The 71,476-nt window shown below is 37.3% G+C and overlaps 7 protein-coding genes and 1 pseudogene across 8 annotated transcripts; 6 read left to right on the forward strand and 2 right to left on the reverse strand.

Annotated features, from left to right (window-relative positions):
- Positions 1–8,971: 8,971 nt before the first annotated feature.
- LOC113272154 lies at positions 8,972–9,481 on the forward strand. The gene has a single exon (XM_026522046.1). The coding sequence runs from the start codon at positions 8,972–8,974 to the stop codon at positions 9,479–9,481; it is 510 nt and encodes a 169-aa protein (XP_026377831.1).
- A 2,535-nt stretch (positions 9,482–12,016) lies between these two features.
- LOC113274909 (salutaridine reductase-like) lies at positions 12,017–14,516 on the forward strand. The gene is made up of 5 exons (XM_026524328.1): positions 12,017–12,186; positions 12,281–12,524; positions 12,687–12,758; positions 13,425–13,610; positions 13,877–14,516. The coding sequence occupies exons 1-5, from the start codon at positions 12,152–12,154 to the stop codon at positions 14,252–14,254; spliced, it is 915 nt and encodes a 304-aa protein (XP_026380113.1). The 5' UTR covers positions 12,017–12,151; the 3' UTR covers positions 14,255–14,516.
- A 1,588-nt stretch (positions 14,517–16,104) lies between these two features.
- LOC113272155 lies at positions 16,105–17,517 on the forward strand. Its single transcript, XM_026522047.1, has one exon. It carries the CDS (start codon positions 16,105–16,107, stop codon positions 17,515–17,517), a length of 1,413 nt encoding a protein of 470 aa, XP_026377832.1.
- A 2,343-nt stretch (positions 17,518–19,860) lies between these two features.
- LOC113274910 ((+)-neomenthol dehydrogenase-like) lies at positions 19,861–21,643 on the forward strand. The gene is made up of 5 exons (XM_026524329.1): positions 19,861–20,022; positions 20,113–20,356; positions 20,478–20,555; positions 20,890–21,066; positions 21,159–21,643. The coding sequence occupies exons 1-5, from the start codon at positions 19,988–19,990 to the stop codon at positions 21,534–21,536; spliced, it is 912 nt and encodes a 303-aa protein (XP_026380114.1). The 5' UTR covers positions 19,861–19,987; the 3' UTR covers positions 21,537–21,643.
- Positions 21,644–21,780: 137 nt separating this feature from the next.
- LOC113274911 lies at positions 21,781–23,550 on the reverse strand (annotated as a pseudogene).
- A 270-nt stretch (positions 23,551–23,820) lies between these two features.
- On the forward strand, positions 23,821–27,748 carry LOC113272156 (salutaridine reductase-like). The gene is made up of 9 exons (XM_026522048.1): positions 23,821–23,967; positions 24,069–24,298; positions 24,436–24,513; positions 24,638–24,820; positions 24,910–25,283; positions 26,404–26,647; positions 26,767–26,847; positions 26,924–27,106; positions 27,209–27,748. The coding sequence occupies exons 2-9, from the start codon at positions 24,164–24,166 to the stop codon at positions 27,584–27,586; spliced, it is 1,656 nt and encodes a 551-aa protein (XP_026377833.1). The 5' UTR covers positions 23,821–23,967; positions 24,069–24,163; the 3' UTR covers positions 27,587–27,748.
- A 657-nt stretch (positions 27,749–28,405) lies between these two features.
- On the forward strand, positions 28,406–31,427 carry LOC113274913 (phosphomannomutase). The gene is made up of 12 exons (XM_026524332.1): positions 28,406–28,552; positions 28,732–28,816; positions 28,913–28,957; positions 29,051–29,117; positions 29,666–29,742; positions 29,847–29,882; positions 30,013–30,068; positions 30,158–30,257; positions 30,363–30,458; positions 30,560–30,649; positions 30,841–30,892; positions 31,068–31,427. The coding sequence occupies exons 2-12, from the start codon at positions 28,748–28,750 to the stop codon at positions 31,127–31,129; spliced, it is 750 nt and encodes a 249-aa protein (XP_026380117.1). The 5' UTR covers positions 28,406–28,552; positions 28,732–28,747; the 3' UTR covers positions 31,130–31,427.
- A 187-nt stretch (positions 31,428–31,614) lies between these two features.
- On the reverse strand, positions 31,615–35,082 carry LOC113274912 (splicing factor-like protein 1). Of its 2 annotated transcripts, none has more exons than XM_026524330.1 (2): positions 34,920–35,082; positions 31,615–34,153 (listed from the first exon to the last, which is right to left on the reverse strand). In XM_026524330.1, exon 2 carries the CDS (start codon positions 34,137–34,139, stop codon positions 32,070–32,072), a length of 2,070 nt encoding a protein of 689 aa, XP_026380115.1. In that variant the 5' UTR covers positions 34,140–34,153; positions 34,920–35,082; the 3' UTR covers positions 31,615–32,069. The 2 variants fall into 2 exon arrangements, with proteins under 2 accessions (XP_026380115.1, XP_026380116.1); XM_026524331.1 differs by lacking the exon at positions 34,920–35,082 and adding an exon at positions 34,251–34,413.
- Positions 35,083–71,476: the final 36,394 nt, after the last annotated feature.

Here is a 71,476-nt window from a genome sequence, read left to right on the forward strand (position 1 = left end):
TTGTCCCGGAAAGAGGGGCATCGAATTCTAAAAATATCCATTATGGTGACGCGGGGAATCATAGCGGCATGAGATCACTAGCTGACAAAGCAAAAACGCAAGGATATTACTGGCCGACAATGATACAGGACGCCGCGAGGATGTCCCGACGGTGTGAAGAATGTCAGCGCTTCGCCAAAAAGATCCACGCGCCGGCAACAATGTTAAATTCCGTTGATAGCCCGTGGACATTTTCGAAATGGGGCGTAGACATCGTCGGACCTTTCATCGAAGGATCAGGGAAAAGACGATTTTTGATAGTAGCCACGTACTACTTCAGTAAATAGGTGGAGGCTAAGGCCTTGGCCAGGATCAGAGTCGTGGATGTATTTACTTTCATATTCCAGAACATCATTTGCAGATTCGGTATACCCGCCGAAATTGTATCTGATAATGGTAAACAATTACAGGGGAAAAATATAGACATGCTCTTCGATACTTTCAAGATAAGAAAGAACAAGTCCACCCCCATATACCCTCAAAGCAACGGGCAAGCGGAAGCTACCAATAAGACCCTCGCCCTTATACTCAAAAAAAAATTAGACGAGCATAAAAGGAGATGGTGTGAACAGATGCACAATGTGTTATGGGCATACAGGACAACGCGAAGATCCGCCACTGGGGAATCCCCGTTTCTTCTCACTTATGGAGCTGAAGCAGTCATCCCTACAGAGATACTCATGCCAACCACAAAGACCGAAGCGTGGGAGAAAAATCTCACAACATACATGATGTTAGAGAGATTGGACGACCTAGAAGAAAGAAGGGAAGCAGCATTACAGAAGATGGAAAATTACCAGCGAAGACTTGCAAGGGAGTACAACAAAAAGGTAAAGCTTCGGAATTTTGTATAAGGGCAGTATGTGTTAAGAACAATCCCACAGTATCAACGAGAGAAGAGATGGGGAAAGTTAGCACCTACGTGGGGAGGACCTTTTATAATACATGATATTGCGGGAGGTGGTTCCTACTACCTTCGTAATCTGAAAGGCGAAGTCCTCCGACATCCTTGGAATGCTAAGTGGCTCAAACCATACTTCCCATAGGTGCAACGCAGCCTTGCAACTGCATGAAGGGTACCAGAAGAAGAAGGGAGTGTGAACACTCTACATGTTTCTATCTATGGACGAGGAATTGCAGGCCTCAACCTATCAATCAAACAAGCTTTCTATGTATCCACTAAACCTATCGACAATATTGGGGAAAGTAGTTAATCTACAATCTCTCAGGGCTCCCCCGTCAGTGTCCATAAGTGTAAGACCAGGGGGAAGGCACCCAGCAGAAAGAGATACCCAACCAATCTTAAGGCAACGGGTCGACGGAATGGGTGTATGTAAGTTTTTTAACCCCATATCCTAGAACGTTGCCTCGGCCCCCACCATCTGGGAATACTCTGGCCAAGGGTTCGCCAGCGGGGAGACAGGTCTCAATCCGATCACGAAGGTACCTCCCTTCGGGATCGCACCCAAACACTTAAAATCCTTTTTTATTTTTAGAGTCTTTCATCACAATGCATAAAATTAAAACAAACCAACATTGCAGGTATATCAAGAAAAGGATCCATTTCATAAAGGACGATTACAAAAAGTGAAGGGCCAATTCAAGGAAGAGTACACGTCAAAAAATATTCCTTTTATATGATACTAGCAAAAAAATATTCTTTTTACATAATTACAAAAAGTGGGTGATAATGACGCTGCGGTCTCGACAAAATGCAGCGGTCTCTACCTAGATGATGCCGCCCCATCAGCAGGATCGTTCCGAAGACTTGAAGGGACGCTCCCACCAGATGAGGGTCCCGAGGATCCAGGCAAGGCAGAAGGAACTGGACGACGCAGATAATTCTTCACAAGACCATGCTCGTTCTTTAGGCCAAGTTCTATCTTCTCTAGCATCTTGTTCGTCTCCTCAGCCAATTGACACCGAGCCTTGTGCTTAATAACTATTGTCTGTTGTTGGGCTTGGGATAACAATGAAGACAGAAGACTCACTTCTTTAGAAGCAGCACCGACGGCCTCTTCGCGGGATGTCGCCAAACTCTTAAAATGCTTAGTCTGTTCTTCCTGCTGCGCTAAGGAAGATTGAGCCTTTTCAAGTTTTTCATTAGCAACGCGAAGTTGTCCCTCGAGTTCTGAAAAAGACAACACCAGGGAGTTAGCAAAGAAAAGACACAATCACACTCGATGGAATATGGTTATACCTTCGACACAAGCCGAAGCCTCTTCATACTCATTAACAACTGCATCTCGCGCTTCATCAAGATGATCATATTCCGCGGATAATTTCTTATAATCTAGCTGAAGGTTTGTGAGAGTAAATTGACTGGCATCTAATTCTACCTGCTTCATCGAATCCATGTGACGAAGGTGGTCAACTTCTTTGTTTATCTCTGATACTCCCTTGCTCAATCTGTACATACACACTTCAAGATTCCTCTCAGACTCATCCTGACGAGCTACTTCAACGCGGGACGCGGCAAGGTCCTTGCTTAGAGCATTGGCTTCAGCACGGGAATTGTCCCTTTATCTGATAAGACACCGCGCACTATCCTCAACTCCTGGAAAAGGGAGGGATCGAGCCTTTTGTAATTCCTCTTCCAGAAGTTGTATCCTAGACTCCAACAAAGAAGTACGCTCACGAGATTCCAGCATACTATCACGTGTCCACAACAGCGTACCATTAAATAAAGCACGGTCATGGTTATACAGATTTTGCATGTCGACCATCTGAACATGCCTTGCGCGCCATACCTCAGCCCGAGCATCCCATTTCTTGTCTTCACTTTTAATTTTCTGAACAAGTTCTTTAATACGAGATTTCTGCCGTGCCCTTTCGTTTCGAAGCCATATCAGCTCGGGGACACCACCCACTGGATATAGGGTGGGGAGACTCAGACAGAACAACTAAGAAATAGAGGAATGACGACACACTGCGAGGGAAAAAAAGAACCAAACCTGTGAAAGCTGAAACTTGGACGCGAGTTTGCTATAACTCAGCGCGAACAGCAACAAGCTCTGAACGAAGACTGGCCTCCGCTTCACCCAGCTTTTCTTTCTCCTTGAAGCTTTTCTTCAGCTCTTCTATTTCCACCTCAGCCGCAGATAATTCCTTTTCTCTGTGACGAAGCTTAGCCTCGAGCTTCAGAGATTTCGCTTTGAAGAACTGATACAGCACGTGGTTACAATGCTCACTCCTCATCATCTACACATGAAGACGAAAAACATTATTTCACCGAAGAATTGGATCGTCACGTAGAAGTACGTACGAAAATTTACCTCTAAGACACGCTGCTGAGGAAAGCCATATTGATACCCGTCGGCTATGGCCATCATATCTGCAACGGAAGTAGGAGGCTCCGACACAAGGGTAGCTTCGGGAATACTCAAATTTCTTCCCCAGGCCTCAGACACCCACGCCTTGGAAGACATTTCCATCATACGACGGGTATACGCATCAGAATCCTTTTCACCAACAACAACAAGGGCGGGATGAGGGACAAATAGCAGATTCTTTTCCTTAAGCCAATCCATTATGGCGTCCTCATCCTCAGATGTCGGCGAATGAGGGAGATCCGCAGCAGGCGAATCAATCACCGACTTCCCCTTTTTTGACACGTCCCCATCAGCACAAATGTCGACACCCACATGCGCACCATGCTCCTCCGCGCCACCATCTTGAACAGCAGCGTCTCCGTTACTAGCACCCCCGAGGACATCCCAATCATCATTGGGGGACAGTAGAGAGAAGTCCTCAGGAAAATCGAGGGCATCATCCATAAACTCCCCTGTAGAATACAGCCGATCAAAAGAAAACTCTTGAGAAAGGGTGGGGAGAGTATCCGTGGCATCCCCAGCAGGGACAGAAATATCACCAATAACACCGTCATCAGCTACCACGGCGTTTTTTCTCCCTTCATCACCATCTTGACCCACACAGACCTCTTCTTCGACATTAATAGGGGAAGTACCAGTACGTTCCTCCCCATCTGTAATCTCCTCGTCCTCAGCAAACTCTTCGTTCACCGGACTTGTAACTTCTTCATGGGCCTCAGCCTCACCCATCACAATGGTAGAAGACTGCTTCGGCTTAATGTTTTTCTTCTTCGACACCTGAAAACCCACACCACAAAAAGAATTATTTTTCCCGAACAGTTGAATTTCTAAAGAAGAAGAAGCGCAGCTAGAATCCGCGTACCTGAGCAGTCGAGGTACTCCTCGGTGGAAGTATAGAACCAGAACCTTCCTCCTCGTCTCCCTCCACAACGTCAAGGGCATAAGGAAAATTCATACCTGCGAAGTTTAAACGCCAGGGACAGAAATCTCCATAACGAGAAGGAGGAGATTCACGCGGCTTGATACTTTCAGTAGGACGCCAACCGCGGGGACCAGGGATCCAACCGTACGCTCATGGACCAACCACTTCGATAACGGTAGCGTGCCACTCGTAGTCATGGTCGCGCTTGATCCTCTCGCGGGCCGGGAAAAGTTTCCGCTGACTAGACCCCTCCGTGCCGGGAACATACTTCAGCTTGGCATCGCTGACCTCATTTAACAAACGAATTTCGCCCCGAGGAGCAGCGAGATTCCGGAGGCTGACACTCCACGGCTTACGGTTCCTACTGTTGACATAATCACCGAAGGAGTTATTGAAATTCTCAGGAGTATACCATTCCTTCTCCGCGGGATTGGGAACATAACAAGTCATTGTCGTCTCCCCCTTACTCCGCAGATAGCATTCCTTCAGGGCGCGGAGATAATTCCCCGATAGTTGCGATACAGAACGGCTGTGAGTATTGGTGGAAGAGCCTTCACGACTAGCAAGAACATCATAGTAGAAGGAATCACCTGACTTGTACAACGGCAGCATAAGACCATCTTAGAACGCACCAACCGTGGTCAACAAATGAAATTCATCGAACTCATACTTTGAGATAAGCTCATAAGTAATATCATCCTCAGGGGCATAGAAACGAACCTCGAAGGCTTGAAGCTCATGCTTTTCCTTGAAAATCTCGAGATCAATATGCTTGAACGTTACTTTTTTCTTGCTGACCGAAACGCTGCGTATCAATGGGGCAGCCTCATCCTCCTCGGCGGGACTGGATAAACCAATGAACGCATCGGAAGCCTTTCTCTTCAAAGAAGGATTTTTTGAAGATTCAGCCCTCGGAACACCACCTTTTGTACCCTTCCCTTTAAAATAAGTTGTAGGAGGGGGCGGCAGAGGATGCTCGGGCACTAGAGAACGTAGAGGAGGAACATCAAAAGCGACAGAACGAGTAGGTGTCTGCGTACTCCTAACATCATCACGAGGACGAGACACCGCGCGATCAAAGACTTTTCGATCCCCAGAAAGATTTGTCAAAGGAATTTCTTCCCTAGAAGATGATGCCTTCGCCCCGGAAGAAACTCGACTTCTACGAACATCATCTTGAGACTCTCTACGCGGAGGAGATCTCGATAGACCAGAACCAGGAGTCTGATAAGGAAGCCGCGGACGGTCAGACATGGCTGCGAAAAGATTAATCATAAACAAGTCAAAAACAAACTCGAGGACATTACCAACGATCAAAAAACCACATAAATAGAAATCCACACACGACAATGCAGAAACCCTAAAATTAGCATACGTGATCGAAATTCCATAAAATCCCTACCCTAACAATGGCTTCCTTGATTTAAGACGAAGAACAGGGGCAAAATAGCATGCAAGCATTGAAAGAAGTTCTTCATCACAAACAAGGAACAACAGTAACAGAAAATTTACAAATCAACAAAGCGTAAAACCATGGAAACAAAGAAAAGAAAAACTTACCAGTAAAAACAGCAGCAGAAAGAACAAATCAGAAATAAAGAGGAGGCAAGCGTGATTAATGCTCAGTGGAAAGAATTAAAGGGCTGAAGAATGAAGACTGACAGAGAATTTAAGGGCGGAAGAATGAAGACTGCCAGAGAATTTAAGGGCTGAAGAATGAAGACTGACAGAGAATTTAAGGGCTGAAGAACGAAGAATTAAAATCGAGAGAATGTTTAGGAAGAATGAAATTAATTTTCTTTCTCTCCTTAATATACCCGAAAGAAAGAGAAGGAAATTAATGGAGGAATGGGAAACATGCCCGTTACATGAGCAGTTAATGCACAAATAAAAGACGTGGCCAAGTATCTAGGAAAAGTTATTAGGAGAGATAGAAGAATATGCAACAACTGTTTTCTTCAATGCACCCATTAAACATTCAAGCCCGAAGAAAAGGGGCAAATTGTGTATACATATATCTCACCATCAGACACGTGTATATAGAAAAATACGTGGAAAGCATGCAGGCCAGGACATCAAAATACGATGCACTACGGAACACCAAATAAACCCCAAGGAGTTACTTTATCTCATCCCAAAAGAAGCTAAGATCAACGGTGGAGAGAAAGTTAGCTGACACGAACGTGACAGGGGCAGAAGACACTTGTCTGACACGAGCAGGCATCTCAACCACCTTCATTAAACACTCTGAGCAGTATACGTGTCGATCAACCCGTGGAACGAGCGAGGATGTCTCTGCGTGATCAAGTGGCAAACGCAGACCTCTGCGTGATGGACACAAGACACTAGAAGATAAGGTTCCAACGGCCTTCAGAGAGGGGTCCCACACTCTAACCCTATAAATACCCCCTCTCCACCAAGAGGAAAGGGGATCGGAAAAATCAGGAAGGGAAGGAGAGAGAGATTGCAAGTGTAAGTTAATCCTTTAGAAGAGAAAAACATGTAAACCCAAAAGTCATTCGACTACTCTTGTAACCGTGAAGAATATAGTGAAACAACAAATCCCGTGGACGTAGGCCTTAGTGCTGAACCACGTAAACCTCGGTCTTGTTTACATTTCAGCACTTTATATTTGTCTAACCCCATGGATCTTTACTTATACGTTTTGCTTTCTTTGTTTTTACCTATATCCCGTGCGCAAACGCCTCGCATGGAGTTGTTAGATGAGGCTATGATAAACCCGAAGGTTTTGAGCCAAGGAATCAACACTAGGATATCATCATCACAAATCACTCTAGATTACGATGATTGGTTGTGAGCATTCGGATGCCTTCGTGATTTGTGTGTTCACAGTACTTTTGGGGTAACGTCGGTGAAAGTTTTGGGTTTCAAAGTCACTAAAGCCGGGATCGAGATGGACGAAGATAAAGCAAATGCCATCATGACAATGGAAGCACCGAAAGACAAGGACGAACTCCAGGCGTTGATAGAAAAGGTGTCATATGTCCGTCGCTTCATACCAGTTTTGGGGACCAGCATGGCGAGTCTTATTCCCCTACTCAAGAAAGGAGTTAAATGGCAGTGGGGTGACGAACAACAGACAACACTCGATAAAATCAAAGAATGCCTCACTCACCCACACGTAATGCGACCACCCATCCCGGGTGAACCTCTATATCTCTATGTCACCAACACGAACAAAGAAATAGGCGCAGTACTAGTCCAAGACATGGGAAATGACAATTTTTCCCCGATATATTACATCAGTAGGGCTTTGAGAGAGGCGGAATTACGGTACTCCCCAGCAGAAAAGGCATGCTTACCGCTAGTACTGGCAGCACAGAAATTACGACATTACCTATTGGCGCACCAAACATTTGTGGACGAATGGCCCGGTGGTCATTATAGCTTTTTGAATTCTCCCTCCAACCAGCGAAACCAAAAGGAATCCGGGGCCAAGCCATTGCGGACTTACTAGCGGATTTTCCGGGGTGTGACACCACCATACTCCACGACGACATACCGGGCGAACTAGCAATGGAGGGGCCGGGGTAGTCTTAATAACCCCGAATGATGAATTAATATCTAAAGCATTCAAACTGGACTTCCCTTGCACGAACAACTCCGCTGAGTATGAGGCTTTTCTTTTAGGACTAAAAATTGCCAAGGAACTCGGAGCCAGGAACATTGAAGTTAAAGGCGATTCTCATCTACTAATACAACAAATGTTAGAAGAATTCAACGTCAAAGAACCAAGCTTAGCCGCATATAGGGACAAAGCTCAGAGACTGATTGGCGAATTTGACAGTGTCTCTTTGGCGCATACGGGCTGAACGACTAACAAACATGTTGAAGCTCTAGCCACGTTAGCCTCTAGTCTACAAATGTTAAATGTGGCTGAAGAAACCATCACAGTGATCAAGAACGTATTACCATCGACTTGGTTCGAGGACGTCATTTTTGAAACCAAAGACGACTGGAGACGACCGATCCTGCAAGACCTCAAAAGCTTACCCGAGGATCGTCAATTACCATGGAAGACACTTTGCAAATACAAAATCATCTAGGGGATCTTATGTCGATGTGTGGGAAACGAGGAGGCGAATAAACTATTACACAGACTCCACGGACGCACTTGTGGTCTCGGACTGGATATACCTTTGCAAAGACGAATCCAACGAGCTGGATTTCATTGGCCGGACATGGTGCAACAAGCACAGACTCTTCAAGATAATTGTGCAATCTGCCAAGCTGCCCCGCAGCATGAGGAAGCATTCATGGTCGAGGAGGAAGATTGGAGAACCCCCTATGTCGACTACTTGACAAAGGGAACTTTACCTGATAACAAAAAAACAGCCAGAAAATTGGAAAAGAGAGCCCGTAAATTCTTTGTCATTGACGGGGAACTTTTCCGCCGTAGCTTCAATTAAAAGACACTGAAATGTGTAGATAAAGAACACGCTATTGGCCGACAATGGAAAACGATATTACTTCGTACGTACAAAAATGCGAGCAATGCCAAATCCATGGAAATCTAATCCACGCGCCACACACTATGCTACAAGACACCAGCACCCCATGGCCCTTTCATAGCTGGGGGCTGGACATAATTGGACCAATTAACCCAAAATCATCTAAACAACACGAGTACATCATCACCGCAACATAGTGTTTCACTATGTGGATAGAATCTATACCTCTTAAAGGGACCACCGGGGAGGTGATCTCGGCTTTTATCAAAGATCATATCATTTTTTGTTTTGGAATCCCTATGTATATCATTTCCGACAATGGTTCACCTTTTGTGAATGGTGATGTGAAAAAACTTCTGGAGGCTTTCAGGATCCGAAAAAAGGTATCAACCCCCTACTACCCGCAGGGAAAAGAGCAAGCAGAATCTTCGAATAAAACACTACTTCGCATCTTGAGAAGGAGCCTCTATGACAACAAGAGAACATGGCATGAAGAACTACCACTTGCATTAATGGCTTATAGGATTGCCAAGCGTACTTCAACCGGATCCTCCCCATATAGCTTGGTGTATGGTGAAGATGTTATTATACCAGCGGAAGTCATTATAGCTTCAGCAAGAATACTGTCATCTAGCGGTGTCGACCTCGACAGCCAGCGTATTCGATCGCTCGACATGATAGATGAGCGCCGAGATAACGCGGAAAGAAAACATTAGTAGTACCGAGATCGTCGCGCAAGATCCTACAACCAACATGTCAAAGAAAGACACTTTGAAAAGGGGGAACTTGTACTCGCTGTAGCCCCGCATGTCCAAAGAGAAGGCAGTGCCGGCAAATTCACACCAAACTGGAAAGGACCTTTCAGAATTCGCAAAGTTGGGGGGTCTGGCTATTATAAGCTCGGACACGCTGATGGTTCCAAAATCAAAGGCAAACGCAACTCCAAGATCAACGAAATGTGGCTAAAGAAATTTCATGCTTAAGCATCTTTTGGATGTCACAAGAGAACAGTCCCTTTCCTTACTCCTCTCTTTGTTTTCTGAATTAAACAATGATATCCCCACTTTAGTTAAGTCTCTCCGACTTTCGCATACTCTGAATACTCATCATTATTGATGCAACCACGATCCCAGACAAACTCTGCACAAAAGGTACCGGAATCAAACCCCGGACATGCCAACTACGAGTTTGTCTCACATACTCTAGACTCATATACATGACAGATATCTGTCTCTTTCCTCTACTTCTACGAGACCACCTTTAGCAGCATCGGCCAATCAACATCGTGTCTCCTAAGAAACCCTATACTTGAAACACTAAAAGTTACCAAATGTTCATACCAGACCAACTCGAAAAGACTCAACTTCGTCTCTCACAAAAGAGAAACCAAGCGATAAGAACCAACACCAACTCATAAGTAACACTCCCACCCCGGCATTTCGAATAAAAAGGGAGGGGGGAATACATAATATGAAATAACACAACGATAAGCAATCACACCCACAATACCAATAATAAAGACATACAAAATAACAATGTCGGAAATAAATCCAGCCACTTTCATTGCATCTGAAACAAAGAAGCAACAAACGAAACATCTCTAGAATAACATTAACTACATTCCTATCTTGAAAAACCGAAAAAAACTGGGAAAAAAAAATACTAGAATGGCAGCGGAACCTGAAGAGGTGAAATACCCCTTTACTAAGTTACATAGGCTATTGCCTGATCCACCTCCACCAAGAAAGCACGAGCTTCCTCCAGTAAACGACGCTCCATTACACAATCAACATCCACGTCCGATAAAAGCTGGTAAGCACGACTTAATACTTCTGGGGAAGCACCTGCCTGAAGAGCTATTTCGTGGATCCTTGATTGTTCCTTCCAATCAGCCCAAAGGCGAGCATGCACAGCCTGACGATGAGTCACCAAACACTCCACCTCCCCCCGAACCAAGGATAGACGGCGAACCTCTTTTAAATCATCTTTGATCACCAAGCCCGGGGTTTACCCCAAGAACACCGAAAGCCCCTTTCGAGGATGCGACATCACGATTACAAGAACGACAAAGAAAGAGTAAAGGAAGGTAGATGGAGAAAATACCAAGAAGATGAGTATTTATACTATCATAGAGGAAAGCAAAAAGGTGTGAGACACGTGGAGGTGACAGATGCCTTATCAGAGCATGAGAGAAGGGAAAAGATTCTACTAAAGAACAATACAACTTTTAAACAAGACCAATTAACGCGAACCCCAACAATTCAAGGTCACATGATCAACAGGGGGCTTTCAAGAAAAAGAAAAACATGACTCAAAGTCACAACCGAACGAAGAACTTCTGAAAGAAAGTGATAACGGAAAGGAATACCCCCGATACGAGCTATGACTGCTTGCCGAGACTGCAACCCTCGACAAGACAGTCAGGGGGCTAATGTGAACAGGGGAAATCTAACCATAAGCCAGGAACGAGAATAGGGGCATCGAGGAATAACCGAGGTCACCATCAGTGGAACCGTGGCCATCATCAGTGGAAACAGGGTCATCATCAGTCGAGCCGGGGTCATCATCAGTGGGATCGGGGTCGTCATGAGCAATGATGCTATGTGGATGGGGTGCCCCAATGACGGGGTGCCCGGAAGAGATAGCTAGTGGGTGTCTAAGTATCCCCTAGTGTGATAGTACATGTGTACGGCTAATAATGAAAGACTTACTAAGAAAGGTATCAAAGTACACGTGTACGGTACTTACATGTCAGGCTTTTGCCTATAAAAGGAGGAATTCCTCCCAGAAAGAGTCAGATTTCTCTAGACAATTGTATTGTGTTCTGGGATTAGTCTCCTCATTACCCTATGATAATTTAAGGGTGTTTACACATGCCCCCTCACGTGTAGCCTCGTTAGGCCTAACACGTGGACAATAAATCGGGTGACGCGGAATAAGGCACGATCAATGACTCGTCGCAAATAACCTGTTCTGATACCATGTTAAAATACGGACATCCAACTCAAAACCAATTGGTAATGAGTGGAGAGGCCCTAAGAGATTATAAACCGCAAGATCTTAAATAACCCAACCATGTGGGACTAATAATCTCAACACTAACATTAAATAACGCTCTTAATCATAGACTTTGGTGGTAATCGACAAGTTAATAAAGTGAGAATCTAGTCATTAGATTCTTAGACCAAACGCTAAAAAACAAAACTAAATTAGTCTCAGTAGTATTATCAAGTTCATTGAAGCAACTGGATGAGAATGAAAATCAAAAAATGAATTGTTTTTAGTCTCTCAATTTTCAAACGATAAATAAAGTAGACCTTCATAACCTAATAGCAGTGTTAGATTAAGCCAAACACAAAGCATCCTCCAAGAGCTCAAAGATTAACATGGCAGAAACACTCCTTAATTCTCAAGTAAAGAGGTAAAATTTCATACTTTTAGTAAGTGATCAGCTCTTTCATGGGAAAACATGAAATCGTAATAACCCATTTCTCATTTCTGTTTTCCTTTTTCAGGTGCGCAGTAGTTACCGGTGCCAATAAGGGGGTTGGATTGGAGATTTGTAGGCAATTAGCTTCTGGTGGGATCTTTGTAATATTGACATCCAGAGATAGAAACCAGGGTCTTGAAGCTGTTGAAAATCTGAAAAAATCTGGACTCTCAAATGTTGTTTTTCATCAAGTTGATGTCATGAATCAAATTACTGTCTCATCTTTGGCTGAATTCATTAATATCCATTTTGGAAAGCTTGATATCCTGGTAAGAGGAATTAATCCAATCAATTACTTTCTTGTTTCATACTATACTGCAAGGTCAAAGTGATGTCTCGGTCATCATTAATTTTTATAACATACAAGTCATAAACATAATTTGTGCTTTAGTCTGGATTTACATTTAACTATAGTCCTGAAAACTTGAAAGGTGAATAATGCTGGAATCCTTGGAGCCATAACGGATGCTGCTAGTTTTACAACACTGGTGCAAGCTGTTGAGGTAAATGTCTATCTAATTTTGTTTTTAAATTTTTTGAATAATATCGAAAGAAAAATATTTACAAAGCTTCTAGAATCAGCAGCAAGATCTCAAGTTACATCTTATTATAAGTGGAAAAACACCCGCTTCCAAATGAGCAAAATCTTAGCCATCGGAATGTGATCAAACAATGTAAGCAACCCCAAAAAATCAAAGAATTCTTGAGAAGCATAATGACATCTTCCGCACTCTTTTTTCCTAGCTTCATTAGTGTAGAACGATAGGCGGAAGAACGAAATACGGAGATTACTGGAAATGCGAAGGAAGAAAGCGATGCGAAATAGACGAAATTGATAAAGAAATTAAGAAAAGATAAAAGAAAATCAGTATGAAACGAATATTAAGAATGATAATATTATGATTGATAAAAGATTGATTATCCTAAGACAATCGTATGCCTATTTATATAGGCTATTCGTTACTTGGAATAACTAGAGTTCTAGATTAAAAGAAATATTAAAAAGAAAATAAGATAACTTGTAAACTAAGGCAGAGATGTCCTACATCATTCATGTAACTTGTTATTACGCTCTTTCCACGACTCACAAATAACCACATAAGGCAAGAACGACCAGAACTTTCTTATTCTTTCCATATTAAGTTATCATTACTATCTCATTGTTCCAGATGGACAAGAACAAAGAAAAGCCGAATTTGCAACAAGTGATAACAGAGACGTATGAATCAACAGTTGAATGCATGCAAACAAATTATTATGGTGTCAAATCAGTCACCAAATCACTTATTCCTTTGCTTCAACTCTCTGATTCACCAAGAATTGTTAATGTTTCCTCCGCCTTAGGAAAACTGAAGGTATTTACTGCAACCCCATATTTTTACATTGTATACTATCTTAATTGGTTTGTTTCCGGACGTTAACTTTTCAATTTGTAGTAATTTTTTTTTAGTTATTAGATAAATTTATTTGGACCAAGCAAAAAATAAATAAATAAATAAAAAGAAATTATGCAAGTATCTCGTGGACTCGTATGGTTAACCTATGTGCTAATATTTTTGTGGGATTTATATTCTCTTTCTATTATAATCTTACCGAATGTATTCACTTGTTTTGATTTTAGTTTATCTCAAATGAAAAGGCTTTGGAAATACTTAATGATGGGGATGGCTTAAAGGAAGAAAGTGTAGATGAGATAGTGAATATGTTTCTTAAGGATTTCAAAATGGATATTTTGGAAACTCAAGGATGGCCTCCATATCTACCCGCTTATACGATCTCAAAAGTATGTTTGAATGCTTATACAAGGATATTAGCAAGGAAATTTCCAACTTTTCGCATAAATTGTGTATCTCCTGGTTGGGTCAAGACAGATATTTGTTATAATTCAGGAGTTCTCACTACTACAGAAGGTGCAGAGAGAGTCATAGAGTTGGCTCTTTTACCTAACGATGGACCTTCTGGCCTCTTTTTTACCAACAAAGAAGTGACACCATTCTGAACCGGAATGCACATAAGTAACAAGAAAGACATCATGTCCAATATTTTAGCTCTACTTATCCAATAAGCATTACATACTTTATTTCAGCTCTACTCATCCAATAAGCATTGCATATTTTATATTGGAGAAAATGAGTTTTCAATGCGGTTTTAACTTATGATTTTTGTTCTTGGAGGAACTAATCTAAGGACAATTTGTTGACCAAATGGCTCTCTCCTCGTATGAAATTATTCATTTAACGATGGTTGTTTCATTGTTGCAAGTTCTAATAATCACACAACAGTTTTTCTTCTCCGAGTCGCTAGAATTCCGTATTAGATTCTCGAATAAGGCGAATCTACCTTTTCCCTTCGAGTTGTGCATTCGGTTCTTTTGATGGTATCTCTTCACGATATTTGAACTATTGATGTACTTAAGTTCTCTTTACTAAGTCGAATCAGGGAACGTATTGACAGGGGATTGGTAAATGTTAAATGGTTTGAGGTTTTCTCGGACACTACTGTTTATCATTTATCTAGGTAGGCTTAAGATCATAAGAGTATGAACTCTTGGGGGTCTCCAGATCCAGATGGTTATCCACCGGGGTTCTTTCAAACTCATTGGAGTCTAGTGGAAGCTGATGTAGTGAATTTGGTTACAAAGTTTTTTGAATCAGGAAAATTAGAAGAGTCCTTGAATGATAATTTTATCTCCTTAATACCTAAGGTTACAAATCCAATAACTCTTGTAGATTTCAGACCAATTAGTCTGAGTAATGCTTTATATAAGCTAATCTCTAAGTTATTGGCAATTAAGCTTAAAAAGGTACCGGATAAAATTATCTCACCAAATCAATCAGCTTTTATTCCAAAAAGGAAGATTGTGGATAATGTAGTTATAGCTCATCAAATGCTTCACACGATGAAAACTAGTAAGACAAAGAAATGATATCTAGCTTTGGCTAGATTTATCTAAAGCTTTTGATAAGATGGAGCGGAATTTTGTGATTTATATGTTTAAAAAGTTTGGGTTTTCTCAAAAATGGTGTGACATGATATATGAATGCATTTCCACTGTTGAGTCAACGGTTCTTCTTAATGCTGTTCCTGGTATTCAATTTTCCCCGACTAGGGGTCTTCGTCAAGGAGATCCATTATCGTCATATTTTTTTATAACAGCTTTGGAAGGTGTATCTAGGTTGTTTACAAATGCGGAGGCTCAGGGGAAATTTTCTGGTATTAGAATTAACAGAAAATGTCTTATAATTTCACATTTGTTGTTTGCAGACGACTGCTTTATTTTCTGTAAAGCGGATATTGCTGAGGTGAGAAGCCTTATGAATATCTTAGATATTTTTACTTCCTCATCTGGTCAGACAATAAATTTTCATAAGTCTAGTGTTTATTTTAGCAAGAAAGTTCATCCAAAGCATGAAAAAATATTGGCTAAAATGTTAAAAGTACAAATAATTTCTAAGGATGAAAAATATCTAGGAACACCCTTGTTTTTTGGTAGAAGGAAAGCTTTAAAATTTGAGCCATTATTGGATAGATCATACAAAGCCTTAGATGGATGGAAATCCAAGCTATTGTCTCAAGCGGGAAGAACGGTACTTATCAATTCCACTTTATCGGCTTATCCAAGTTATCAGATGCAGTGGTTTGAGTTTCCAAAATCTGATCTTGATGAGTTTGATAAGCTACAGAGAGATTTTTCGTGGAATAAAGATAATCCAAAAAAAGATTTTTACCCTAAAGCTTGGGATAATATTAGAACTTCTAAAGTTTATGGAGGTATTGGGATTAGAGATCCATATTAGGTCAATATTTCTCTTCTAGTAAAATTAGTTTGGAGAATATTGAAAAATCCGGATGATTTATGGGGTTAAAATTCTTAGGGGGAAATATTTTCCTAGAACACATCCTTTTCATAAGAACAGAGACTATGAAATTTCTTGGATCTGGCATAGTATTAGATTGGGTCTACAAATCATTAAAGAAAATAACATTTTGCAAGGGGAAAATGGCAGAAATATTGATGTGTCACTAGATAATTGGATTCCAGGGATGGGTAGATTAACCAACTGGTACCATGAGGATGTTAAGTTTGTGGCAGATCTTATTCGAGAGGAAGGTGGTTGGGATACTGTTTTAATTGATTCCATTTTCCATCCTGAAGTAGCAAATAAAATTAAATCTATTTATCTCCCTGAAAACTCTCAGGATACGCTTATGTGGCTGGGTAATAGAAATGGACAATTTACTACTAAATTTGCATATAAATTAGTATCCGGGGAAAACCACAATAATGATACAACCTGGTTGAAAATATGGCATGTGAAATTGTTACCTAGAACAATTTTGTTTGTTTGGAAAATGTCAGCTGAAGTATTGATCCTCAGATCGAAGTTACATGATAAGTTGGGCCACTCAGATCCTTATTGTATGCTATGTGCTTCTGACATTAGGGAAACCAATAAACATTTGTTTGTGGAATGCAGTTTTTCTAGAGCAGTTTGGTTTGGTTTTGGTATACAAATCCCATATTTTGATATTAGTTGTTTTGAATGGGTTAAATCATGGTTTACAACGCCATTGAAGGAGTGGAAAGAAAATTTTGCTATAATATGTTGGCAAACTTGGAAGTACAGAAATATGATGGTATTTAAGGGGGTTAAACCTAATCCATTGGAATGTATTAGTATGATTAGGAATGCTATAAATGATTGGAGTTCAGCTTTCAAAAACAAATCATCTGGGAGGAATCAGTGTAATAGAAACATTGCATATTCACAAATTAGAAATCAGCAGAATGGAGCTGGTAGAATCACCTATAATTATATTCATGTTGATGTTTATTTTGACTCAAACACAAGAGAATATGGAATTGGGTTAATACTATGGGTACATGGTTTTATTTCTGACATCAAGGTTTTTACAGGATACACCACCAATGCAGAATGTGGAGAAGTTCTTGCAGTAAAGAGAGCATTGGAGTGGGCGAAAGATCTAAATCTGCATAAAGTTCAGGTGCAAACTGATAGTAAAAATGTGAAAAAAAATTTGGACAACAAACCTTCTACCTGTGAATGGAGAACGAAAAATATTTTGAAAGAATTGAAGGTTCTTTTGGGCTATGTAAATAGTAAGATAATGTATGTAAATAAAAATCTGCTTAAGGAAGTTGATAAACTAGCTAAATGGGAAAGATGCAAAAATGGTTTTTTTGGTTCTTCTAACGCCCTTCATAACAACCTAAAAGTTTATATTAAAAAGATCTTGTAAATGGCTGTGACATTACTGTATATAACTTTCCTTAGTTTTTAATGAAATTTGTGTGTTTTTTTTTTAAAAGAAGGTATTTAAATCTTATTTAGGCCAAGCACTATGGTGCAGGACTTCCCTTCCCTATCCCTCAAATAAAGGGAGAGGATACATGCCACAAGGCAGCTCCACTATGGTGTCCTTTTATCCCTTCCCTACATGATACGGAAACTGTGAATAGTGCTATACGGAAACTGAGTTTCCGTTTTTTTCCCAATTTTTTTTCCGTTGGAATATATTTGGTTAGATAAAGAAAGATAATTTAGAATAAAAAAAGGAGATATAATAGGTAAAAAATAGATATTATAGGTAAAAAAAGAGTTTTAATAAAAAAAAGTGAAAAAGAAAGTTTTAGGTAAAACTAAAAATACCAAAAAGTGTAAAATGCTATGGAAACTGAGTATCCGTATAGCATTAATTTTGACGGAAACTCTCATTTCCCTTCCCTACTACCCGGATCAAATGTGATCCACCTAGTAGGGAAATACATGGATATCTCTACTTTTGTAGAGATATGTGAGACCATAATAGTTGCCAATTTTGATTTGTAGGAATTACTGGCTAGTCCAGTTCTAGCAGACCCAGTTAATGGCTAGTCCACCCGTGGAAAAGATTTACTCTCTAGTCCAATCTAGTCCAAAAACTTCGTGGAGACTATAAAGTGTATTTTATAAATTCCTAAAACACCCTTCCAGGTCTAATTAGTATCAACACATGTAAATGTTACTAGTAGTATGTTACTACATACTAGTAGTATCAATACGGTGATACTACATATTAATATGTACTGTACTAGTAGTAACAAAAATATCTTATTGTTACTAGTAAATTATGTAACTACTTTACTATACTAAACTATTATACTAGTATACTACTATAGTATAGTATACTAGTAAACTAGTATACTAATAAACTAGTAAACTAGTAGTAACTAGTACCAGTAGTAAAATATGTAGTATCAATACATAACAATTTTTTTTGATATGTAGTATCAATACATAACATACTACATATCAATATGTTGTATCAATATATAACACACTACATATCAAACATACTACATATCAATATGTATTATCAATATATAACATACTACATATCAAACATACTACATATCAATATGTAGTATCAATACATAACATACTACATATCAATATATAACATACTACATGTCAATATGTAGTATCAATACATAACATACTACATATCAATATGTAGTATCAATACATAACATATTACGACTAGTATACTACATATGTTATTACTACATACTAGTTCCTACTAGTATATTACATACTACATATGTTATTACTACATACTACATACTAGTAACTACTAATTACTACTAGTATACTAGTTACTACTAGTATATACTACATATGTGATATGTAGTAACATATGTATTATTATACGTAATGTTATATATTAGGGTTAGTAGAGTAATTTTACTCTTTTCAAAACTTTTTTGGATTAGGGAGTAAATATTTTTTTGGTGCTGGACTAGCCAGTAACCCGAGTCGGGTTTTCTGAACTAAACAGTAAATCCCTCTTTTGATTTTTTCCTACAAATAAGGAATAGGCAAGGGAAATGGGGCACCATGGTGTTTGGCCTTGGTCTCCATCCATTTTACTAAAGAATAAAAATCTACAGGGAACAACTGGCAAAGGATGGGCTACGAGGCCCACTCAGGTTTGGTGCTAATTAATAAAGTTAGTAATGCAAAGGAATCTAGTACTTACACCTAGGGGTGACCGTGGGCCGGTATGAACCGGTTTTCGCCTCATCCGCATCCAATCCGTTGCACTACGGATTTTAAATTTGGTATCCGCATCCAATCTATATCCAACGGATTTTGCATTCAATGAATGTACGGATGGACGGATTGGATGCGGATAATCCAATGGATTTGTTTTAGTTAAAATTTATAGTAAAAAAAATAAGCTCACATAAATGACTCCTTATAAAACCTACATATCCTATATATGTATACAAATATAAATATGTCATGTACGATATCCCAAGCAAATATCTTAAAAATTCCTAATTGATCCATAATATTCTGTAGAACTATATAAATTCCCTTAATTTAACGGATATGGATGTCCAACGGATTTTCAAGGTTGCATCCGTGCCCGATCCGTTGTCCGTTGGATTTCAAAAAGTTCATCCGCATCCAACCCATTAACGAACGGTTCGGACATCCATCTGCAAATGAACGGTTGGTCCGATTAGTTTAAAAATGATTGAAAGCAACTGGATGAAAAGAACAAAACAAAAATTAGTTTAAAAATGATCGAAAGCAACTGGATGAAAATAAAAATGATTTATTTTTGGTATCTCAAATGATATAAGATCTTATTTACCTGATAATGATTATGCTAGATTAAGCTAAGTACAAAGCATCCTCCAAGAGCTAGCTCATAGATAAACATGGCAGAAGCACTCCTCAATTCTGAAGTAAAGAGGTAATTTCGTACTTTTAGTGGGTGAACATGAAGTCCAAATAATTCTATTAAGAACCCATTTTCTCATTTTGTTTCATTTTCTTTTTCTAGGTGTGCAGTAGTTACAGGTGCCAACAAGGGGATTGGTTTGGAGATTTGTAGGCAATTAGTTTTTAATGGAATCTTTGTTGTATTGACATCTAGAGATAGAAACAAGGGTCTTGAAGCTGTTGAAAATCTGAAAAAATCTGGACTCCCAAATGTGATTTTTCATCAATTAGATGTTATGAATCTAACTTCTGTCTCATCCTTGGCTGAATTCATCAAAACCCATTTCGGAAAGCTTGATATCTTGGTAAGAATTTCTATAAACCTTAGTGTATTTCCATCTTTCTATCTGATTTTGTGTCTTTGAGTTCTTGCACAAAATTATGGTTGAACATAATCATGTACCTAATGGAAATCACTCTGTGCAGGTGAATAACGCAGGCATTGGTGGGGTGACAATAGTAGATGAGGATCAACTAAGGGTTCTGATGCTTGAGGATGAAAAGGTAACTTTGCTGATCGAACTTCATTTGCTAAGTGTACAATTTTGGAATGCCTGAAATCAATGTTTAAATTTTGATTATAGTTTGCGGAACAAGTTTAAAATTAGAAGCAAAATGGGTTGAGTTGACACATTAGTCATAGAAGTGCAAATGCTCAGAACCCTTTTGCTTTCTTATTAGCATCCTAACTATCAATCCCCAGGATTAAAAGTCAGTTTCTATTTATCGGATATGCAACACAAAGCTTAAGCTTGATAAATATCTTTAAGTTTGACGCTTTTGTGTGTAACATATACAAGTTTGTAGATATTTATGAATGGCGCTGTTCTTAATTCAGTATTTAGAGAACCCAAAGTTGAAACAGATATGGACGGAACCATACGACGAGGCAGAAAAATGTCTTAAAACAAATTACTATGGCGTTAGGGCGGTGACTGAAGCCCTTGCTCCTTCACTTGAGCTATCTGATTCAAGAATAATTGTCAATGTTTCTTCTGACATGGGGATGCTGAAGGTACCTAACGCAATTTACTTCCATCTTTTCGATTATAAATGTGCTGACTAGAATATCATATGCTTATAGATGAACTTTGTCTTTGTTTTCAGAACATTTGCAATGAAAAAGCTTTTGAGGTGCTTAGCGATGTTGATTGTTTAACGGAAGAAAGAATAGATGAGGTGGTGAAAACATTTTTGAATGATCTTAAAGAGGGTTTCTTAGAAGCAAAAGGTTGGCCAACATTACTTTCTGCATATACAATCTCAAAAGCCTCAGTTAATGCGTACACTAGGATTTTGGCAAAAAAATTTCCTACTTTTCGCATAAACTGTGTTTGTCCTGGTTTTGTCAAAACCGACATAAACTTTAATAGTGGGATCTTGACTGTTGAAGAAGGTGCTAAAAGTCCTGTAAGATTAGCGCTTTTACCAGATAACGTAACTTCTGGGCTCTTCTTTGTTCGTGAAGAAGTATCTTCATTTTGAATTTGTAATTTACAACAGCTTTACTAGTTTAACATTTGCTAGTGCCATAGGCTACAAGCGTTATTGTGTTTGAATGATATAAATTCCCTGTCTAAGCATTGTTCTGAGTTCTCTGTTGATGGTTTCTGCAAATAACCCTTTTTTCATGTCTTGAATCCAAGTAATACATTGGTAGATCAGGTGGGGGACAATCTACTGATGACAGAAACCTTGCTCCTTCGTTGCCCAGTCCTAGTTTATGATTAAATTCTTTTTTTGTCAGAACTTAGACATCTGCAATAGTATTTCGGGTAAGCTATGTAGACGTAGTAACATTCACGGTTAACTGCAATCTCACAAGCTGTACGAGCACGAACTTGACTCTTTTATTACCAGACCACCGCTAATTCTCTAATTTGTAGAGATGGTAGACATGACATTTTATTTTATGATTAATACAAAAATATATATATATATATCAGAAGAACAGCCTTATATCAGAGATTTACCATTGCTTTTATAAGAGCCGAATTATAGTGTAAAACTTTAATGTGCAATCCTTCTAAAAGATGCATTTGTGGAGTTCTAAATGGTGTAAAACAGATTTACTGAAAGCCCTATATGATATGTAGACATGACATCTTTCTTGCTGCTAATACGCCTTATGCATCAAAATGGTGTTACTTCTCCATTGGTAAAGTACAAGCCGGAAGGTCCATCGTCAGGTACAAGAGCCAAATTCACAATTTTTTCCGCACCTTCTTTTGTTGTGAGTAATCCAGTATTGCAGTTAATATCTGTCTTGACCCAACCAGGACATGCACAATTTACACGAAAAGTAGGAAATTCCCTTGCTAAGATCCTTGTATAAGCATTCAAACATACTTTTGAGATTTTATACGCAGGCATATATAAAGGCCATCCTTTTGTTTCTAAGAAATCTTCCTTGAAATCCATCAAAAACATGTTGACAATCTCATCCACTCTCTCCTCTGTTAAGCCATCACCGTCACTAAGCATTTCCAAAGCCTTTTCATTGGAGATATACTATAATCAAAACAAGCAGTGAATACATTTTTGAGATGGTAGTATAAAAATATTGGCTCTAGGGTCTTAATAGTATGGGGTTGCAGTAATTAAGTACCTTCAGCTTTCCAGCGCCGGAGGAAACATTAACAATTCTTGGTGAATCGGAGAGTTGAAGTAAAGGAATAAGTCCTTTAGTCACTGATTTGACACCATAGTAATTTGTTTGCAGACATTCTTGTGCTAATTCGTAAGTCTCTTTTCCCATTTGTTTCAAATTTGGTTTCTCTTTGTTCTGATCCTTCTGCAACAGTGAGATAGTAAATCACCTTATGGAGCCAGACAAATTGCAATCTCAATAATAAGATACATCATTAGATAGATATTTACCAAGCCAAGAGCTTCCCCAAGTGCCATCATACCATCAGCATCAGTAATAATTCCAGAAATTCCAGCATTATTTACCTTTGTAGCATTCAAAACTAGGTAAATACTATATAGAAATTCAGATCAAAGCAAAGTTCAGTACCATAATGATTTATAGTGTTTGGATACTTCTTACCAAGATATCAAGCTTTCGAAGTGGCTTCGGATGAATTCAGCTAGAGAAGAAATAGTAATAGGATTCATGACATCAAGTTGATGAAAAACAACATTAGAGAGTCCAAATGAATGCTTGAGCTTCTCAACAGCTTCTAAACCCTTGGTTACATCTCTAGCCGTTAACACAACTGAAATCCCATCAGAAGCTAGTTGTCTGCAAATCTCAAATCCAATTCCCTTATTTCCACCGGTAACAACTGCACACCTGAAAATGCAGATATACAAGAACACGCAGTTTCATGCTAATTCTGATGTAAAAGATCACAATTTATTTTTTCTCCATTATAAGTACTGTACCTGTGTTTTTCCCCAGAATCCATTTTTGCAGTTCTGATCGACTGTTTCTTAGATTGTCTTTTCCTTTTTGTTTTTCAATGCTAGATTGATGATAAGATATATGAAGCCGGGAGAATTGAATAGTGATGTCATTAGTGACCATATAGTTGAAATTTGACTTTACTTGTGGGCTAATTATGTTCCACGTTAGAGCAACTGATTATGCTATTAGTGACTTTACATTCTGCCAGTAGCTAATGGTCCTGGGATAACACCTCCAAAAACCGTAACTTCTCTCCCGCACCACACATGTTCCTATCGGCATTTATGAAAGAGAACCCCCACAATGTTTTAGTATGAAATGGTGATGAGATTTGTTAGGTTGAGCCTTAAGATTTATTTTGGATGGCAAGCTTGGACTTGAATCAATATGCATTTTTCAATGAGCCTATCCTCTCCCAAATAAATTGCTCTCTATACCTCTCCTGTTCAGAGCAATTGTTTTGCAATCCATGGAAACAACCATCTCGGCTCTGGCAGAAAAGAGGCAAGTGTTATCTTCTTCTTTTAGAGGTTTACTGAAATGACTACATATTTGCTTCCCAACCTTAAATCTTGGTTCATGTATCTATATGTTTTTTTTTTCAGGTGTGCAGTTGTTACAGGAGCCAATAAAGGAATAGGACTAGACATATGTCGCCAGCTTGCATCTAAAGGAATCACTGTCGTATTGACTGCAAGAAATGAGACCAAGGGAACTAGAGCTGTTGTCAGGACTTACTGATGTCATTTTTCATCAACTTGATGTAAATGATGCAATTAGTGTCACTTCATTTGCGGATTTCATGAAAACCCATTACGGAAAAGTTGATATCTTGGTAAGGAAAAATGAAAAAGAAAAAAACAAGAATCCTGTCATTATTTTCTATTCTAACTCAGCTCATGAATGAGAATGAAAGTAATAACTAGCTAAGAACTTTGTCAAATTTAGTACCCCTAATTCAATTTTGAGCAGGTAAACAATGCAGGGGACAACGGAATAACAGTACAAGTTAGTGAGACTATTAAAGACTTGAAGATTCGAGATAGTGATGTAAGTCATAGTAGTATCATTAATCTATTTTTCTGGAAATGATGAATTATCATTTTTAAGTTTGTAAGTCTGTAATTTTGGCCTGGCTGTAAAAGAAATATTGATTATTAGCCTCGCCGAACAGGAGAAAGATGAGACTGCCAATCTGTGGAAGGAAGCTGTTAAGGAGACATACGAGAGGGCACAACAATGCATTGAAACAAATTACTGTGGAACCAAAAGAGTAACTGAAGCACTGCTTCCTCTTCTTCGACTTTCCAATTCAGCAAGAGTAGTGAATGTTTCCTCCGTATATGGTCAACTAAAGGTAACTGCTAACTTTAAAATCCTTTCTCTAGTTTATTGTAGAAACACATTGTGTTGTTGCAAATAGCTAACTCTAGATTATTCTTGTAGTTTATCTCGAGCGAAACGATTAAAAAGGAGCTAAGTAACGTTCATTGCTTAACAAATGAGAAATTAGATGAGCTTATACGAAAGTTCTTGAAGGATTTTAAGGAGGGTATGCTGGAGACTAATGGATGGCCTGTCATAGCTTCTGCATATAAAGTCTCCAAAGCTGCTATTAATGCATACACTCGAATTCTAGCTAGAAAATTCCCAGATTTTCGTGTTAATGCTGTTCATCCTGGTTTGGTTAAAACGGATCTTTCACTCAATAGAGGAAACTTAACCCCTGATGAAGGTGCTAAAGCACCTGTTATGGTGGCATTGTTGCCTTCTGATGGCCCTTCCGGTTTCTACTTCGACCAGATGGAGATTTCAACCTTTTGAGTTAAAAATGTTTGAAATAAAAATTGACAAGAAATCTGTACCATAGCTGTTTTTCCTATTTAGCTCATTAATTTTGCAATATGGAACAATTCTTTCTTAGTTTAGAAACTCTTGAGTTTTAGCACTGTATGATGAGAATGCCAGTACAAAAGAAATGTTGCATCTTATAAAAAGCCTGTTTTATGACTAAAAGTAGAAGTGCTCATACTTCTCCTGGAGTCATTTTTAGAAGCAATTTTTTGCAAATGCTCCAAGCGTCATGGGACTTTCTCTGCCGTAAAACTGACTGGAATGAGTATTTGGCTGCACCCGTGCCTTCGCCCTTCAACTTACCATCCAGGCCTTGGTCATGCCTTGGGCAAGGATATTGGTCATTCCATGACCAAATTTCCTTACTTTCTTCTTGCTGCGCATATTTGAATTCTCAAACTCTCAACAATTCACGAACAGTGATGCATTTGTCGTATACTCGTATCGGCATCATTGTTGAGTAACTTCATTTGTCGGACTAGTGCACCTTTATTCTTATGACTTAGGAACAAACACGTGACTATTACACGGGAAAGTCAAGCGAGCCGATCTCACCAAGGAGTTTCGTTTTCTTTTGTTATCCTCTTTAATCAAAATCTCTGTACTTTTTTTTTTTTTTACTTTTCCTCTTGTCACGTTAAATCAATGCATTAGTGGCAGAGGTGAGTGGGGTAGAAGCTAACGTTTACCTTACATGTAAAGTGAGAGAACTGTATGAGACATATTCAGTCTGGTTTCTCTCGTAGACTTCGAGAAGGCAATGGATGTCGGATGATCACTGTAGGTGACCCCAACAATGCTTTAATGTGAAATTGTGACAGACCTGTTACCTTCAGCTTAAGATAAGTGCAGGTTTTGGACTGCAAATTTGGACAAATCCAGACTTGAACCTCTCTATTTCTCTCCGGCTGTTCAAAGCAATTTGTCACATTGATTTTGCAAACCATGGAAGAAACCATCTCTACAACAGCAGAAAAGAGGCAAGTGTTATCTTCTTTATTCTGTTGGCCTGAAGTGACTACATATATATCCACTTCCCAACCTACAATCTTGAATCTTGCTTAATGTGTTTAAATGTTTTCTCAGGTGTGCAGTTGTTACAGGAGCTAATAAAGGAATAGGACTAGAGATATGTCGCCAACTTGCTTCTAATGGAATCATCGTCGTTTTGACTGCAAGAGATGAGACCAAGGGAGCTAGAGCTGTTGAAGCTCTTAAAATGTCAGGACTTAGTGATGTGATTTTTCATCAGCTTGATGTAAATGATGCAAGTAGTGTTACTTCATTGGCTGGTTTCATCAAAACTCGATACGGGAAACTTGACATCTTGGTAAGTGAAAAAAACAAAAAAACCAACAAGAATATATCATTATTTCTCCTCTAATTAATTCAGTTCATGAATGAAAGTAAGAACTTTAACAATTCAGTGCCCCTAATTACTTCGAGCAGGTAAACAATGCAGGGTACAATGGAGTAAGGCTAAAAATTAGTGAGGAGGCTATGAAAGACTTGAACTTTCGTTTTGGTGATGTAAGTCTTGATGAAGTACATGTCTTATCATTTTGCGGTAAAATAAGGATTAATAATGATTAGTATCGTCGAACAGGAGAAAGATGAGATTTCCAAGTTGTTGGAGGAAGCCCTTGAGGACACTTACGAGAGGGCAACACAATCCATAGAAACTAATTACTATGGCACCAAAAGAATAACTAAAGCACTTGTTCCTCTTCTTCAACTCTCTAATTCAGCAAGAATAGTGAATGTTTCCTCGGTATACGGTCAACTAAAGGTAACAGCTAACATCAAAATTCGTAGTGGTTTCTCTGGTGTACGTATTATTGTAGATCCACAGCACATTGTTCATTGATCACTTAGTTGTGTTACTTGTCAGTTTATCTCGAGTGAGACGATTAAAGAGGAGCTAAGAAATGTTGATTGCTTAACGATAGAGAAGCTAGACAAGCTTATGCAAAAGTTCTTGAAGGATTTTAAGGATGGGATGTTGGAGACTAATGGATGGCCTGTATTACTTTCTGCGTATAAAGTCTCGAAAGCTGCTATCAATGTCTACACTCGAATTCTTGCAAGGAAGTTCCCAACTTTTCGTGTTAATGCTGTTCATCCTGGTTTGGTTAAAACGGATCTTTCACTCCATCAAGGAAATTTAACACCTGATGAAGGTGCTAAAGCACCTGTTATGGTGGCATTGTTGCCTTCTGATGGCCCTTCTGGTTGCTACTTTAACCAGATGGAGATTTCTACATTTTGAATTAAAAAATGCTTGAAATGAAAATTGATACTAGCATAGATGGTGTGAAGAGAAGAAAAAAAAAAAAAAAAAAAATTGTGCAATAAGTTTTTTCTTTTTAGCTCATTTATTTTGCAATATGGTACAATTCTTTCTTAGTATTAAAATTGTTGAGCTGTATGATGACTACTTTTATCTGATGGACCATGTATCTAGATATTTGTTTGAGCTGGATTAAAAACAATTTTACAAACTCACAAACTTTTCATCGCTGAAATCAATTGAATTAGAATTTGGTAATCTCCTGTAACAATCGGAGAATAATAATGGAATCCGACTTAAGGCCAAAACAGCCTAATTTGTTTTCCGCCAAGTGCCATGGGACATGCATTATAGATTTAGTTTTAGCACCATGTGCATTCTGAAAGACCCAGCAAATCACCACCTAATCTCTAATTAACAATCTCAAAAGAATCCAATTTATGAAGATGCAACGAAACCAAGCGAGTAGGTAAATAAAAACGGATGTACTCTTCCCACTTGTACGGTACAGAATCTTAAATGGTTCAAAAACCTTTGCTAACTATTTAAAACACCCACTGTAAAGGTAAGTGTACATTACACGTCTCGCCTCAATCATCAAATAACTAATCGAACCGTTGTCTGAGGAGTGTATACTACACTTACATCACATAGTAGGGGAACGAAATTGGAACTATAATTGACTCTTTTTCACTCGAGTCAATTCAGTTTTGTCGAAGGTGTACACGTGTCGTCTAATCATTGGTTAATAGATTAGGAAATACATGAAGTACAGTACACAAAAAGGGTACTCCTACTTCCACAAGAGATCTGATCTGAACTCCTCTGTTTCCCTCTCTATAACTTCCTACCAACTTCCAAAATCTTAATCAGGATCAAAAAGGGTTTTCATCTTTGAATTGGATTTTGAAAATTCAATTCAATTGTAATCAAATTCCAATTCAGGTACCAAAAAAGTTTGTTTAATTTAACTTTCTTATTGAAACTGAATTTTCTTACAGTTCATGGATTCATTCTGTTTTCAATTGAAAAACAGTTGTTATCGGTGATTTTAAGACTGACCCAGAATTTATAAGTCTCTGAATTTGATAGAATTGAACCCAATTTTGAATTTTGAATCGCAGAAAATTTTGCTTTGCAATGGCTGTAAGAAGACCTGGTTTGATTGCTTTGTTTGATGTTGATGGCACACTTACAGCTCCAAGAAAGGTATGCATTATCTTATACGTATATGGATTTGGAATTTCTAGTAGTATAAATGTATAATCTCATTGTCCTCTTTTTACTGATTTTTTTGTCTTGCAGGAAGTGACTCCAAAGATGTTAGAGTTCATGAGAAATCTAAGAAAGGTATTTGATTTTGAGAAGATTAGTGAATTTTTTTCCTATTTATATTCAATGTAGGTATTGGTTTGGATTATAACCCCTTGGATGTGATCTCAGGAAATTACTGTTGGTGTTGTTGGGGGATCTGATCTTGTTAAGATTACAGAACAACTTGGGAAATCAGGTAAAGAGTTTGTCTAGTGTATCTAGTTTGGTGTCAGTGAGAGCAAAACATAAAACATACAAGTGTATAAAACCATCAATGGCAGCAACAGCCATATTGGTCATTTGCAGTCATGCTTAATGTTTTTCAGTCTTGATAGCTGCTGTCTGTGTCATTACAAGTTTGGGTTGTTCGCCATTTAAGACATGGAAAATTGAGTGTGTGAAGAATATGTAATTTATGGACGCCCTGTCTACTTGAAATTTGAAATATGGAGTGAGTTTTATTGCAGCATTTGAATGTATCTGAATCAGCATTAGAGAATAATCAGTTGAACACTAAACCCACAAGACCCGTACACAATAGCTGTTGCTGGAATGAGAAATATAAGTAGCTTTAACAATTTTGTTTTATGGTGTTGCTGGAAATCAGGCTGGGAGTTTATGTAGTTAATTATGCACATTGATAGTTGGCTTGTTTGTATTTTTTATCTGTTTGGTACACGATTTCTATTTATGAGACTATTAGAGATGTGCTTATTGACTGATAGAAATCTTGTTTTTTGCCAGTTCTAACGGATTACGATTACGTGTTCTCTGAGAATGGTCTTGTTGCTCACAAAGATGGGAAATTGATTGGCACTGAGGTACTCTTTTGATTATTAAACATGATGGAAATTCCATTTGGAAACACTTTTGTTTTAAAAGATTCATCGTCTAAATGGGTGTTTGTTTGCATTTGTACCACCAGAGCTTGAAATCGTTCATTGCAAACGATCAACTCAAGGTATGTCTTTCTTTGCTACATGGCTGTGCTCTACTGTATAATGAACGGTCACCTGTAAACAAGTTTGACTGCCGTCTAGTGGATTCCATACATGTACTAAGTTCTTATGGTTTGTGGTTATTTTTTGCAGGAATTTATCAATTTTACACTGCATTATATTGCTGATTTGGATATCCCAATCAAAAGGTGAGTAAATAATAAGGGCTTGATTTCCGTATGCACTTAATAAATTAGCTAAACGGAAGGGTTTACTTCTCTTGGTACTGTTTCAATAGGGGAACATTTATGGAATTCAGAAGTGGGATGATTAATGTATCACCAATTGGGCGGAATTGTAGTCAAGAAGAACGAGATGACTTCGAGAAGTATGACAAGGTATATATGGTGAACCGTTTATTTTAACAAATGTGCATCAAGTCAGGCTTTCACTCTACTATTTCTTTTCATTCCAATAGTAATACGTACTTCCAAAAATTTCAGATTCACAACGTTCGACCTAAAATGGTCTCTGTCCTTAGAGAGAAGTTTGCTCACCTCAACCTAACATTTTCCATCGGGGGACAGATCAGTTTTGATGTGAGTCGCAACCTTAGTCTAATTTTGAGATGTTGGAATTGTTTATACTGTAACATGGTAAGAACTAAACTTTGTGTTTGGTTCATTGCTTAAAAAAACAGGTTTTCCCTCAAGGTTGGGACAAGACATACTGTTTGAGATACCTAGAGGAGTTTCAAGAAATTCACTTTTTCGGGGACAAAACTTACAAGGTACCTTTTCTTGTTTCAATCCCTTAAATGTATTGTACAGCTGAACGGTGGTTTTCACCTGACAAAACCTTACAACTGCCACTAACTTTTGCCTACTGCAAAAGAAGTTTTATTGCCTTCTAAGTTTTAAGTATTATGTGTAACGTTTATAAAATAGTTCTTATTCCTGTGCTATGCTGATGTTTGAACAGGGAGGAAATGATCACGAGATTTATGAGTCAGAGCGAACAGTGGGTCACACAGGTAATCTTCTATGCTATTTAATAAAAATTGTGGAAATGCATTCTTATTTGTTATTTTTTAAGAAATTGTTCATGTTCCTTCTTGTTTGCTCTTTTTAGTTGCTTAAAAATCCTGTTTGCCTTTCTTCACTTTCAAAATTGATGCAAGCTGAATCGTAATTTCTTTATCTATACAGTCACCAGCCCTGACGAAACAGCAGAGCAGTGCACATCGCTCTTTCTTGCCAAGCAGGCTTGAGGTCTCTAAAGGAGCGCAAAGTGTCATATGGCTGAAATCTACACTGCTGCAATAAGCCATTTGCGAGAATGCATGTTTGGGCAACCATATTTCTCAAAATTTTACCTTGTATTTTCGCTTTCATTCATAAGAGCAATTTCTTTATGGAAAGTGTTCTTCTGTATTTTATTTCAAAGACTGGCATTTTTACTTTGCGGTGTAAGTTATTGGAAAGTCTTGCGGTTTCATCTTATTGTATCTTTTGATTAATCCTAAATATGAAATCTCATACTTCTTTTAATCAATCCTCAATGTGCAACCATCAGCTTTCAGATTTTTTGTATGTGGAACCCTGGGAGGCTGGGACAGATTTTGTTCAATACCAGAATTGATGTAAAAAGTGTATCTTTCAGGTTTTGCATTCTCTTCATTACTACCCATCAAGTCTTTCTAAGTGTGTGACATAAAAACAGGATGTGGAAACAAATTTGAAGTTCATCAGAGAAAAATTTCAGAACCAATACCAATCGCTTAACCGGACTTAGATTGTCAGAGAAACATTTTTTATGAAGCCAAAATTTTGGTTACATTTTTCAGCAAAAGTACATATTTACATCTTTCCTATACATGGGATTCAGGTTCCCAGACACGAACTGTTATTTACACTAATCAGAAACAAGTCCTGGAGCACATAAAATTGGAAGCCAAAGAGAAAAGGCAGAACAAATTTTCTTCCTTCAATAATTCTCTACCATCTCCATAGCAGTTATAAATTTGGCTTCACCCTTTTTCGTTCAATCATGCAAGAGCAAGAAAGATCTGCAAATGGATTTGGGTCTACAGGAACATGATACTTTCTGCAATGTCTTTATGTAGTAAGCAGAAAATAGCAACTTCACTTCCACACTACATTTTCCATTCTCAGGTTATCAAGCTTCATACCTTTTTTTATCAGGGCTGGCTAGTAAGAAAGAGGTGTCAGTCTGCTGGCCACTGGTGGAGTAAGATAAAGTTGTGGAGATTGACTACTTGTTGGTGTGCTGAAAAAGTTTGATCTGTAACCGTGGGAGATTCGGCTCCGACTACCAGGGAACCACACAACTGAACTGGGTGACGAACTCGGGAAACGGTATGATGATGATCCCTGAGATGAAGGTAACTTTTTTCCTGAAGAAGAATCATAGTGGCCAGGGAAGATAGATATAGGTGGTAAACCTAAGGCATCACACTTATAAATGGGAGTTCGAGGCGACGACAGCATCGGTCCTGGTGGGCATGGGCAAGTTGTCTGACTCGGGCTATCTTTGAATATGGTTGCAGGGTATTTTGAAAGCACAGATATCCTAGGGGATAATCCTGGTACATGCACATTTCCAGCTAGCTTCACTGCCAATGTTTTCCCATCAATAAGGTACCCATTCATGGCTGCTACAGCTGCAGCGGCATTTACAGCACTGTCATACCTAACAAAACCATAATCCTTATGGAAACCTGCGTTTCGGTCCTTGATCACCTTAGCTTCCACGAGAGTGCCAAAAGGAGAAAATAGCTCCATCAACCGATTTTTATCCACAGTTAAGGGTAGATGACCCACAAATAGATTTCTGTCATCAACTTCTATACGGATTTTACTCTCGACAGTTGGTGGAGTTGACTTAATGCTGGACTGAGAATAAGACCAGTAAGATGGTGAACTACCCGACGAATTCTTCCCACCACTGTTACTCAGACTTGGTGCCATAAAAGGGCAAGTGAAAGAGACATGGCTTCTACCACATCTGCTGCATGAGCTATTAAAAGATGAACTCCTGCAAGGGCAATCATAACTCTTGTGGCCCTCCTCACCACAGACTCTGCATATTTTGGAAAGTTCCTGTAACTGGGCATGTTTGTGATCATTCAGTCCTTCATCAATGGGAATGAGTAGCTTCTCGACTTTTGATACAGCTTCATCCACTGATTTCTGGTTATCTGCCTGGACCAAGACATGCAAATCTTCATTGCCAGAACGAACAACCATTTTTTCTCCATCATTTCCTGAAGCTTTTCCTTTAATCGTGATCTTAGCTCCAGTTTCTTTCTCCATTCGCTTTTGTGTATTTCCTCTTGGACCAATTATAAGACCAAAAAAGTTATACCCTGGATATTCCCTGACTGGTAAGTAAAGTTTCTTAAAAAACACCGAGGGCTTTGGTTCAGGAGGGGGACTTCTGAAGGTGGGGTTCTTCTGAATCAACCTTGATATTATAGCTTGTCGTTCTTGAATAAGTTTTTCACGTAATTTGACATCCTTTGAGTTCATTCCGAACTCCAAGTTATCATCCAGTGGTGGGGGAAAAGGAGACCATTCTTCCTCTGGCCAATCATCATGGAGATCTTTTCTCTGCAGCTTACTGTTTATAACTGAAAGTCGTTCATTCAGCTCGTGCCTTTGTGGATCAGCAATGGAAACAGGTACTTTAACGAAGTCAGGCAATTTTAATGGACCGAGTTTTTTAAGTAGGGAACCATTGTCAGTCCACTTAGTTTTCCTCCTTTTGCCACCCCTATCACCTTCATTTCCTTCCCCTTCACCTTCAGACTGTGAATCCCATCTACTACGGCCTCGCTTTCCAGAACTTCCACTACGTTCCTGCTTCTCAGAAGTACTTTCATTACTACAGAATGACCCTGGAGTTCTACTTCCATCAGTCAGAGGGGTAACAGCAGGTCCAACCACTACTTTTGGTTTCAAATATTGCTCAGAGTTGCACTTTTTCAACGAAGGGTGAACTTCCACAGATCCCAATTTACCTAATGCTGCATCCAACGTTCTCTTTTTTTCATCCGAATTAATACGTACAGATTCTTCAACTTTCGCCTTAGTTGGTTTCTCTTTCTTTACTTTACAGTTTCTGCAATCACTATCTGAGGTTAACTGAACCACAGATTCTTTCGATGCCTTCCCAGTAATTTCTTCAACCAGCTTCTCAGCATGAGTTTTATGTTTTGAAGCATTAATAGAGGAATTTATTCTTCTAGTCCGCCGCATTATTGTTTTTCCGTCTGGTACATCAGATATTGAAAAAAACATTAGCAAATCGGTGAAAGAAAACCAATGTACTATCAAGAAGTTATATACATAAGTTACAGAACAGTTTACCATCTCAGACTATTCATTTCTTCGAGGAAATCAACACCAAGACAGATGTTATCCCATCTTTCAAATGGTTATAAACACGACGCACATCTATGTCAATGAATACAGAACTCATAAAGGATTGAACTAAGAAGCAAAGACACTCATACCCTAGAACAAGTGTAGGCATCTTACGATGAAGAAAAACACAATTCCCAAGATTCTCAAATGTAGATATATGAGTAAAATAGAGCTAAATCCCTCAGAACTGCAAAACCCTCAACTTGAATATCTAAACAAGAAGCCCTAAAAGTGAAAGACAAGGAAAAACAAAATCCAAAAAAATAACAGAATGTGACTCAAAAATCTGTATTAAAGGAATTCTAATTCTCAAAAAATTGTAACGCTATTACCATCTACGAACTAATCAATCACAGTCACAGGATTCAAATTCAGTTAGGGTTTCATCATCCTTGTTAATTCTTTCATTCAAACTACGTAATTACAGAAACCATAAGAAACCCAGAAAAGATCTATCAATTTAGAGAGAAATCAGTAAACAAGAATCTAAAATTCAGTAGAAACGCCAGAAAATGTACCAAAAATTTAAGAAAAAAACAGCGAAAGAACATTGCTAGTGACCAGATTATGTAAACGAAGAGATCCAAAATTGAGATTCAAACTAGGACTAACCTGATTTAGAATCTGTCGGGGAGTGAAGATTGATACCTAAGACGAGCAAAGAGATTTGACGGTTGGAAGCCCTAATTTTCAGATCTTAAAGTTTGAATTCTGAAAGAGGGGAAAAATGTGTCTGGTAGTCACGTTCGATTTTCTCGCACTAAAGTGAGGGTGTAATTTGGTAAATGCCGTTAGAAGAGAGTTTAGAGCAACCACAGTCCACGACCAAAACCAAATATTTGGTCCAAAAATCAACCCCAATGGAACGGAATAAAGATAAAAAACTAAACTAAAATCAAAATTCAAATCATATTTGGTCTTTAGTTTGATTTTGGTCGAGTGTAAGTTTAAGGTTACGTTTGATTCAGGCGCTCTTTGAAGTTACGTTTGATTCAGGCTCACTTTTAATGTGCGCCCCATGGCCTTATTATATTATACTATGCCCAACAGCAGGCGGACATTATATATGCGCCTGGTACAAACGATGTTTATACCTCCGCCCCACAACGGACGGACATTGTACATGCGCTTGACCAAATATGCTCGTTTTATCCTAACGTAGCATCACGGACTAAACCAAAAAAATTTAGTTTTTTTTTAGTTTTTGCTCTTTGGTTATGATCGCACCACTGCAGTTGCTCTTAGTTAACAGATATTCCAGGTGTACCGACCAAACAAACAAGATAAAAACTACTCACTCCGGCCTATTCCAGTGCACCGTACCATGTCAAAATATTCTATTTGACATACTAGATGGCATGGCGGCGAATGAACTGTGCTAATATAGTAAAAGAGTTAAGCGACGGAAATCCTAGCGAGCGATATTGTTAATAGCGTCAGCGATAAAGACTGTCGCTGGATATAATGTTAATATCTCTCGCTCTAATGACTAGCGCCAACGACTAGTTCTTTCTTGCCTATAAATAAATTTTCAAACTAAATTTTTATATAATTTTGTTTTCTATTTCTTTCTTTCTCAATTTAAATTATTTCAAAATTTCTCAAGTGACAGAATTTCATACCCAACTTGATTTGGCAACACAACTTGATCTTTCTAGAATAGTGCTTGGAGGTGTTGTTAAGAAGATATGTGATCGCTATAAAGAATTAGGTAAAAAGCAAAGAAGTCTTCAAGAAACCTGCAGTTTAGAAAAGGCAAAGAAGAGTTTAAGGAGGAAAATCAAGGCAAAGCAAATTTGAAGCCAAAGAAGAAGATAAACAAAGAAAACACCGTTCATGAGCGCATTGATTGAAAGTTATGTGAAATGAAGATGATAAACAAGATGAAGAACCTGGTCCCATATTTTTATTTTTAAAGTCTGCATTTTAAATTATTATTGTCTAGTTTAATCTCTTTAAAATGACTATTAATGATTAAATCGAAGTTTAATGATTTTGAAAATCCGACTCATATTTTAACTAATTAAACTTATATTTTATTCGTTATTCAGTCTTACATTTTAATTAAAGTTGCATTATAATTTTAAGTAATGTACGACAAATATTAAAACTTAATACTTAGACTTAAGTTGACAATTAAGAAATTGAAACATAAACATTGGATTATATTTGGGAAACTCTTTTAAAATCCCAAAGCAACTTCCATATTGGAAGTCTTTTCCGTTAGCGCAGCGCCACTCCACCTGACACTTTTTTCAATGTCCATCATGGTTTCACCATCCCTCAATTTTCGACCCGCTTGCATTACTAAAGCAACATATTTATTGATCACATTGAAATGATGACTCAACGCGTTCGCATCTCATTGTTTGTTATTGAAATTTCTTAAATATCCTTTCCCAAAATGTTTGGGTTTGGAATGCATCTGCAATGAGTCACGGTAAAAAAAAACATAATTCCTACAAATACAATCATCTTCTGCAGTAGTAAATTTTGGTAGTCGCCTTTTTATTAGACTTTGCACATTGACTCGATTACCAACTCTTTTATTTTCGACAGCATGTTGTTTCTATGAACTCAGCCATGTTCATATTTTCACCCATGCTCTTTTAACTAATTGGAACAGTGATGAAAAATATGGAAGATGTGTGAGATTGAGAAATTACAAAGATATTTAGAGATTTTGGTGTGAGTTGAAATGAATTTGAAGTTGAGTATTTATAGGAGGGGGGATTCCTGACCGTTAGATGAAAAAAAACTGAGCGATGTTATAAGAAGCGGGTGATGGAAAGACTAGCAATGGATCCCATGCTGAATGCCATGAGACCCAACAGAAATAAAATTATGTGAGTGTGCGGTTTTTACACTGTTTGTTTGCACGGACTATATAGATTTTTGTTTTCTCTTTGGAGGTCACTTTTTGTGATTGTGCGGTTTTTATATTGTCTACTTCCTGGATATGTCTAACAGGACTATTGGGTTAATTATGTGTCAAAAACATTCTACATCGTACTATACCGATCATTGATCCACGAAATTTATGAATCTGACTCTTTTTTCTGTTGCTCAAAACCATTTCCAATCTTTAGGAACTAATATAAGAAATACTATTTGATTTATATATTTTAATTAGAATTAAAACTGACGATTGGAGATTTAAAATCAGGGTCATGAAAAAAGTTTAAATATAAATTGACACCTACTTGCAAGATGCCAACTATGTCATGGTTCCTTAACTGTAACTAGGACCCTAGTACTCGAGAAGATTTATTTTGGGTTGAAAAAACCTTAAATCGTAATTGGCAACCTTTTTAAGACCTTAACCTTTAACATTGGAGATGTTATTTTTAAGGAGCGTCCACATAATATCCAGTGAACATCATATTACTTGAAATAAATTTTTTAACACTTTTTATTTTCAACTGAGTTGAATAACTTACCTTTTATATATGGGTGTTATAATTGACGTTATTTGAAAAGAGTGTTCCCCAATGGTTTCCTCTTCTAAACTCTAAATATTTTCCATTACACTTTTTTTTTTTTTTATGTCTCTCTAATAAAAGTGTTATCTCCGAACTATAAATGTTCTCTTCAATTTTAATCCAAATATGGCAGATATGACGTGAAATTTTCATATCTTTTTGACAAATTTGGTTATACTAATCAGTAATTAGTAAAAATACTATGTGATAAAACTATCATTTCTAAGCAATTTTAGAGTTTCTTAATAATTATTATACATTACGTTCAATTGATTTCATCTCTAATGGTTTTTATACCCCGGTTATATATTTATTATAGACATAATGGTGATTTTTTTGATTGCCACAATCATTTTAAATTCATCGTTCAAGGAAATTACAGGAAGTAGTTTTCATTCTGTCATTCTATGATAATCAATGTCTACTAGAAGTGATGGCGATGATGATGATGGATTATGCATCCCTTTGGGACATCTAAGTTTTAATAAAGAATAAAATTTGAATCGTGGATAGTAAATTTACATGCCATTTTCCAAATATCCTCAATTTCATCTTTGAAATAAGATACTGCTAGTTTCCCATTGCTTTCACATTTGACGTATATGTATTAGTAACATCAGGAGATTTACCTCTTCCTACAAAAAAAAAGGTAATGAGTGTTCAAAAAAAATGGCTCTGAGTGGTCAAGTTCATGCTTTGGAATTTTGTTTGAAAAATCATTAGAAAAAACACCAACCTCCACCAAATCGAAACATTCCAACAACTAATTAATATGCGTTAGACACTTTTACTCTCGTGTTTTCAAACTTTGGTCCTCTGTTTTCACAGACAAGATCCAATATTGTAAACCATAAAAATGAGAATAAAACAAGATGATCTCAATTTAACTAGATAAGGGGTAAGTTTGTTTCATACATTTTTTTTCTTCGTTTTCTTATCAAAAGTACGACGAGCATATATCTTTTTAGTGTGAGTTGGACTAAACAAGCCTTTCGAGTATGCATATGTACCAAATTTTCGAAGTCGAATAAATTTTGTAACTTTAACTTTGAAAAAGTAAAAAGTAAATTTATTTTTAACCAAACACAAAAACCAAGTAAGAATGGGACTCAAAATATGATTGTTGAACAGGGAATGTGCAAGATGGATTCTAGCAAGAAACTCGAATCCGAGTTTAATGTGATTCTACTAGAAGTGCTTGTTGTGGACATTATCATTTGTTTACCAGTCATGGAAATATTGAAATGTTGATGTATAAGTAAGAGTTTAAAACATACTATCGATTCAAGAAACTTTTAGTTACAACATCAGCAGCTCGCGTTCGAAAAGAGACACACAACTTGATATTTGTAACCGGAAAGAAGGTGAATTCAGAGTTGGCACTCGATTGAAACCAACAACATGATGCTCTAGCATATGTTGAATGTGAATATTTGTGGTTTGTTTGGTCCTGGTCTCTGATGATCAAGTTTTATAAGCCAAAACTGATTGAAATAAACTACCCACACAAATCTACATACTCCAAAGTAGAGTTCATTGGATCATCGAGAGGGCTTATTTGTTTCTGTGTGAGTGAGGAATTCGATCATAGAGATGATTTTGTGTATGTTTGGAATCCTACTGTTAAGGAGTATGTCAATATTTCTTTGGAGTTTGAGAAGAGTGAAAGGTTTATGAATACAGTTGTTGTTGGTTTCGGTGATGACACATTCGTCAGAATACTAAGTAATAGTGTTTATGGGTACAAGTTGGGAGTGGGGACTGTAGTAAAGCTCCAACATATTGATTACGAGTTTTAGAATGAGTGATTAGTTGGCATATTTTATGCCAGTTATATACATTGGTTGTCTTTAACGAATAATGGAATGGATGAAATGATAACTAGAGTTTGTGTTGCAGAGTGGCATCAATATTATTCCAACTGTAGCATCTTGGGTTCTTATGTTCGAAATAATTGAATCCATGTGTAGGCATGAATATTGTCGCTTAGTACGCAAACCAATGTTTGGTAGCTTTTAAGTGTGTGTTTTCTCTCTTTTATTTTATTATTTAGTTAACACATGTATGTTAAAAAAAATATTGAGTGTTTTGTTTGTTAGTATAATTATCAATGTTAAAGAGGTGTAACCTTTTTTTCTTCTAACTACAAAATATTTTTTAAGTGTGTTATTATCTATTTTTGTTGTGTGTAGTTTATGTGTAGGAAGTTTTAAGAGTTGGCATAATTTTGAATAGAATTATGAATATTGAGATGATTATTTAATTCATCTCAATATAATTTTAAATTGTATGGGCGATTGATTTATTTTATATATGGTACAAAGTATTATCAGCAGTTTCAGAATGTTTTTCTCTTCATAGAAGGAAAATGGGTTAAATCTTGTTGAAGAAAATAATAGTAAAAGAGCCAGCAAAGACCCAAGGCCTCTCCCTAACTAAATACCAAAATTTATTTACACTCTAACACTTATTTTTAGTGGAAATGTTATAGTGAGATCCCTAACAGTGATTATTGAAACAAGTTGTGGATAAAACCTCATTAGTAATATATATATATATATATATATATATATATATATATATATGAGACCCTTCATTCATGATCATTTCGTGATTATCTTTATGCTTCTTTCTCGACATTACGCGGTTCCTTTATAACCATGGAGCCCACAAATTTGTTGTCGGCAAGAGTGGCCAAATATTTTTACCTTTGTTAACGAACTAATCTTTCATATACTTCTTCATTGCGGGCTTGTAGCTCAGTGGATACCAAAGCGAGATATAAAATAGCCCAGAATCTCTTTTGAGAAGCTCTTGTGCAGCAAAAAATGGTTTACATCCTCTTAAACCGAATGGCACATGCTACACAACGCACTTCAATATCACAACCCCTTCCAGTCAAGTTGTCCACCACAAGTATAACATTATGCCATATATACAAACCACAAGAACACTTTAAATTTTGGTGGAATAAACTTGAACCAAATGCATTCATGACAAAAGTCGTTGAGTTGCAGAGAAATCAACCTTTCGTAGCCTTGTTTGATGATATTTGAGATGAAGTGGAGGGAGCAGTGGAGTCTTCCTCATAAACCAGTTAAGAATGGGTCTCCCAGAACAAGAAGTAAACTATTTATTTTATCAATGTCCTCCTCATTTGGATGTCTTATATATGTTAGAGCATAGCTCGGTCAACCTCGCATGCGTTGCTATCTCAAGCATGTTTGTCAATGTTAGTGATCAAAACTATAAGTCTTGATTTCTAGCCTACATAGCTAAGTCTCGGACCAGGATTAGGAAATTGTAGTTGAGCTCAAGGACTTCATGGTGATTCATCATACAACGACGAAGATCTATGCAAGGAACCGTGGAACTTCATCAACAAAAAGGTATGTGGAGACTTGAACTTATCTATCACTCAAAAGTCTATCTCTTTTATCTCCTACTTCTTATGAGACAAAATCCGTATGCTATATAGACTAGATCATACACATTTGAAATTTCGAGCTGAGCATTCACTGCTTATCTTTTATCTCGAAATCGTGTGTTGGTAAAGCGTTTCGCTTTGATCAAGTTTATCTTTACCTGGTGACGAAAGTCATGAAAAGTTTCAATCACTTTGAGAATTGCTCTGACGTGAATCGGTCTGTGAATAACGGCTACATAGCGTCCTCTGAGAATGTCTCAATGATTTAAATAAGAGTTTAGATTACATAACCATGTATTCCTTGAACCGAAGTTTTCAAACTTTGTTGATCAAGAGAAATCGGGAGGATTGTGGAATTGGCTTGCCAAGTCCACGAACCCAGTCCGCGGACTTAGTCCGCGAACTGTCGGAAGTTCTCGACCGAGAATTTCTGTTGGATTTTCCAAAACTCTTTTGTGTGCTAAGTCTGCGAACTCAGTCCGCGAACCCAGTCCGTGAACTGGCGGAAGTTCTCTTTCCGAGAATTTCTGTTGAGTTTGGAAAACTCAACCGATTAACTTAAGTCCGCGAACTTGTTTGTGAACTTAAGAGGTTATGATCTAAAGATGTGCTCTGAACATGAAACATTAAATTACTAAGGAATGCTTTATGCAAACCGTGGCTATAATTTTCATGAGCCGATTCAATCGAATCGAATCATCTTTGTTTCAATTGTGTCTTGTGTAGTTACATAAGATCTCATAGCAATTGAACAACTCTTTAACTAGTTCATTTGAGTCAATTGAACTATTTATGGTGAAGAAGAACAAGGTTAATATGAAATGCTCATATGGTTAACCTTTTGGGTTACTATGTTGAACCAACATACACATACACGTTTGGGCATGATTTTCACGAACCCAGTAAACGTCTACCCAAGTGTGTGTGACAAACTAAGTTTTCTATCTAACGGTTGAGAAATATTAGCTTGAATCTAAATCAGGTTTTCATCTAACGGTGAATAAGGATTGCTTTGTAACTAAGGCAAAACCCTGATTTGAAGGCTATATAAAGGAAACATCTAGCATTGTGCAAAAATAATCCCCACATGTCTATGTGCTACTAGTGCGCCCGCTAGAGTCGATCTCCATTAACCTTTGATTTCTTCTCTAAAATCAGGTTAATGACTTAAAGACTTCATTGGGATTGTGAAGCCAGACCGATACTACTTTATCGTAGTTGTGTGGTCTGATCTTGCATCTTCTATCGTACGATTACAATCGATTGATTGGCTTGAGATCGTGAGAGTTTTCCGATAGGCAAGATAAAGAAGTCACAAACATCTTCGTCTCACTGTTTGTGATTTCTCGATAATCCGCTTGTGTAGTCAGGAAGGATTGTAGAGAGGTGATTGATTAATCTAGGTTGTTCTTCGGGAATATAAGACCGGATTATCAATTGGTTCATTTTCTTGATTTTATATCAAAAGACGGAACAAAACCTAGGGTTTATCTGTGGGAGACAGATTTATCCTCTGATAGACTTTTCTGTGTGAGACAGATTTGTTTATTATCAAGTCTGCGATTTTGGGTTGCATCAACTCTTGGTTGTGGGTGATATCATCTAAGGGAAACAAGTGTGCAGTATCCTGCTGGGATCAGAGGCGTAGGAGTAATACTGTACCTTGGATAGGTGGGAGACTGATTGGGGTTCAACTATAGTCCAGTCCGAAGTTAGTTTGCAGTAGGCTAGTGTCTGTAGCGGCTTAATACATTGTGTATTCAATCTGGACTAGGTCCCCTGGGTTTTCTGTATTTGCGGTTTCCTCGTTAACAAAATTGCTGGTGTCTCTGTTATTTCTTTTCCGCATTATATTTTATATAATTGAAATAATACAGGTTGTGCGTTCGTGATCATCAATTGGAAATCCAACCTTTGGTTGTTGATTAATATTGATTGATCCTTGGACATTGGTTTTTGGTACCGTCCAAGTATTCCTTGTATTTGATAAAGACTCGCTATTGTTTTTAGCTTGAGTAAAAATCAAATCAAGAGAGAGATATTAACTCCTTGAGATACTTTTATCTAGATTGAGTCTGACTGTCTAGTTGATTCTCTAGCAAAGTATTTCGGAGTTAGTCCATACAGATTGCTAAGCGAAATATTGGGTGGTGTTGTTAGACCCCCGCTTTTTCAATATATATACATATTCCATATTACGTTTTTTGAAAAAACGGGAGTCTAACAACCACACCCAATATTTCGTTTCGGAAATCTGTATGAACTAACTCCAATATACTTCCAAGAGAATCAACTAGACAGTCAGACTCAATCAAGGAAAATACATCCAAGAGTATATCTCTGTTTCTCAATGTAATCAGCAAATCAAACAGATAGAAATCCGCGAGCCTGATTATTATGAGAAAAAACTTGAACGGTACCGAAGACCAATGTTCAAGTGCCAATCTATTTATATCAACAACCAAAGGTTGAATTATCTAATTGATTGAACTACGCACAACCTGTGATATTTCAATTATATAAACAAATATAATGCAGAAAAGAAATAACACAGACACCAGAAATTAAGTTAACGAGGAAAACCGCAAATGCAGAAAAACCCTGGGACCTAGTCCAGATTTGACCACCCCACTGTATTAAGTCGATATAGACTCTAGCCTACTACAAGTTAACTTCGGACTGGAATGTAGTTGAGCCCTAACCAAGTGATCAATAGATCAATACGAAACATTCCGAGTCTACATCAAATGACTGTCTCACACAAATCATTTAAGATGTTACCAGACGATTTTCACATGATCATCTTTTGAATTCCGTCAAGAATAAAGATTAACTTGGTTAAAGAGAAATCTTACCAACACATATTTCGAGAAATATGTAAGCGAGTTAAACTCAGCTCGAAATATCAAATGTGTATAAGGTAGAGTCTATATAGCTATGCGAATTTTGTCTCAATAGGAGATAGAACAAAAATAGATTTCTGAGTGATAGATGAGTTCAGGTCTCCAGATACCTTTTTGTTAATGAAGTTCCACAATCTCCCCTTAGTAGTTCTTCGTCTTCAATCGATGAACGCCGTGAAGTCTAAAACTCAACTACATGTTTTATCCTAGTCCGAGAACTTGGTTAAAGTGAAATCTTACCAACACATATTTCGAGAAATATGTAAGCGAGTTAAACTCAGCTCGAAATATCAAATGTGTATAAAGTAAAGTCTATATAGCTATACGACTTTTGTCTCAATAGAAGATAGAATAGAAATAGACTTCTGAGTGATAGATGAGTTCAAGTCTCCACATACCTTTTGTTGATGAAGTTCCACAAGCTCCCCTTAGTAGTTCTTCGCCTTTAATCGATGAACGTCGTGAAGTCTAAAGCTGAAAATGCGGGGGTCTAACAACCACACCCAAAAATTTGTTTGGTAATCTGAGAGGACTTACTCCAATACACTTTCTAGAGAATCAGCTAGAAAATCAGACTCAATCTATAATAAAGTATATCAAAGAGTTCAATATCTCTAACTCTTAATTTAATCCGCAATCAGCAAATAGAAATCTGCGAGCCCGATTGAATATAAGAGGAGTTACTTGAACGGTACCAAAGACCAATGTTCAAGTATATAACAAAATATTTCAATTATATAACAAAATATAATGCAGAAAAGAAATAATACAGACACCAGAATTTTGTTAACGAGGAAACCGCAAATGCAGAAAAACCCCGGGACCTAGTCCAGATTGAAAACCACACTGTATTAAGCCGCTACAGACACTATCCTACTACCAATTAACTTCGGACTGGACTATAGTTGATCCCTAATCAATCTCACACTGATTCAAGATACAGTTGTGCTCCTTACATCTCTGATCCCAACAGGATACTACGCACTTGATTCTCTTAGCTGATCTCACCCACAACCAAGAGTTGTTACGACCCAAAGTCGAAGACTTGATAGACAAATCTGTCTCACACAGAAAAGTCCATAGGATTGAATAAATCTGTCTCCCACAGAAATACCCAAGAGTTTTTGTTTCGTCTTTTGATAAATCAAGGTGAACAAGAACCAATTGATAAACCGGACTTATATTCCCAAAGAACAACCTAGTATTATCAATCACCTCACAATAAAATTAATCGACTAGCGAAACAAGTTATTGTGGAATCACAAACGATGAGACGAAGTTTGTTTGTGATTACTTTTCTATCTTGCCTATCGGAGATATAAAATCTCGAGCCAATTATTTCAATTGCACTCAACACGATAGAAACAGCAAGATCAGATCATGCAACTACAAAGATAATAGTTGGGTATGGCTTCACAATCCCAATGAAGTCTTCAAGTCGTTAACCTACAGGGTCTCGAGAAGAAAACTAAGGTTAAAGGAAAATCAACTCTAGTTATGCAACTAGTAACACACAGGAGGTGTAGGGATTAGATTTCCCAGTTGCTAGAGTTCTCCCTTATATATTTTTCAAATCAGGGTTTGTAATCGAAGTTACCTTGGTAACAAAGCATTCAATAATCATTGTTAGATGAAAAACCTGATTCAACCAAGCTAATATATTTCAACCGTTAGATCGAACTTAGCTTGTTACACACAAATGAAATGTACCCTCATTTAGGTTTATGTAACCGTACCCAAAGGTGTACACCATGTTGGTTCACAAATACTTAACCGAGGTTAGCCATATGGTTACTCTCATATCAACCTTATTCATCTTAACCATAACTAGTTCAAATGACTCAAATGAAACTATTTAAAGAGTTGTTCAATTTTTTAGAAAACACAATTGAAATCAAATCGGTTCGATTCACTTGAATCAACCATGAACATTAAATCCACGGTTTGAAAAGATTGTATTCCTTATTATTTAAATGTTTAAGTTCGTGAACTGACCGATTTAACAATGTAACCAGCTTAAGTATGCATACAGGTATGTGTACTTAAGCAACCGGATTTTGAGTTTGTTAAGTTTCAAAACTCAGCAGAAATTTTCGGTTCAAAAACTTCAGCCAATATGCATACGGGTACGCATACTTAAGGTGACTAGTTAAGAGTTTTGCAAAAACCAAACTCAGCAGAAATTCTCGGTTCGAGAACTTCCGCCAGGTACGCATACTTAACATGTCTCCTTCACCAATTTCGTATACACACATATGCATACTCTTGGCTCCCGGTTTATGTATTTATACACCAATGTGCGAACACACTATATATGCTTATATACAAAGATGGTTACATTATCAACCCTTTATTTCAATCATTTAAACATTATTCTATAATGGCAATTTCCGTTTTCACAAACTATTAACATCAAAGCAATTTTCAAGATATTGAAATAATCATTATCGAAACATTCCAAGCCTATATCAAATGATTGTATCACACAAACCATGTAATATGTTACTCGGAAATTTTCTCATAATATAAGATGAACTTGGTCGAAGCAAAAGCTTACCAACACATATTTCGAGAAATATGTAAGTGAGATATACTCAGCTCGAAATCTCAAATGTGTATAGAGAAAACTATATCGTAACACGACTTATGTCTCAATATAGGAGATAGTAGAAATAGACTTTCCAAGTGATAGATGAGTTTAAGTCTCCACATACCTTTTGTCGAAGAAGTTCCACAAGCTCCCCTTAGTAGTTCTTCGTCTTCAATAGATGAACGTCGAGAGATCTAAGCTCAACTACACTATATATGTCCTAGTCCGAGACATCTATAAATAGGCTAGAAATCAAGACTTATAGTTTTGATCACCAACATTGACAAACATGCTTGAGATAGCAACGCATGCGAGTTTGACCGAGCAATGCTCTAACAATCTCCCCCTTTGTCAATTTCACTGACAAAACTATCAATACATATGGATTACAAAATAAATAAAAATTGTAGCTTCAGTCCACATGCTTGATCTCCTTGGCATCTTCAACGCGACTCGAAATCTTCGTCACTTCCAAGTACTCCATGATCCTAAAGGTTGTAAGTTTAGCATCACAGTTGTTGAATATCCGTAGCTATAACAATGAGAAAACAAGATGCTCTCAATCATTATTATACAATGTCATAGTATTATTACACAACATCAAAGTTCAATTGTATCACAACTTTGACAACAATACTATGGTGATATTAATCACTCCCCCTTAGTCAATACTTTATCTCAACATGAAAACCACTCCCCCTTACATAATGATCCGTAAACCATATGTATTTGTAGTATCACACTACACATTAATTCTCCCCCTTTTTGTCAATATAAATTGGCAAAGGTACGAAAAACTAGTGAGATCCTCATGAAATTTTCACGGAGATATTTCATGACTAAAAGAGAATACCATACCAACTTATTTAGATGCCATCATAAAGCCGAAGCTAAATGCATTCATCAAGGAGTTAATAAAGATACAAGATAACCCCTAATATTCCACATCCGCACTCCCCACAAAAATTTGGCAATTAAAAACAAGTTCAAAAGAACTCTCCCCCATAAAATTCCATCCCCGAAGGAAAAACAAAGGCGACCTTACTTTCACAAGAAAAGAAGGATTTATTTGGACAACCAAATAACATGTAAACATGAATTTGTATCCAAAATATTCAATTGAATTAACCACAAGAGAACCCATGATTAATCCAACCAATCAGTACAACTAAATTAATCATAAGAGAACCTATAATTAATTTAATCGGTTTTCACAATTAAACTAATCATAAGTAAGTGATCAATTCAATTGGTCATGCTCGACATAAGAGAACTTACGGAGCAACAACTAAAATAACCAAAAGAGAATGATCAATTTAGTTGGCCATGCTCAAACATAAGGAACCTTACGGAGCAACAACTAAGTTAATCATAAGAGAATTATCAATTCAATCGTTTATGCTCAAACACAAGAAACCTTACGGAGCAACACAGTATATGCACAAAAAATGTGGATCAGAGATCGACCAAATACTACGGAATAGACAAGGATTCATTCTATTTTCCATCACTATTTGCACAATGAAATATAATAGACTTAATCCTTGTAAACAAAATCTTTATCCTTTCTTCTATCAAAATATGAAATAAAAGACTTTAACTTTTGTAAAGTCAAAAGTTCATTCTATCTTCCATCAATACATTCATATCGACATAATAGAGATAATTTTTGAACAAGTATGAGACAATCACAGGTTCACAGACGGAAACAACATATCCCATAACAGTTTGCAATATATCCAATCATAAAGATTAAAATTGCAAATATCATCTTCAAAAAAACTTAGAATTTAAATAAATAAATCTAAAAACATGAAGATGAAAATCGTTGGACATAGCTATGTGTACTCACAATAATGGCTATTACAAACCCTAGTTATTCTTCTAAAAACAAGAAATAAATTCTCTAAAAGAAGATTTACTAGACATTGTAGAGCTTTCTCAGGGCATCTACAGAGAATTCCTTCTCATTATTGAAAAAGCTATTGATAATGGGATCATTCAACTCCTCAAGATCTTCAGAAATATCAGTTAACTCACTAAGTTCTCTTTTCAATTCACGCAGAGTGTTCTTTGTTAGAGACAACTTTTGTTCATAGTGAGTGGTATCTCTTCGAGAAGAAATGATTCGAGATTTTAAACCATTTCTTTTCCTGATGAAATCCTCCACCGTATCCCTAAAGTTATTATCGGAATGAAAAACATATAATAGGCAGTTAGAGGAAGAACCTGGATCATCAGTCGTATTTTTCCCCTTCCTTTTTCTTGAAGAAGAAATTCCTTCACACATATACACATTAACTGCTATTACAACATCTCTTTTCATGGTACCTCTATTTATAGGAGCCATGAGACTGTATCTTTAGAAAAGAAGGTAAAGAACAATAATGTTCACAAATGAACATAAATAGACTTCAGGATAGCAAAACCCTAAAGGACCTTGAAAAAGTCTCCACGTTTCATGATCCATTATCAATCTTAACAACAAAATATTTACTTGGTCAATATGGAACAGAAAAATCAACAAAATATTTACAAGACTTGAATCAACCTTGAAGTAATCCTTATTTTTCAAGTCCAAAATAAGGATACGATTTATTACTATGGTTTAGATAGTAATAGAGTGAACATAGTGTTCACATCTTGTGTCACTGGGTGACATTTCAAGGTTTGTTGAGTAGACGGACTTACCTCGTCTGCTTATGATTCTTTGTATTTCTTCTTGTACCTAGACGTCTCTGACTGTTTCTCTATAGTCAGATTCATCGTTTGCATGCCATTTTGAAGTTTGGTAATTCTTTTACAGTTCCTCTTGAATCTCCAACACTTACTCTGGACATGGCTTGTACTTCCACAAAAATAGCGGAGCAAAGAGGATTTGCTTTGTATATTTGAAACCTGTTTATCACAACGCTCAGGTTTGACTGACCCAACGTTGGTTGGAATAACCGAGTTTGTTATGCTTACAGTCTTTCCTTTGAACCCTAAACCTTGTGTGTTTCTGAAAGCCTTTTGACCAAATAACATTGCTGAAATTTTGTCTGAGCTTCCTGACAACCTTTGCAGGTCACACTTGAGAGAATTGATCTATTTTTCCTTTAGTAATATAATAGGGTTCTGGTGAATTCATCATTAAGACAGTCATTCTCAAGAGATTTCACCTGTAGTGATGACTCAAGTTTATTCAACAATTCTTTTAGTTGAATATTTTCCTGGTGAATTTCTTCAAACTTATCCAGAAATTGTAGAATCTCAGTCTCAAATTCGCATTCCAAACTGGAGTTTGAATCACAAGAAGCTTCTTCCAAAAAGGCTGAACTTTTCGTACACACTGCAGTAGTATTTAACTCATTGTGACACTGAGATTTTTCTTGACTTGAATCATCAGAAGCAATAGAGAGAGAAGACAATCTCTCGCATTTTTTGATTTTCATTACCATATCCTTGATCTTTTGTGTTGTCAGTTATTTATTAAAATCAACATGACTAGAACAACATTCATCAGCCCATGACAAATTAGAGGATTTGCTTGGAATGATTACAACATTGAATGCAGATGTTCTGACTGCACTCTGATCAAGATCAAGTAATTTAATCTCTCCCACAAGAGTACTTCTGGAAAGATTATCGAGGTTATTTCCATCAACAATGGCATGCTTCTTAGAATCGTATCTGGATGGCAGCGATCTGATAATTTTCATCACAATGTCCATTTCAGGAATGGTCTTACCCAATGCAAAAGATGCATTAACAATTTCAGACACTTTGTGATTAAACTCATCAAATGAATCTTCATCTGCCATACGAAGGTTTTCCCACTCAGAATTAAGGTTTTGAAGCCTAGCTTCCTTTTCACTGGTATTTCATTCGGATATGGTTTCTAAGATATCCCAAGCATCTTTAGACCGAGTGCACGTAGTCACATGGTGCTGAAGATCTAGGGTAATGGCATGTATGATGGCATTCAAACCGTTGGATTTTTGCTTTGAAGCATGTTAGAGCATTGCTCGGTCGAACTCGCATGCGTTGCTATATCAAGCATGTTTGTCAATGTTAGTGATCAAAACTATAAGTCTTGATTTCTAGTCTATTATAGCTAAGTCTTGGACTAGGATAAAAAGTGTAGTTGAGCTCAAGGACTTCATGGAGATTCATCATACAAGTAGAAGAACTACTCAAGGACCAGTGGAACTTCTCGACAAAAAGGTATGTGAAGACTTGAACTTATCTGTCACTCAAAAGTCTATCTACTCTATCTCCTACTTCTTGAGACAAAAAGTCGTATGCTATATATATATATAGACTTAGATTATACACATTTGGTATTTCAAGCCGAGTATACCTCTCCTATCTATATCTCGAAATATGTGTTGGCAAGCTTTTCGCTTCGACCAAGTTTATCTTTACCTAGTGACGAAAGTCATGATATGTTTCAATCATCTTAAAAAAATTACTTTGACGAGAAATGGTGTAATAACTGTATAACGTCCTCTAAGAATGTTTCAATGATTGAAATGAGAGTTTATATTACATAACCAATGATGGACATAAGCATTGTTGTGGAAACACATTTATGTATAAGTCTTATTCCTTGAACCAAAGTTTTCGAACTTTGTTGATCAAGAGAACCGGAAGAATGGCTTGTTGCCAAGTCCGCGAACTCAGTCCGCGAACTGCCAAAGTTCTCAAACCCGAGAATTTCTGTTGGAGTTGACAAACTACTTGCGTGAGCTAAGTCCGCGAACCTAGTCCGCGAACCGACGAAGTTCTCATCCCGAGAATTTCTGCTGGAGTTTGTAAAATCTGTCCGGTTTCTTAAGTCCGCGAACCTAGTGTGCGAACTTGAGAAGGTTATATATCTGAAGATGATTTCTGAACTTAAACTTTAAAAAGACTAAGGAATGCAGTTTGCAAACCGTGGATATAAAAGTTCATGAACCGATTGAAATGAATCAAATCATCTTTGCTTCAATTGTGTCTTGTGTAGTTACATTAGATTTCCTTGCAATTGAACAACTCTCTAACTAGTTCATTTGAGTCATTTGAACTAGTTATGGTGAAGAAGAACATGGTTGATATGAAATGCTCATATGGCTAACCTCTTGGTTAACTATTGTTGAACCAACAATGTGCGCGTTTGGGTACGGTTAACAAACCTAGAAGCGTGCAGTTCATTTGTGTATAACAAGCTATGTTTTCGATCTAACGGTTGAGAAATTTTAGCTTGAATCTAAATCATGTTTACATCTAACGGTGAATATTGGTTGCTTTGTTACCAAGGCAAAACCCTGATTTGAACGACTATATAAAGGAGACATCTAGTATTGTGCAAAATTAATCCCCACACCTTACGTGTGATACTAGTTTGCGTACTAGAGTCGGTTCTCCTTTAACCTTTGGTTTTCTTCTTCTAAAACCAGGTTAACGACTTAAAGACTTCATTGGGATTGTGAAGCCAGACCGATACGACTTTTATCGTAGTTGTGTGATCTGATCTTGCATCTTCTATCGTACGAGTACAATCAGATTGATTGGCTTGAGATTTGATATCTCCAATAGGCAAGATATAAAAAGTAATCACAAACATCTTCGTCTCATTGTTTGTGATTCCACAACATCTTGTTTCGCTACCATACGATTAAGATTGTTGTGAGGTGATTGATTAATCTAGGTTGTTCTTCGGGAATATAAGACCGGATTATCAATTGGTTCCTGTTCACCTTGATTATTATCAAAAGACGGAACAAAAACTTTAGGATTTTTCTGTGGGAGACAGATTGATCCTTTGATAGACTTGTCTGTGTGAGACAGATTTGTTTATTGTCAAAGCCTGCGATTTTGGGTCGTAGCAACTGTTAGTTGTGGCTGAGATCAGCTAAGAGAACCAAGTGCGCAGTTGATGAGTTCTAAAAAGTGCATATTTCTATATCTTTTTGTTGGCATTTAACTCATCTTTTGTGCATTAATTCTACATTTTATCCCATATTCTGTATTTTCTTGGTTTTCAAGAATAAATATTTTTATTAACTAATTTTGCATTTTTAAGTAATAAATAAAGTTTGGATGAATAGCGGAGCAAAAAGAGCAGAAAAGTGGTGGAAGCCAAGAGGAATCACACAAGCAAGCCGCGAAGAATGTTGTGCGCAAGACCAAAAGGCTAGAACTGGGCTTGAAGAGGAAGAATTGTTCTTAAAGAAGAAGTGGGCTCAAGATTGTTTAAGCCCAAACACATTTCCTAAACCCAAACCCATTTTCTAAGCCTAAAATCAATACCCAAACCCGTTTCGCCTCTTAACCGTCAGATTGGATCCATTCCATCATCCAACGGTCGCTTCATCACAGTGCATCAAACTTTGAAGCTCCTGTCTAACACTACAGCACCTAACTCCATCTGGAGCCATCAGTTTTGTTGTGTCTCACAATCCTACGGTCGCTGCAAGCATTGCCATCTCAGCCGATAGATTCGATCCAGATGTGTCGATCCAATGCTTTAACTCACTGGACATCGAATTCTGATACATCCTCTCAACACCCTAATACCTAACCCTATTCCTACCCAACCAAACACCCCCCTCACTCTTTTTCATCGACTCCATCTTCTCTTTCTCCCCTCACCTCCTCTGCAACCTCCATGTCCGCCACCATCTCCTCCACCTGTTATCCCAACTGCTCCGCCATCACCACCATAATTACCACAGCGTCGAACAATGATAACCCATCATTGTTCCCCTCTCCCTAGTCCGTCTACTTTACTTATTCCACACATTTTCAACCGAAACCCTAAAGTGTGAAATAGGTAAATTAGGTCGATCTAGAGGCAAATTGAAGGTATGGGAAGCAAGAGAAGACTAATTCTAAGCATGGGTCGAAGTTTGATTGGAGTCAGAGATTAGGTAAATTTCTAATTTTAATTTCTAAAACCCAAATTTTTCTGATTTGGGAAATTTTTGGGGGAAATCAATTGAATGTTGAATTGAAGTATGGGATAGTCTATTAGGGTTGTTATCAGAGTTAGGTAGGATTTTTTTTTGATTTAATTTGTATTTTCACCAAACCCTAATTGGACTGATGTGGTCCTGTTTTGGGGAAAGTTGGTTTGTGTATAAATAGAGATGATGGGTGTGTGTTAGAAGGCATGCCTGGATTAGCCAGAGCATCAGTAGAATAGTTTAGTTTGTTTATTTCCATGAACTGTAGCTTTGAGGGTTATCAATCTTTTCAATTCCATGATTCTCAATTCAAATGCATTGTTAATTTTAGCTGTTCTGAACTCCAACATGTATTGAATTTGAGTATGTGATTGTTACAATTTATATCAAGCTCCTGTTCATGTTTATGTTATGTTATGTTCTTATGATTTGTTCTTAGGATAGTCTCATTCTAGTGCACTTTTGAATGATGTATTGCTAGGATAGTTATCTTGATGCCTGTTTTGCTTGAGCAATGGGAAGTAATCAGTGCTCTGGTATGCCTGTGATTGACTGTGCTGTCAAAAGACAGTCAATACTAGGGGCATATCAGTGAGCAAGCTGATTTTCCTCCCATTCTAATATATGCTCAAGGTCTTCAACTCAACCTAGAATTGCATTGCTTGATTAGGTCACAAGGTGGATTCTAAGCCTTGGCTTAGCCACAAATCTTTTTACAGTCACTTATAATTTCAAGCCTGTTTTGATTCCCTGCTCAGTTAAATTTTTTAGCCATCTTGTTCAGTTTTTCTTGCAAATTGTAGCTGTTGTGCATTGAAATCAGTGCACAAACTCCTCCCTGCCCTTGGCTTACAGCCTTGGTTCTTAACTGTTTTGCCATATTGCTTTGCATCTGTTTTGTTTATTTTGCAACTATCACTGCCCTGTAAATACCATTGTATATGCCATTGTCACCTTTAACTCACCTTGTGTAGGCCCTTTTTTGCTCTCTTTGCTTCATTGTGTCATTGTCACTCATTGCATTTAGATTAACTAGTTTAGGAAACTTCAACTTACACACCCTAGTCCCTGTAGATTCGACCCGTATTTGCACAAGCTACAACCGACACCGTGCACTTGCGGTTATAACATGTAGGCTTCCTCTTGCTCTTATTTTCTGTCCCCTTTCAAAGCCTACCAAGTTTTTGGCGCCGTTGCCGGGGACTTGGTTGTGTTGTGTTGAATTTTTCTTGGCTGTTTTTGCATGTTAGTTCATTTGCATCATTGCATACTCTTTTGCATATTGTTTCATTCTAGCATACTCATCATGCATTGCATTCTTGCATTTTAGTGTAACTTGCTGTTTTAGTAGCTGCTGTGTAGTGCAGCTGAACTTCTCAACTTCTAGCAAGAAACTAATCTTCTCCTTGAGCTGTCCAGGTACCTTGCTGTGCTGCTGTTCAAAGGCTGCTGTGCTTTGCAACTTGCCTTGAGCTGCTACAGCTGCTGTTGTTGAGCTGAGCCTGTGTTGCTGGTCCCCTACTGCTGCTGCTGTCTTTCCTTCCCTTGATGTCCTGTTGCCGCTGCTGTGAGCCAGGCCAAGCTTGTTGCTGCTGAGAACCAAGCCCAACTGGGTTGTGCAACTGAAATTTCTGAGCAGCTGGGCTTTGCTAAGAGTGTAAGCCTAAACCCAACAACTGTGTGTTTTTTTAGACACTGGGCTTATCCATTTTGTTGGGTTTGTAATAAGTTTGTGTTTTTGAAATCTGGGATTAAACCCAGCTGAACTGGTAACCATCTGTGGGCTTATCTAACTTGTTTATGGGCTTGTAGTTTTAACAGAACTGAACCTTAGGCCCTATTGAACAAATACTGGGCTCAGTTCCTAACAAACTCTGGACCTTAACTAACTGGGCCAAAACGAACTTAAAACCCTCAAACGCTGGGCCTGTTTTTCAAAAAAACCAGCTGGGCTTCGTCCAAATTTCTCAGTTGGGCCGTGCAAATTCCCACAAACCAACAGTGAGCCTTACTCACAAGCGGTGGGCTTCTTCTTCAAAACTCACAGCTGGGCTTTACACGCGAGCAGTGGGCCTATTTTTCAAAAACGTCATCTGGGCTTCTTCTTCAAAACTCACAGCTGGGCCTCTCCAAAAGCACTAAAAGATCTACCCATTATCTGGGCTTTTTCCCGAATAGAAACCAAGGTTTCTTCATCCCATTTAAACCAAAAGTTTTTTCTTTAACCCATTAAAAACCAAAAGGCTTTGCTCCCTTTAAAAACCAAAAATTTTCCTCATCCCATAAAAAACCAAATTTCTTTTCCAAAATTCCCAAGAAACACAAAGCTATTTGCTCCCTTTAAAAAACCAAAAGTTTCCAAATGTCTCCCGCCAAAACCAAATGTCTCCCGCCAAAACCAAACTTTTCCCTAAAAGTCCAATCCCATTAAAAACCAAATTTTCTTGTATAGAATCTAGTAGATAGTTTCTTAGTTAAATCTTTTGTTTTTTTTGTACATATTTTGCTAATCCAATGTGACTCTTAACTGAAATATGTTGGATTTTTGCGTTGAATAACGGAGTTCTAATTTTGCTTTCGCCGTCAAATCGGGTATTCTCTTTCCTTTTTCTCTACTCAGCATAATCCTCTTCGTATGTTATAATTCTTTTCATATTTTGAAACATTGAGGACAATGTTTAGTTTAGGTTTGGGGGTGAAAAGTAGATACTTTGATAATATGCCATAATTGAAAACAAGAACTCCTTCTTTTTGAAATAATTAAAAATTCCAAAAAAAAAAAAAAAAAAAAAAAAATCATAAAAATGGAGCTCATTTACTTTGAAATGTTGACTCTTGTGCAAATATGTAAATTTTAGGAGTCTTAGTCTAGATATTTAGGCACCCTGATTCTAGCACAATTCATATGTGATAAGAAACTTGCACGCGCACGATCTACCAATACATGTATAGCCTCGATCTTCAAGGTGTTTGATAGGAAGTTAGATTGCCAATCACTTTAGAATACTGAATGAGACTTGACTAGCTTGTTCTTTGGTTGGCTGGGATAGAAGTTGGAGGATACGTTAAGAAAATCAACCATAGAATTTGGTCGGATGCATTCGATAAGGGCCACCTCTTGCTAAGAGTCATGTAATTATGTTTTTCTTTTTGTTCATGTATCAAAAGTGTTACTATGTTGTAAAGATCAAAGTTATTTCTTCAAAAAAAAATAAAAAAAAATAAAAAAAAATAAAAAAAAATAAAAAAAAATAAAAAAAAATAAAAAAAAATCAAGTATTTATTCCATGTTTTGTCATGTTAAAGACAATATTCTCTTTTGTTCCAAAAATAAAAGAGAGTAATCAATGTAAATAAGAGTCATGTAAAGAGTCATCTTTTTGTTGTAAATAGTCTTGTAATAAGCAAGGAGGGTGCAGCCATCGATGTATAACGCGGGTAAACTGAAATATCACCAACTCATTGAGTGAACATTCACAATTCTCGTAAAGCCGGACAGCTAGCTTGGCTTAGAATTCGGTTCTTAGCCTAAAAACTATCTCTTGGTGATTAGTAGTCATAACTTCAGGTCATTCTAGAAACATGTGTAGATACACTTTACACTCTTATCACGTGTCTTTAGTTGTTATCAGTGCTAGGATTGTGCCTTAGATAGCTAGATTGACATCTCCATTTTGCTGTGAGCTTCTACTGTCTTGCACATGTCACATTTGATGGAATCTGAGCTTATATTTTGTCCTAGAACTTTGTAGGTACGTTCTAAGAAAACCTTCACGAGACTTCACTCGTCCACTAGGGACACTTAGTGGTTTAAAAGGCTTAGTGCATATGCTAAATGCATTCGAGAGACCAGCGACAGTGGTATAGGTAGGATTTCCTTAGTTTTGTTTTACTTGAGGACAAGTAAAATTCAGTTTTGGGGGTATTTGATGAGTGCTAAAAAGTGCATATTTCTATATCTTTTTGTTGGCATTTAACTCATCTTTTGTGCATTAATTCTACATTTTATCCCATATTCTGTATGTTCTTGGTTTTCAAGAATAAATATTTTTATTAACTAATTTTGCATTTTTAGGTAATAAATAAAGTTTGGATGAATAGCGGAGCAAAAAGAGCAGAAAAGTGGTGGAAGCCAAGAGGAATCACACAAGGAAGCCGCGAAGAATGTTGTGCGCAAGACCAAAAGGCTAGAACTGGGCTTGAAGAGGAAGAATTGTTCTTAAAGAATAAGTGGGCTCAAGATTGTTTAAGTCCAAACACATTTCCTAAACCCAAACCCATTTTCTAAGCCTAAAATCAATACCCAAACCCGTTTCGCCTCTTAACCGTCAGATTGGATCCATTCCATCATCCAACGGTCGCTTCATCACAGTGCATAAAACTCTGAAGCTCCTGTCTAACACTACAGCACCTAACTCCATCTGGAGCCATCAGTTTTGTTGTGTCTCACAATCCTATGGTCGCTGCAAGCATTGCCATCTCAGCCGATAGATTCGATCCAGATGTGTCGATCCAACGCTTTAACTCACTAGACATCGAATTCTGATACATCCGCTCAACACCCTAATACCTAACCCTATTCCTACCCAACCAAACACCCCCCTCACTCTTTTTCATCGACTCCATCTTCTCTTTCTCCCCTCACCTCCTCTGCAACCTCCATGTCCGCCACCATCTCCTCCACCTGTTATCCCAACTGCTCCGCCATCACCACCATAATTACCACAGCGTCGAACAATGATAACCCATCATTGTTCCCCTCTCCCTAGTCCGTCTACTTTACTTATTCCACACATTTTCAACCGAGACCCTAAAGTGTGAAATAGGTAAATTAGGTCGATCTAGAGGCAAATTGAAGGTATGGGAAGCAAGAGAAGACTAATTCTAAGCATGGGTCGAAGTTTGATTGGAGTCAGAGATTAGGTAAATTTCTAATTTTAATTTCTAAAACCCTAATTTTTCTGATTTGGGAAATTTTTGGGGGAAATCAATTGAATGTTAAATTGAAGTATGGGATAGTCTATTAGGGTTGTTATCAGAGTTAGGTAGGATTTTTTTTTGATTTAATTTGTATTTTCACCAAACCCTAATTGGACTGATGTGGTCCTGTTTTGGGGAAAGTTGGTTTGTGTATAAATAGAGATGATGGGTGTGTGTTAGAAGGCATGCCTGGATTAGCCAGAGCATCAGTAGAATAGTTTAGTTTGTTTATTTCCATGAACTGTAGCTTTGAGGGTTATCAATCTTTTCAATTCCATGATTCTCAATTCAAATGCATTGTTAATTTTAGCTGTTCTGAACTCCAACATGTATTGAATTTGAGTATGTGATTGTTACAATTTATATCAAGCTCCTGTTCATGTTTATGTTATGTTATGTTCTTATGATTTGTTCTTAGGATAGTCTCATTCTAGTGCACTGTTGAATGATGTATTGCTAGGATAGTTATCTTGATGCCTGTTTTGCTTGAGCAATGGGAAGTAATCAGTGCTCTGGTATGCCTGTGATTGACTGTGCTGTCAAAAGACAGTCAATACTAGGGGCATATCAGTGAGCAAGCTGATTTTCCTCCCATTCTAATATATGCTCAAGGTCTTCAACTCAACCTAGAATTGCATTGATTGATTAGGTCACAAGGTGGATTCTAAGCCTTGGCTTAGCCACAAATCTTTTTACAGTAACTTATAATTTCAAGCCTGTTTTGATTCCCTGCTCAGTTAAATTTCTTAGCCATCTTGTTCAGTTTTTCTTGCAAATTGTAGCTGTTGTGCATTGAAATCAGTGCACAAACTCCTCCCTGTCCTTGGCTTACAGCCTTGGTTCTTAACTGTTTTGCCATATTGCTTTGCATCTGTTTTGTTTATTTTGCAGCCTTGGTTTGTAGCTTTGGTTTGCATCTGTTTTGTTTATTTTGCAACTATCACTGCCCTGTAAATACCATTGTATATGCCACTGTCACTCTTAACTCACCTTGTGTAGGCCCTGTTTTGCTCTCTTTGCTTCATTGTGTCATTGTCACTCATTGCATTTCGATTAACTAGTTTAGGAAACTTCAACTTACACACCCTGGTCCCTGTGGATTCGACCCGTATTTGCACAAGCTACAACCGACACCGTGCACTTGCGGTTATAACATGTAGGCTTCCTCTTTCTCTTATTTTCTGTCCCCTTTCAAAGCCTACCAGCAGTATCCTGCTGGGATCAGAGGCGTAGGGAGTACAACTGTACCTTGGATCAGTGGGAGACTGATTGGGGTTCAACTACAGTCAAGTCTGAAGTTAGCTTGGAGTAGGCTAGTGTCTGTAGTGGCTTAATACAGTGTGGTGTTCAATCTGGACTAGGTCCCGGGGTTTTTCTGCATTTGGGTTTCCTCATTAACAAAATTTCTGGTGTCTGTATTATTTCAATTTTCGCATTATATTGTTTTATCTTTATAATTGAAATAATACAGGTTGTGCATTACATCAATCAATTGGATAACTGACCTAATGGTTGTTGATTGATATTGATTGACACTTGGATATTAGTCTTTGGTACCATCCAAGTTATTCATTGTATTTGATTGGTACTCGCAGTTTCTGTTTGGGGAAATCAAATCAAGAGAGAGATATAAACTCGTTGATATACTTTTAATTGATTGAGTCTTGTTGATTCTCTTAAAAGTATATTCGATTTTGTCCATACAGATTGCTAAGCGAAATATTGGGTGGTGTTGTTAGACCCCCGCTTTTTCAATTGGTATCAGAGCAGGCAAACACGTTTAAGACCTTACAAGTCTGTGTTTGTAGCGATCTGACTCCATGGACAAAGGTGTTATCTCTATTAACGTACCACCAGTCTTCGATGGCTCTAATTACTTATGGTGGAAAATTTCTATGCGAGCTTTTGTTCAAGAACGTGATTTTCAATCATGGGTATATGTTGTTAATGGCTATGATGCTCCCGTTGTGGCAGTTGGAGATGTAAATGTTCCCAAACCTATTGGTGAATACACCCCTACTGAGATAAATGCTGCAAAGCAAAATTCCGACGATTTGAATGCTATCATACATGCCATTACCCCAAATCTTCAGCACCATGTGTCTAATTGCACTCGGTCTAAAGTTGCTTGGGATATCTTAGAAACCGTATTCGAAGGTTACTCCAGTGAAAAGGAAGCTAGGCGTCAAAATCTTAGTTCCGATTGGGGAAACGTTCCTATGGCAGATGAAGATAAGTTTGATGAGTTTAATCACAAAGTGTCTGAGATTGTTAATGCATCGTTTGCATTGGTAAGACTATTCTTGAAAAAGACATTGTGATGAAAATTCTCAGATCGCTGCCATCTAGATACGAGTCTAAGAAGCATGCCATCGTTGAGGGAAATAACCTTGATAATCTTTCCAAAAATACATTGGTTGGAAAGCTAAAGATCTTTGATCATGAGCATACATCAAAAATCGGAAAGGATGTTTCCTTTAAAGCACAAAGGAACACTAAATTACTTGATAAAAGTAAAAGTGTTTATGTCTCTGAGGATGATCAGTTGAGGATGATTTTTCGGATGAAGATTTTGACAAATCAGTCTCCTTGATCACAATACAGTTTAGGGATCTTCTATTGAAGAGAAGTAAACGGTTTTCAAGAGACAAACCTAGGTCGTCAGATAAACCTCACAATCGCGTCCCTCCTAAAAACAGGGACGCTGACGAGGCTGGTGACGAGGATATGACACAGTTCTTTAAGTGTAAAGGTTTTGGTCATTTTGCAAACGAGTGCCCAAATCGTAGAAAATACACTGGGAACAAAGGTCTTTCTATAACACTTGATGAGATGTATGAGATCTATGATTCTGATGAAGACAGGAAATCAAGTGTCGGTCTTCTATGTGAAAACATTGATTTTGATAATTGTAGCAATACATATATCAACCTTGATGGTTTCGGTGAAGAGGAGAATCCAATCGAGCTGGAAGAATCAATTGACCCATCCTTTGGAAACGCTGGTTTTAATGTTTCAGGATCCGCTGTGTGTCTAGCGGCGTTCACACCACAGATGCCTGAATACTATCCAAGTTTGACGTGCTCTTTTTGTTCTCAGAAGGGTCATGAACTATCAAGATGTTACAAGTACAAGCATCAAGTGAGGAACGCCAACAAGCTTCAATGAAGAGCAAATCGATTGGTAAACTTTCCCAGAAGACTGCCGAGGTATGTAGGATTTTATCTTCGACTAAGAAGTTGGTTTCCAAAGACAAAATTAGACCATTAGAGAGGAAGGTATGGTCAAATCGTCTTGATAGACAGAAGTCATAGGATTCCTCTCAAGAGGAAAATGGTGGACAAATTGTTGTTCACCACAGTACAAATTAATTGTGTTGTTTGGTAAATCTTGTCTCATGTGCCTGATCAAAAGAGATGAGATTGTGTACTGCTCAAGCTTCAGAATTTTTTTTTCTTAGGTTTGTGTTTCTTTTCTATCAAATAAAGTAAAGGGTGATTATCTACAATTCTACTCTTTATAGGGTTTAGAATTGGGCTTCCACGAACCTGTGTGTAAAAGGTTGCGAACCCTACATTGATTTTTCCTCTCTGATATCTTTTATATCTTAAGACTGCTTGTTGAGATTGTGAATTCCACTCACAAAAACTAGTTGTTTATAACTGTTTTCCAAGAATCATGTCTTTGGATGGAAAAGATGTCAACATGATTGTTAAGCCATCAATCAAGGAAAAAGAGAAATCTCCAGTAACTCCTTCCCTGAAAAGAAAAAGGAGAAATACAAGAAATCCAAGGGTTGTCCCTTCTAACTCTCAGAAGTTTTCCGACGTTCTTGATGAGTTGAAGGAAGTAAGAAAGGAGATTAGTGAAATAAAGGCTTGTGTTTTAAGATCTTTGGAAATTCAGAAAGCCCTGGTTCGACATCATCAACCAAGACGGTTTGTTGGTATCGACTCCTTCCTCCACGAACCTTATATTCCAATGGTTGTTGACGACAAAGAGTTCGGGAATGATAAAGAATTTCTCAAAGACATTGTTGCCTAGTATGTCTTCTTCTTGGTTTAGTTGGAATAATAACTAGTGCTTTGAATAGCAATGATTGTGACTACACATAACTATTATTTTTCATCTTCTTGTATTATTTCTTAGGTTTATTGGTTTTAAATTCTAAAAATATTTGGAGGATGATGTTTTTGCAGTATTAATCTTTATGATTTGTGATATTGCAACTTGTTATGTGATATGTATGTTTGCGTCCGTGAACTTGAAGGTCCCATACTTTGTCAAAAGTAAAGTCTTTCGTGTTCGGTATTCACGTACTGGTAAAAGGATGAATGGACTTTTGACAAATACAAAAGTTAAGCCTATATTGTCAATTATGTTGATGGAAGATAGGTTAAAATCTTTTGTTTTAAAGGATTATGTGTATTATTGTTTTTATGCAAATAATGATTGAAGATAGAATGAATCCTTGTGTATTCCGCAGTATTGATCATCCCTGATCCATATTCGTATGTATTACTGTGAGGCTCCGTAATGTGTCTTATGTTGAGCACGATACAACCAAGTTTATTATTTTTGATTAGCTTTGTTGGTTGTTCCGTAAGGTACTTTATGTTGAGCATTTTGAACTAAATTAATCATCTTGTTTGGTTATTTAGTTATTGCTCCGTAAGTTTTCTTATGTCGAGCAAAACAATTGACAATTAAATTGATTACTTTCGTAATTAGTTTGGTTGTGTATTCCAATTAGATTAATTATGGGTTCTCTTGTAATTAATCTAATTGAGTATTTTTGTGTCTCCATGAGTTTTCTTATGTTGAGCACAAACAATTGAATTGATCAATTTTTGTGTTTGATTTGATTGCGTAGACCGATTAAATTAGTCACGGGTTTTACTTGTGATTAATTTGATTGAGTTTTTGGATATAAAAAATCATTCTTATGGTTTTTGGTGCCAATAAAATCCTTCTTTTCTTTTGAAATTAAGGTCGCTCTTGTTGTTCTTTCGGGAATGACATCAAATGGGGGAGAGTTCTTTTGAACTTGTGCTTAATGGTCATATCTTGAGGGGTGCGCGGCTGTGGAATTTTTGAGGGGTTATCTTGTATCTTTAAACTCCTTGATGAATGCTATTAGCTTCGGCTATATGATTTCATCTAAATAAGATGATGTGTGTTCTTTCTTTTTAGTCATGAAATGTCTCTTACGGAAATTTCATTATGATCATGTTCTTGTACATTTGCCAATTTTATTGACAAAAATGGGGAGAATTAATATGTAGTTGACATTACAAATACATATGGTCTTCGGGTCATTATGTAAGGGGGAGTGGTTTCCATGTGAGATGGAGTATTGACTAAGAGGGAGTGATACATATCACCATAGTATTATTGTTGAAGTTGTGATACAATTGAACTTTGACGCTGTGTAATAATACTATGACATTGTATAACAATGATCGAGACCGATGCTTTCTCATTGTTATAGCTACGGATCTTCAACAGCGGTGATGCTAAACTTACAACCTTTGGGATCATTGAAGTACTTGGACGTGACGAAGATTTCGAGGAATGTTGAAGATTAGACATGTGGAATATGAGCTACTTAAGTTTCTTTATCTTTTTTGTATTCCATATGTATTGATAGTTTTGTCACTAAAATTTACAAAGGAGGATATTGTTAGAGCATTGCTCGGTCGAACTCGCATGCGTTGCTATCTCAAGCATGTTTGTCAATGTTAGTGATCAAAACTATAAGTCTTGATTTCTAGTCTATTATAACTAAGTCTCGGACTAAGATAGAAAGTTTAGTTGAGCTCAAGGACTTCACGGCGATTCATCATACAAGTAGAAGAACTACTCAAGGAACCGGTGGAACTTCTCGACAAAAAGGTATGTGAAGACTTGAACTTATCTGTCACTCAAAAGTCTATCTACTCTATCTCCTACTTCTTGAAACAAAAAGTCGTATGCTATATATATAGACTTAGATTATACACATTTGGTATTTTGATCCGAGTATACCTCGCCTATCTATAAATCGAAATATGTGTTTTTAATCATTTCGCTCGACCAAGTTTATCTTTGCCTAGTGAGTAAAGTCATGATGTGTTTCAATGGTTTTGAAAATTGCTTTGACGAGAAATGGTGTAATAACTATATAACGTCCTCTAAGAATGTTTCAATGATTGAAATGAGAGTTTAGATTACATAACCAATGATGGACATAAGCATTGCTGTGGAAACACATTTATGTATAAGTCTTATTCCTTGAACCAAAGTTTTCGAACTTTGTTGATCAAGAGAACCGGAAGAATGGCTTGTTGCCAAGTCCGCGAACTCAGTCCGAGAACTGCCGAAGTTCTCAAACCCGAGAATTTCTGCTGGAGTTGACAAACTACTTGCGTGAGCTAAGTCTGCGAACCCAATCCGCGAACCGGCGAAGTTCCCATCCCGAGAATTTCTGCTGGAGTTTGTAAACTCTGTCCGGTTTCTTAAGTCCGCGAACCTAGTGTGTGAACTTAAGAAGGTTATATATCTGAAGATGATTTCTGAACTTAAACTTTAAAAAGACTAAGGAATGCAGTTTGCAAACCGTGTCTATACAAGTTCATGAACCGATTCAAGTGAATCAAATCATCTTTGCTTCAATTGTGTCTTGTGTAGTTACATAAGATTTCCTTGCAATTGAAAAACTGTCTAACTAGTTCATTTGAGTCATTTGAACTAGTTATGGTGAATAAGAACATGGTTGATATGAAATGCTCATATGGCTAACCTTTTGATTAACTATTGTTGAACCAACAATGTACACGTTTGGGTACGGTTAACAAACCTAGAAGCGTGCAGTTCATTTGTGTATAACAAGCTAAGTTTTCGATCTAACGGTTTAGAAATATTAGCTTGAATCTAAATCAGGTATTCATCTAACGGTGAATATTGGTTTCTTTGTTACCAAGGCAAAACCCTGATTTGAAAGACTATATAAAAAGAGACATCTAGTATTGTGCAAAACTAATCCCCACACCTTACGTGTGATACTAGTTTGCGTACTAGAGTCGGTTCTCCTTTAACCTTTAGTTTTCTTCTTCTAAAACCAGGTTAACGGCTTAAAGACTTCATTGGGATTGTGAAGCCAGACCGATACTACTTTTATCGTAGTTGTGTGATCTGATCTCGCATCTTCTATCGTACGAGTACAATCAGATTTATTAGCTTGAGATTTGATATCTCCGATAGGAAAGATATAAAAATTAATCACAAACATCTTCGTCTCATTATTTGTGATTCCACAACATCTTGTTTCGCTACCATACGATTAAGATTGTTGTGAGGTGATTGATTAATCTAGGTTGTTCTTCGGAAATATAAGACTGGATTATCAATTGGTTCATGTTCACCATGATTATTATCAAAAGACGGAACAAAAACTTTAGGGATTTCTGTGGGAGACAGATTGATCCTTTGATAGACTTGTTTGTGCGAGACAGATTTTTCTATCAAGTCTTCGACTTTGGGTCGTAGCAACTCTTGGTTGTGGGTGAGATCATCTAAGAGAATCAAGTGTGTAGTATCCTGCTGGGATCAGAGACGTAAGGAGCGCAACTGTACCTTGAATCAGTGTGAGATTGATTAAGGTTCAACTACAGGCCAGTCCGAAGTTAATTGGTAGTAGGATAGTGTCTGTAGCGGCTTAATACAGTGTGGTGTTCAATCTGGACTAGGTCCCGGGGTTTTTATACATTTGTGGTTTCCTCGTTAACAAAATTTCTGGTATCTGTGTTATTTCAATTTCCGGATTATATTTTTTTATCTTTATAATTGAAATAATACAGGTTTTGTGTTAGATCAATCAATTGGAGAATCCGACCTAACGGTTGTTGATTGATATTGATTGACACTTGGATATTGGTCTTTGGTACCATCCAAGTTATTCCTTGTATTTGATTAGTACTCGCAGTTTCTGTTTGAGGAAATCAAATCAAGAGAGAGATATAAACTCGTTGATATACTTTTAATTGATTGAGTCTTGTTGATTCTCTTAAAAGTATATTCGAGTTTGTCCATACAGATTGCTAAGCAAAATATTGGGTGGTGTTGTTAGACCCCCGTTTTTTCACAGCAAGTATCTCGGCAGCATTGTATTCACCAATGTTCTTTGGAACGATTGCATTCCTTACTGCCACAACGGGAGCATCATAGCCATTAACTACATAAACCCATTATTGAAAATCACGTGCTTGAAGAAAGGCACGCATAACAATTTTCCACCACAAGTAATTAGAGCCATCGAAGACTGGTGGTACGTTTATAGAGATAACACTTTTTTCCATATCAGATCGCTACAAACACAGACTTATGAGGTCTTTAATGTGTTTTCCTGCTCTCATGCCAATTAAAAATGCGAGGGTCTAACAACCACACCCAACAATTCGTTTGGCAATCTGAGAGGACTTACTCCAATACACTTTCTAGAGAATCAACTAGACAATCAGACTCAATCTAGAATAAAGTATATCAAAGAGTTTAATATCTCTAACTCTTAATTCAATCAGCAAATAGAAATCTGCGAGCCCGATTGAATATAAGAGGAGTTACTTGAACGGTTCCAAAGACCAATGTTCAAGTGTCAATCAATGTAAATCAACAACCCAAGGTTGGATATTCTAATTGATTGATATTAACGCACAACCTGTGATATTTCAATTATATAACAAAATATAATGTGGAAAAAAAAATAATACAACCACCAAAATTTTGTTAACGAGGAAACCGCAAATGCAGAAAAACCCCGGGACCTAGTCCAGATTGAACACCACACTGTATTAAGCCGCCACAGACACTAGCCTACTACCAACTAACTTCGGACTGGCCTGTAGTTGAACCCTAATCAATCTCACACTGATTCAAGGTACAGTTGTGCTCCTTACGTCTCTGATCCCAGCAGGATACTACGCACTTGATTCTCTTAGCTGATCTCACCCACAACCAAGAGTTGTTACGACCCAAAGTCGAAGACTTGATGGGTATAGGCATAGTAGCATGAGGCATTAGGATTTTGACCATCAACATCTACTAGGGTTCTTTTATTCCTCCCTTTGGACTCGAAACCAATACATTTATCAAGAAAACCCCTTGCAAAATCACAAGTGCGAGAAGGTGAAGACATTGTTGACAAACAGAAAACAACCTAGAGTACGCGTACGTGACTCAATAGGTTTGGTATTTAAATGGTTTCTTAGGGACGGTAAATTTTAGGTTTTCTAAAGATAGTTCATGACAAGTAAACCATGGGTACCCGTACGAACACAAGCCGAATCTAAGAGAAAAACAAAACTAAAACCGTAACGTACCCTTTTACAAGGTAAAAAAAAAAACAGTATAATTTTGCTACGTGAATATTTTCTTTCACAATTTTTTGGCTCAATAAATTTTATATTCTCACAAGAAGAAAAATTTAGAGCACAAAAGTAGATCAAAAAGCAAAAATACTAAAAAAAAAAACACTTCAACCAAAACATTACTTAGGAAAAGCTGTCTGTAGACAATAGTTTAGCTATGGACTATAAGAAAATAAATCGACTAATCAGAAAACATTTTACCAATAAGTATACCTGATTATTAGCAAATCTTACTCACAGGATTTTTATGAGTAAGCATTCAACCCTTGTGATTAATTAGCACAAGTATGAGCATTATGCTCATCAAATGAATATTCTTCATGGTTAATCCTCTTTTTCCTTCTAATTTTTGAAGGAAACCCTTTGTGATGTGAAAAAGTATCATAAAACTTACTATAATCAAAGTATGATACTAAGTTCGAATTCTTACCAGAAGAAGTTTGTATGGAGGATTTTGACAGCCTGTTGATAATATCCTTGTATCCTTCAATTATCATATTAAGGTTGTCATCCATATCTCCACTGTTGCTTCCACCTACTGGTACCTTTTTCACATCTTGAACATCATTATTCTCATTGGGTTGAGAAGAACCTTTCTGAAATCTCCTTGAACAATTTGTATTAATGCTACAATTGGTTCGAACGTTCAACGAGCATATTGAACTGACTTTACTGGAAGAATTTACAGGGAGAGTACAAAAACCAATAGGTTTAGACATCTGAATGTCAGTTACACTTTTGAGTATTAAATCTAAGGTGTGCTGAAGTCGACCAAAATAATTGTCATTCAGCTTCAGTTTGCTCTTCTGTTGAACATGTCCTTTTGAATCACAAAAAAGACATACTTTCTGATCACCGGAGTGATTAGAGTGTGTAGCATTAGAAACATCGTTATAAGGTTTCTTCCTTGCATGAGACGTGGTAAATCCATAATCAGTGGAAGAACCAAGCACTTCTTTAATTAGCAATAGGAAGGGTTTGCAGTTTATCTTAGGAAGCTGTTTCATTAGAGAAACATGATTAAAATTAGTCAGGTTTTCTAATATCACAGCAGAGTCAAAAGTAGTTGGTACGACAGACTCCCAGGACGACCTTTAGAATCGCTGCACTCTCTCGGGCTGCTTCCCTTTCTACTTCAGAATCAGATTCGTCAGTAAGATAATCATGGTAACACATATCAATAATTGTATGTTTCATAAGAACAGAATGTTCATCTATATGTGAGATAGACAAGTCTTTCTCTTTAATAGATTTCAAAAAAAACATAACTTTTTTCTCTGGTGATGCGTTTGTCAAAGATAACGTTTCTGTCCATAGAGTCAGATTGCTACAAACACAGACTTATAAGGTCTTAAACGTGTTTGCCTGTTCTGATACCAATTGAAAAAGAGGGGGTCTAACAACCACACCCAATATTTCGTTTCGGCAATCTGTATGGACTAACTCCAATATACTTCCAAGAGAATCAACTAGACAGTAGACTCAATCAAGGAAATATATCCAAGAGTTTTATCTCTGTTTCTCAATATAATCAGCAAATCAAATAGATAGAAATCCGCGAGCCTGATTATTATGAGAAACAACTTGAACGGTACCAAAGACCAATGTTCAAGTGCCAATTAATTTATATCAACAACCAAAGGTTGGATTATCTAATTGATTGAACTACGCACAACCTGTGATATTTCAATTGTTAACGAGGAAACCGCAAGTGTAAAAAAAAACCCAGGACCTAGTCCATATTTGAACACCACACTGCATTAATTTGCTACATACTCTAGCATACTACAAGTTAACTTCGGACTGAAATGTAGTTGAGCCCTAACCAATATCACACTGATAAAGGTACAGTCGTGTTCCTTACGCCTCTGAATCCCAGAAGGACTCTACACACTTGATTCCCTTAGCTGATCTCACCCATAACTAAGAGTTGCTTCGACCCAAAGTTGAAGACTTGATAAACAATTTGTCTCACACAGAAAAGTTTATTGAATAGATAAATCTGTCTCCCAAAAATATACCTACGAGTTTTTGTTCCGTCTTTTGATAAATCAAGGAGAACAGGAACATATTGATACACCGGACTTATATTCCCGAAGAACAACCTAGTAATATCAATCACCTCACAATGATCTTAATCGTATGGAAGCGGAACAAGATATTGCGGAATCACAAACGATGAGACGAAGATTTTTGTGACTACTTTTTATCTTACCTATCGGAGATTGATCGAGCAAATCTTAGAGAAGATAATACTCAATAAGATAAAACAAAGTAAGATCAAAACACGCAACTATAGAGAAAATAGTTGGGTCTGGCTTCAAAATCCCAATGAAGTCTTTAAGTCGTTAACCTATAATGGTTTTAGAAAAACCTAGGTTAAAGGAGAATCGACTCTAGTCGCAACTAGTATCACACATGAGGCGTGGGGATTAGGTTTCCCAGTTGCTAGAGTTCTCCCTTATATAGTCTTCAAATCAGGTTTTACAATCAATGTTACCTTGGTAACAAAACATCCAATATTCAACGTTATATGAAAACCTGATTTGATTCAAGATAATATCTTTCAACCGTTTGATTGAACTTAGCTTGTTACACACAAATGAAATGTGCCTTCATTTAGATATGGGTTACCGTACTTAAACGTGTACACTTGGTTGGCTCAACAATAGTAAACCGAAGTTATCCATATGAACACTTTCATATCAACTTTGTTCATCTTAATCACAACTAGTTCAAATGACTCAAATGAAACTTGTTATAGAGTTGTTCATTTATTTATATTCTCATAGAAGTATACAAGACACAATTGAAGCAAAATCGATTTTGATTCACTCGAATCAATTCATGAACATTATATTGCAAAGATTGCATTCCTTATTATATAAATATATTTGTTCACGAATAAACCGATTTTAGAACTTAACCCACTCAGGTATGCAAAAGGGTACGCATACTGTCGTTCACGACCAACCTCAGTTGAATTATGCAAACGGTACGCATACTAAATTATGGACTTGAACTGTTAAGCCAGTATGCATAAGGGTATGCATACTAAGTTCCCGGACTTCAAATGTTAAACCAGTACGCATACGGGTATGGATACTATGGTTCCCGGACTTGGAGTAGCTTGCAACAGTTAGCATACAAGTACGCATGTTGTGCTATATCCAATCAATGGTTAATTGTTCTAAACTCCATTTTAATCATTGAAACATTCTTAGAAGACGACAATAGCTGTCTCACACAAACTATTAGCTTCAAAGTAATTTTCAAGTGATCAATTGATCAATACGAAACATTCCGAGTCTACATCAAATGACTGTCTCATACAAATCATGTAAGATGTTACCAGGAGATTTTCACATGATCATCTTTTGACTTTCGTCAAGAATAAAGATGAACTTGGTTAAAGCGAAATCTTACCAACACATATTTCGAGAAATATGTAAGC

The sequence above is a fragment of the Papaver somniferum genome, chromosome 4, assembly GCF_003573695.1.
Source record: "Papaver somniferum cultivar HN1 chromosome 4, ASM357369v1, whole genome shotgun sequence".
Taxonomy (NCBI): Eukaryota; Viridiplantae; Streptophyta; class Magnoliopsida; order Ranunculales; family Papaveraceae; genus Papaver; species Papaver somniferum.

Bases quoted from the DNA above. Each gene is read 5' to 3' on its own strand.
- LOC113272154 (XM_026522046.1), top strand. From the start codon at position 8,972: ATGTGGATAGAATCTATACCTCTTAAAGGGACCACCGGGGAGGTGATC.
- LOC113274909 (XM_026524328.1), top strand. From the start codon at position 12,152: ATGGCAGAAACACTCCTTAATTCTCAAGTAAAGAG. The intron at 12,525-12,686 runs GTAAGAGGAATT...AAAACTTGAAAG, and splicing joins TTGGAAAGCTTGATATCCTG to GTGAATAATGCTGGAATCCT. The intron at 13,611-13,876 runs GTATTTACTGCA...TTTTGATTTTAG, and splicing joins CCGCCTTAGGAAAACTGAAG to TTTATCTCAAATGAAAAGGC.
- LOC113272155 (XM_026522047.1), top strand. From the start codon at position 16,105: ATGATTTATGGGGTTAAAATTCTTAGGGGGAAATATTTTCCTAGAACA.
- LOC113274910 (XM_026524329.1), top strand. From the start codon at position 19,988: ATGGCAGAAGCACTCCTCAATTCTGAAGTAAAGAG. The intron at 20,556-20,889 runs GTAACTTTGCTG...TTCTTAATTCAG, and splicing joins TGATGCTTGAGGATGAAAAG to TATTTAGAGAACCCAAAGTT. The intron at 21,067-21,158 runs GTACCTAACGCA...CTTTGTTTTCAG, and splicing joins CTGACATGGGGATGCTGAAG to AACATTTGCAATGAAAAAGC.
- LOC113272156 (XM_026522048.1), top strand. From the start codon at position 24,164: ATGAGACCAAGGGAACTAGAGCTGTTGTCAGGACTTACTGATGTCATT. The intron at 25,284-26,403 runs TTGAGTTAAAAA...ATGTTTTCTCAG, and splicing joins CAGATGGAGATTTCAACCTT to GTGTGCAGTTGTTACAGGAG. The intron at 26,848-26,923 runs GTAAGTCTTGAT...ATCGTCGAACAG, and splicing joins TGAACTTTCGTTTTGGTGAT to GAGAAAGATGAGATTTCCAA.
- LOC113274913 (XM_026524332.1), top strand. From the start codon at position 28,748: ATGGCTGTAAGAAGACCTGGTTTGATTGCTTTGTTTGATGTTGATGGC. The intron at 28,958-29,050 runs GTATTTGATTTT...ATGTGATCTCAG, and splicing joins TCATGAGAAATCTAAGAAAG to GAAATTACTGTTGGTGTTGT. The intron at 29,743-29,846 runs GTACTCTTTTGA...TTGTACCACCAG, and splicing joins GGAAATTGATTGGCACTGAG to AGCTTGAAATCGTTCATTGC.
- LOC113274912 (XM_026524330.1), bottom strand. From the start codon at position 34,139: ATGCGGCGGACTAGAAGAATAAATTCCTCTATTAATGCTTCAAAACAT.